Raw genomic sequence first — 65,517 nt, 5'->3', positions numbered from 1 at the left:
CCGGGCTGATGATGAAATTTAAATACTTACATGCAGTCATGCCTGGTATCATTATGGTTCCTACTTCATGGGTGAGTAACTGAGGCCAAATCCATACTCGCACAGCTAAGAAGAAGCAGAGTGGGGATTTGAACCCAGGCCGACTGGCGCCAGTGGCTGTGCCCTGAACCTCTGGACTCCACAGAGTCCTTTGGTGTAAATCCCTCCCCCTCGCCTGGAATCCTCTCACCCAGCCTGGTTTTTGAACTCAGCTATTTCTGAGCCTCCCAAGGGAGAATGTTTCCTGCCTCTGGCAGAAAAATCAGGGGAGAAATGAGAGCCCTGTGGTTTGGCCCCAAACTCAGTTTGGGCAAGCTTGAGACATGAGAATTTTTTCTTTCTTCTTTCCTTTTCTTTCTTTCTTTCTTTCTTTCTTTCTTTCTTTCTTTCTTTCTTTCTTTCTTTCTTTCTTTCTTTCTTTCTCTCTCTCTCTCTCTCTCTCTCTCTCTCTCTCTCTCTCTCTCTCTCTCTCTCTCTCTCTCCCCCCCCTCTCTCCTTCTTCTTCTCCTCTCCCTTCCTTGTTCCCTCCCTCCCTCCCTCCCTCCCTCCCTCCCTCCCTCCCTCCCTCCCTCCCTCCCTCCCTCCCTCCCTTCCTTCCTTCCTTCCTTCCTTCCTTCCTTCCTTCCTTCCTTCCTTCCTTCCTTCCTCCCCACCCCCTTCCTTGCCTGAAATAAAACATCACTTCCAGCTCACCTCACACATGGGCTGTGCCCTGGCCTCTGCCTGGATGGTCTCCATCCCAGCCCTGCTCCAGGCCTAGTTGGCTGCATTAGCCCAAGTGCAGCAACCACCAGGGACACTTATTAAAACACAGACCTCAGGGCCCTGCATGGGCATAGACAGGCTTGCACATCTGGGCGGGGCTGGTGGAGATGAGCACCCAGATGAGATTTGTATGCAGGTGGCCCATGGGACACTGTGTGAAGGTGTCCTTGTAGGGCCTTGAAGACCAAGGCTAAGTTGTGCCTTGGGAGGTGGAGGGGGCTGGGAGCTGGACCCCTCTGAGCTGGAATGGACTGAGAATGGAGCCCTGAAGGAGAGGCCCTGAAGGGGGGTGGGGGGGTGTCCTCTCAGTCTTTTGAACATTTAGATTTAAGTTCCAACTCAACTAGCTTTTCTCGCTGGACAGGTGCCATAACTTTTCTGAGACTAGGTTTACTCATTTGAGAAATGGAAATTTTAAAAAACAACAACTGTGTTGAGCTGTTAGTACATACCCAGCTCTGGGCCTAGCACTTGTCATGGAGAAATGTATTGAATCCTCACAACTCCATGAAGTGGGTACTGTTATTATTAATTTTTCAGAAGGTAAAACTGAGGCTCAGAGTGGTCAAGTTGCTTGCCTGAGGTCACACAGCTGGAGGATGGCAGAGCTGGGACTTGAACCCAGGCATCTGGCTCCAGGCTCTGCGATCTGACAAGTATAGAGTTTTAGTTTAGTTTCTTTTACTCACTGCTGTGTCCCCAGTGCCTGGTCCGGGGTAGGTCTCAATAAATATTTATTGATTGAATTAATGGATTGATTGCCCATTGAAGGGAGTTGACTCAGTTAATAGGTGCTCTATAGCTACTCGTTCTCCCTAAATGTGGGAGATAGTAAAGCAAGTGCTAGTCCTGCAGCAGAGTCTTGGTCCTCGCTCCCTGCTCTGTCTAGCAGGAATAGTAAGTCCTACCCAGATGACACGGGACAGACCCAGCACGCAGGACATGCCCCACGGGCATTAGCTGGTTTGATCAACTTTCTGGTCTCTCCTCACCTGGTTTCTGGGTGTGATCCTGTCTCCCTGGCGGGCCAGACAGAGCTATGCCTGGTGCCAAGGACACAGTAGGTGCTCAGAGGAGTATAGCTACATGAACGCTGGCTGTGTGTTGGGCTTTTTAAACACCCATGATCTGATCCACTTTTCCTCACAGCCAACACAAAGAAGGGCCCAGTGACTGGCCCTGAACAGACACTCCATAGATGTTTGCTGAATGACTGAATGAAATGCAGAGTTGGCTGCATTGGTGGGGTACGTCTGGCACAAGCCCTACCCGCCACCCACTGTCTGCCAGCTTGGAGCCAAGCCTGGGTTTCCACATCTGCTCGTGCTGCCAGGAGGTGAATGGGCCCTGGGGGAGGCAGTTCCCGGCCGCGGCGCTGGGGACGTGGGAAGGCTGCCAGGAGGAGGAATTTCCTTTATGAAGTTAAACCCAGGCTGAGTAATTCCTCGTCGGGTCCTTGTCCTGCAGCAGCTGGGAGGGTAAGCATGGGGCCATGGGATTCACCAGTTATAGCTGAGCCTGGAGCTTTGCCAGCTGCAGTTCTTGGGCCCCAAGCTCTGCCCCAGGATGAGGGCAGCGTCCAGGAGGTGCCACCATCAGCTTGGGCCTGTCACATTGCCTCTCTGAGCCTCAGTTTCCTCATTGGCATCATGGGAGGGCAGCTGTCCCGGCCTGGTGGGACTGTTCTGAGATTCAGAGGGGTCATGCATGCCAAGCTGGGGCAGGTTTTATTATCATGTGGAGGACAGAAGCTGCCTGGGGGTGCAGTCGACCGGCCTCCGAGGCAATGGGCCCAGAGGGCCTTGGGTGAGTCACTTCCTTCTGCAAGCCCTGGCGTTCCCCAATGGCCTGAGCCCGAGAGAGGGGCAAGCCCGAGACAGGGGCAAGAATGTTCTTAGAGGCAGGAACTTTTGAACCATGAGTGAGAACAATGACAACCATAATAATAATGCCTTTACAATCACTCATTCATTTGTTCCTTCAGCTAATATATTCCAGCTCCATTCATTTATTCAACGAACTTTAATGAACATTTATTTCATGCCAGGATAAGGTTGTCAGATTTAGCAAAAACACAGCCAACAATAACAAAATCCCAGGATGCCCAGTTATATTGATTTTCAGATAAACCACAAATCATTTTTTAGTGTAAGTATGTCCTGTGTAGCAGTCGTTAGTGTAAGTATATCATGTGCAACCCCATGGAGGCTTCTTTGGTCACACCGCCCGTGAGGTGAGAATTATCACCCGTGTTTACTGGGGAGGAAACGGAGACTCAGAGAAGTGCGCCCACCTGCTGGGGCCTCAAGTGCCAGGAAGGGCCAGTGGTCTGGGCACCCTCTCAGCCCCTCTCACTTCCTGGGTGGCAATTTCAGGGACACAGGGCTAGCTCGGCGGCTGCCTGGCACTTTCCCCCTCACCCAGCTCTCACCTGTTGCGGGGAAGTCTGTTTGGGTCACCCAGGGCTGGAGAGCTGGGTGGGCAAAGGGGGCATCAAGAGAGAGGGGGCAGCCTGGCCAGGCGTGGCTCAGCGGTTGAGCACCAACCTAGGATCCAGGGGATCTTGGTTCGATTCCAGGTCAGGGCACATGCCCGGGTTGCGGGCTCCATCCGAGGTCGGGGTGTGCAGGAGGCAGCCGATCAATGACGATTCTCTCATCATTGATGTTTCTATCTCTCTCTCTCTCCCCCTTCCTCTCTCTGAAATCAATAATCAAAAAAAAAAAAAAAGAGAAAGAGAGAGAGGGACAGATGGGGCTGTGGTCGCCAGAGCTCCCTTGGCCACATGGCTTCCCATCTGCCCCGCAGCCCCTCGTCAACAAGCAGGGCCTCACTGACACCGTGGGTGAGGCCTGGGCTCAGAGGGACTCCTGGAGTCACCTGTCTCCCACCTGTGTGGTCTTGGGGAAGTCTTGGCCCTTCTCTGGGCTGAGATCCCCCCTCCCCACAAAGAGACACTCATTCCTTTATTTGTGCTTTTCTTACACAGACATTTCTTGAGCACCTACTATATTCTGGGCACTGTTTGAGGCATGGAGCACAGGGGCATACACCAGAAAACAAGACAGACAAAAAGTCTTGGAGATGGTGGTCTAAGGGGAGACAGATAATAAACATAAGAAGATAATTTCAAGTAGAAAAGGTACTAGGATGTAAATAAAGTAGGGGAGGTGATGGAGAGTGACTATAGGGCCCCTGAAACAAGGCAGTCCAGGAAAGCCTCCCCGAGGAGGTGACATTTGAGAAGAGATCCAGATGGTGAGAAATGGCTCGTCTAGGACAGATATGGGGAAAGTGTTCCTGGCAAAGTGAACAGCAAGTGCAAAGGCCCTAGGGACAGAGCAGCTGGGTGACTATGAGAGAAGGTGTTGCTGGAACGCAGTGAAGGAGGGGGAGGCTGGTGGGACTGAGGTGGGAGAGGGTGGATTATGCAATGTTGTACAGATCACAGTTAGAGATTTCTTAGCTCTTCCCTCAATTCATTCAGACTCTGCTCTCTGACCCACCTCCTCTGAGGAGCCTTCCTTGATGACCCTGGTTAAATGAGTTAGTTTTATTTTCCCTCATAACACTCATTTTACATGGCATCATACTCTCTCTTTATTAGGTGTATGGGGATGTATTAGTTTTCCTTCCACACTATTATAGTGTCAGCCAGGCAGGGTTACCCAAAGTTACCTATTGACTGCCATGTGGCATGGAAAATGAGGCCACAAGGACCCAAGTGTGGGTGCTGTTGATGGATGGCAGGGAAAATAGGTCCTGTGTTTGTGGATTATAGTTTTGACTCCATCAAAGCCTCACAAGCTAACTCTGGAACCCAAGCCCTGAGTACATGGCTGACTTTCTCTGGACCCTCGCTGCACACCAGACACTGTGCCAAGCACTTTTTCTTATTGTGGTAAAATACACATAGAATTGACCATTTTAACCATTTTAAAGTGTGCAATTCAGTGGCATTTGGGACATTCACGGTGTTGCACAATCATCACCACTATCTAGTTCCAGAACATTCCATCACTCCGAAAGGAAACTGTACTCATTAAACAGTCATTCCCCATCCCCCTTCCCTCCAGCCTCTGGAAACCACTAACCTACTTTCTGTGTCTGAGTTTGCCTTCTCTGGGTATTTCATATTAATGGAATCATACAATATGCGGCCTTTCGCGTCTGGCTTCTTTCACATGTTCCTCCGTGGCTTAGCATGTGTCGGGACTTCATTGCTTTTTATTGCTGAATAATAGTCTATTGTGTGGATGTATCACATTTTGTTCATTCATTCATCAGCTGATGGACATTTGTTTCCACATTTTGTCTATTATGAATAGTGCTACTATGAACATTTGTGTACTAGTTTTTGTTCGAACATCTGTTTTTAATTCTTTTGAGTGTATACCTCAGATTGGAGTTGCCGGGTCATATGGTAATTCTGTGTTTAATTTATTGAAGAACTGCCAGCTAAGCACTTTTTAAAGTGTGCATGATCTTGGGGAATTCTCACAACAAGCTGATGAGGGAGGCTCTGCATTGCCCCCATTCTGCAGATGAGGAAATTGAGGCTCAGAAAGTGGAATTCATCAGCCAAGATCACTGGTAAGAAGTGATGAAACTGGGTCTATTGGACTTCAAACCACCTTGAACCCAAGCTGGAGTGGGAGAGAGGGGGAGAGAGAGAACTAGGCTGTCTTCAGTCCACCCTTAGCTTCTCAAGTTGCCATCTACAGAGGAAGCTGAGGAAAGAGGTAGAAGCTAGTGTTTCTCTATTAGACTTGCTTGGATTCTAATCTCCCATGCTCCTTCCTGGCTGTGTGACTTTGGGGAAGCTGGTTCACCTTTCTGGGCCTCATTACATGGTGCTAAGAGAATACCATGACATCCCATGCTCTTAGTTTGGGTGGAGCTGGGGGCAGAAGGGAGTCAAGGACTCCCAGAATCTCCTCTCCAGAGAGGCGTGGGTGGAACAGGGCCCAGGGCTGGAAGGAGTGGGCAGCCCAGGGGTGGAAGTGGCATCCACCTCGAGGTCCCAAGTCCATGCTGACACTGAATGTCTCGGATGGGAAAGCAGTGCAGTTTTCCAGAAATGCTTGGATACCACCTCATCAAAAGAGAAAGTAGCCTGGACCCATTAATTCCCCAGAACCACACCGCATTTTTTGGCCAGAAATAATAATATCGATGGCTTGTTAAGTGGGCTCCAGAGAATAAAATCTAACCTGGGTGTGTAACTCTAACAGGAGGGACAGGGTGACTGGGGAGTTTCATAGATGAGCTTGCAGTGGGGGCAGGGGTCCCCACACCTCTGCTGAACTCAGCACAGACTCAGGCTTGTGAACCCAGAGAACCACGAGAACATTTACTGAGCACTTGCTCTGTGCACTGATTCATTCAGTGTGCAAAACTACCCTGGAAGGCGGTACAACGGGGCAGCTGAGACCCAGAGAGGTGAAGACAGTTGTCCGGGGTTGAACAGCTAAGAAGTGACTGAGCTGAGGTTTGAACCCAGGCGGTCAGGATCTGGATGGAGCCCACAATTTGAACTCCCATGAGCCTTCCTCAGGGAAGGGCAGGAAAAATGTCCTTTTGTGCACTGCAAAATGAAGTGACCGTGTCCGGCTGATGGGCGGAAAGTTGCTGATGGAGGAAATGGGGAGGGGGTGAGGCACCCCAGGAAGCACCCTGTGTCCCGTTTGCTGGTTATTTCCCTTCCTGGACTCTTGGTCAAGTTGTTTCTTGGTGAGTGTGCGTGGCTTGGGGAATTAGTGAGAGAAGAGAAACCCCAGCCCCTAGTGCTGGGGGTGTTGGGATCCAAGGCCAGGGAAGCAGCCCAGGGGCCCTCCTACCTAGGGGGTGCCTGGGGAAGCCTGTGATCTGTCTACACTGGTGGAGGCTCAGCTCCACAAGCCTGCTGCCCTGGACCTGCCAATTGAGCACCGCCAGTGCCCGCACCATATCCCCAGGGTGCCAGTTCTGCTGTGTGACCTGGGCAAGTGTAACAGACTCTCTGAACCCCAGTTTCCTCCCCTGGAAAGCGGGGATAACCAGACACACTCTCGGGAAGTTTACGTGGTTGGTGCTGCTGCTTCTTGTCTTGCTGCCCATAAGAATCCACGTGGAGTGTCTGCCGTCCTGGGAGGAGGACACCCTTGGCCCGAGCCCTTGGACGTCAGGTGGGAGGGCCCTTGGTGTCGGCCAAGGCTGGCTCCTGCCTGGCCGCCCGGACGTGGGGGAGGGAGGCCCCTAGCCAGCCAGACTCCTGAGTCACAGCTTCCTGTTGCTGCCAGCACCAGGCGGGAAAGTGGGATGTGGGTGGCTGGGGGGGGGGGGGGGAGTGGGAGGGGGAGTGGGTGGAGAGCTGAGATTCCAGTTGTGGCCGCTGTTGGACAGGACAGACAGAAAACCATCTGTCACACAGATGGGAGTCCAGGGGTATCAGAGTAGGATCCTTGTACCTCCTGGGTTACAGACAGCAAACTCAACCCCCAAATTTTCTAATCCTGTGCTTCCTGCCCTGCACATTCACGCGGACTACACTCAGCTTCATGACCTTCTTTCTGTTTCTTGAGTCTGTGGATCAGGTTCCAGCCTCAGGGCCTTTGCACTTGCTATTTCTTCTGCCTCAGACATTGCAAGGGATTGGCTCTTTCTCAACCTCAGGCTTCAGCTTAAATGTCACCTTGTCAGGGACGCTCTCCCCGACCACCTGAGCTTTAAACTGTGCTCTTCCTACTCCCCTCCCAATTCCTCTAGCTCATCCATTCCTTCATTCATCTGCCCAAATATACGAAGCACCTACTATGGGCCGGGTCTTGCTCTGGGCACATGGGATAAAACAGTGAACAGAGCAGACAACCTCCCTGCCCTCGTAGAGCTGTCATTCTAGCAATGGAGACATGCAAGCACCAGTGAGTATGTAGTACAGTGTGCTGGAATAAGGGTCCGGAGGGGAGAATCGAGCACAGCTGGGGGAGTCAGGATGCCAGAGGGAGTGGCCTCCATGTTGGGTGGGTGCTGAAGGAAGGTGTGTCTCAAGAAGTAATGCCAGGCAAAAATTTGAAGGAGTTAAGGGAGGGAGCCGTGTGAGTATCTGGGAAGAGTTTCAGGCAGAGGGAACAGCAAGTGCAAAGGCACTGGGGCGGCAATACAGCTGCCTAATCAAGGAGCAGCAAGGAGGCCACTGTGGCTAGAACAGAGTAGGTGAGATGGGGTGAGTTCAGCAAGGAAATGGTGTGAGCAGATCAAGCAGGCCACTTGAAGATTCAGCTTTTGCTCTGAGTGGGGTGGGAGCTCCTGTGGAGTCCTGAGCAGGGGGTCCACAGAGGTAGTGAGATGTGGTCAGATTCCAGGTAGATTTAGGGGGAGAATTGACCTGTCTCAGGGATGGATGGGGGTGGGGCTGGGGAGAGGGAGGAGCCAGGAGAAGGATCAGATCGGAATCAGGATCGCCCAAACCTCCAGGCGGACAGGCAGGGTCCCCTTTCTTCGCCACTCCCTAGAAATGAGGCCCAAGCCTCAGATCAGGACCCCACCCCGCAAATAAATTGAGGCTTCCACGGTCAGGTCTGATCTGTGTTGGGCAGGGTCAGCCACCCCCCGGGGAGGGCTCTTTGGAGGAAGGTGCTCTAAGTCTTCGCTCCTCCGTTATGACCACCAGGCTACCGAGGGCCTTGGTCAGCTCTGGGAGGTGGCTGGTGGGGAGGGGCTGGGCCGTTTGAGAGCCATGCTAGGGGCTGGGGCTGGGGGTGAAGCAGAAACCACTAGTGAGGGGGAGAAGCAGCCTGTGGCCAGCCCAACACCCCGTGTCCCCCCATGTAGACTTAGCATCTCAGCCCTTTGGCCAAGGTCTAACCTCCCCCCCATCCCTGCCAGTATGATCAGTCTCATGGGATTCTGTCCAGAGTCATGGCCAGTGACTCAGCAGGAATCACCACAGACAGGAGCCAGTACCCTGGTGCCCAGACCAGAAACCACCCCTGACCTGTCGGCTGGGCAGGAACAGGGACTGAGTGGGCGGAAAAGCCCTCAGACCAGGAGAGCTGGGGGGAGGTGCTGTGGGAAGACCCTAGTCCAAATACAACTCTGGGCCACCTGCCTCCAATGGTGCCTGCTGGGTTCTTAATGATAGTTTCAGGAGGGGGTTCTTGGCTCTTCCATCCAATTCTGTCGAAGCCTTGAGGGTCAGTCTGCTTTGCTGGGTCGTGTTGGTTGTCATGGTATATCATATCCATTCCATTGCATTGTTTCTGCTTGATTGTATGTTCTGGTCTGTTCTAGGGCCTTCCATTCCTTTTTTGTTTCTATTGTGTTTATTTATTCATTTGACAGATATTTATTGAGCACCTACTATGTACCATGCAGGGATCTAAGTGCTGGAGTTACAACTTTGAATAAAGCAAGATTCCTGCCCCAGGAATTCAGCAGGAGACTAGCAACAAATGAAAACAATACCAGGTAGCCATGAGAGCTGTGAGAACAGCCGCAGCAAAAGGCAGATCACAGACTACAGTGGAACAGGGAGGGTATGGGCCTTTCAGCAGGGGGATGGACTGGAGTCACGAATGGCCTCCCTGGGAAGGTGACATTTGAGCTGAGAACTGAAGGAGGTAAGAGACAGAGCCACACATCTATTTGCAGATCAGGAAGAGCATTCCAGACAGAGGGAATAGCAAGTGCAAAGGTCCTGAGGCTGGAATGTGCCTGGTGTGTTCAAGGAACAGCCCAGAGGCCAGTGTGACTGCTAGCAGGAGATGGGGTGACAGACTAGTTCTCTGTGCATTTTGAGCAATTTAAGGATTTCCAGTAATATTTTTGCCTTTCCCACTGGATTAACAGCAACTAAGATGTGTCTGTGGCATCTGGTCCAAGCCTTTGCTGTTTGGGGCCTGATCTTGCCAAATGCTCTTCCCACTGCTGTCTTGCTGAGCTGGGCCAGCTGTAATGGGCCCTGGGACTGGTTCATTCATTCCTTCATTCTTTCATTCGTGCATTCATTCATTCCAACAGCATTTACTGAACTGGAACAGTGAGGAGCAAGACAGACACAGTCCTTGTCCCTGTGCACGGAGAGCGCAGAAGTCCAACAGGGGAAGCCTGGACGCAGGACCCCAGAAAGCCTGGGTGAAGGAGCTGGAAACACTTTACAGGCAAGATGACATCCACTCCAGCACAGTAGGAAGTACTGAGGGCCCTTCCCTTTTCTGAGCCCTTCTAGGAAATAGCTAATTCATCCTCAAACAACTGTTATTGTTCCCGTTTCACAGGTGGGGAAACGGAGATGCAGGGAAGTGAAGGGCAAGCCGGGCAAAGCCAGGCTTTGTTCCTGGTGCCTGGTTCTGGTCCTGCCCTCTCAACGAATCCTGCTAGGTCTGGTCATCGGGTGTAGAGAGAGAAGCTTATTGTCCAATGCATACTGTTGTTAGGTGTTAAATCTCTTTAATTGATAAATCGCCGCCCTGGGCCAAGTGCTTCACCTCTCTGTGCCTCGGAGTCCTCATTCCTGGGTGAGGACTGAAGGTGTTAGCAGATACCAAGCACTTGGCTTTACATCGAATAGTACAAGTCACTCTTCCTCCTGTCTGGTGCCAGCCAATGAGAAAACTGGGTCCAGAGAGGGTGAGGCCCTTGCCCAAGACCACACAGCCAGGAAATGACAGATCTTAGATTCGAGTCCCCAAAAGTACACTGTGCCCACGAACACAAACACTTATGCCTGCAAAATGTGTGTGCTGGGCCCACAAATCCTCCTGGGAGAAGAGCGGGGCTATGCACACACTCACGTGCAGTGCCCTGTTTGGAGAACAGCCCTGGGGTCAGCAGAGCCTGGAAAGGTCAGCTCCCAGGCAGGGGTTGCAAATCCCAGTGCCTGCAGGGGCTGCTTCCGGGGAGCCCAAATTCTTCCTCCCCTCACCCCTGCCTGAAATGCCACCATTTGTTCTTCTTTTCCTTGCTTAAGCAAATGTTAGACAACTGTAGTGCCTACAGATGCTAGGCAGGTATTTAAATGAACAAAGTGTGGGCCAATAGGGCTTCGTAGGGACTGTGGTGGGTAGGATTCATTGTCCTGCAGGAAATGGGCCCATTGCCATGAGAAAACCGGGAGTCTGGATTTTGTTGGAAATCTCTGGGAAGTTGTTAAACCCTGTGGAGGCCAAAATGACTCCTCTGTCCCTCTGTGGCTCTGGCTTGGTCCGAGGGCCTCCGGTGTGTGGTCTCTGCCTGTTGGCTGAGGTCAGAGGCTGGGAGCCTGCTGTGTGCCCTAGAGAAGTCCCAGGCCTTTCTGTGTTCAGTTTCCCCATGGCTAGGCCTGGCGGAGTACACACAGGCGGGGACAGTCCTGGGGAGGGCAGACCTGGACAGCAGGGGAGGCACCGTCCTGCCTGCAGAAGTCATTTCTCACTCCCACCTCTACCCCACCCGTCTCCTGGCGTCTGCCAGGACCTTAATGGATAAAACATCCTGCCAGTGCCTAAGCCCTTCCTTCCATCCTGAGGCGGGAGCCGGCTCCGGAGGACTGGTTCTGGGCACCCGTGGGTGGAGGGACCGGTGTCAGAGTTGGCCTATGGAGTCCCAGAGTGGGGCAGGTCTAAGCAGGCCAGGGCCATTTTGGAAGTCTTCCTGGAGGAGGGGTTGGGGCTGGAAGCAGCTCTGTGGCTGCTGGCCTGGGAGTCAGGACAATTGGGCTCAAACTACACTCCCACAAGGGCAGTGATTATGTCATGTTGGGCACTCTGTGCCCCCAGCTCCTAGATCAGACCCTGGTAGACAGCTGGCACTCAGTGCATCTCTATAAGATGGGAGTGCCTCGCACACACCAGGCGCTCTCACGCCTTGAGGCTTTGCTTTCTTGGGTCGAGCTCCCTCCAAGGCCCTTTCTCCTCTGCGCATGGCAGCTCCTTCTCCTTCAGGTCTCAGCTCAGACGTGCCCTGCTCAGAGCACCGGCAGCCTGATCTCACTCCATAGAGGCCCCTCTGTCTCACCACCCCTCTCACAGCTGAGTAATCCCTCTGGCTTCTCCCTTTGCTTGTTTATACTCTGACTTCCCACTGGAAGGTCCGCCCTCTGAGGGCCTGGAGCCTATTTCCTTCTGCTCTATCCCCAGACCCAGCTCAGTGAGTGACAGATCCCTATCTGCTGATCGAGTGTTTGAACAAATCAGGACCCAGTTAAATGCCCGATGCATAGTAGGTTTTCAGCAATGGTTACTGTGACTCTGATGGCCCAAGGAGAGACCAGTTAGAGGAATAGGGAAAACATGCAATCTGGGTTTCAGTTCTGTTACTGTGTGACCTTGGGCAAGTGCCCTGCCCTTTCTGTCTCTGGGCCTTCATGGCCTCAGCTAGAATAAGGGATGACCGCAGACTGCCTCCAGAGTTGTTGGGAAGACTAGTAAATTCTGTGAGAAATAGGAACTGGCCCGCCCCCAGCAGGTGCCCATATGCCCCCTGCCTCTGGGCCCCGAGGTTCCCCAGCAGCTGGTGCGAGTGAGTGGGGAGGCTGGCGCCAAGGGTGTCTGCGCAGAGGGGTGGAAAACTCCTGCCTGCTGCTCCCTCCCCAGGCCAGAGCTGGGTGCACCTGCTCCAGGTCACAGAGCACAGGCGGAGCTGAGGGAGTGGGGAGCAGGCGTCCTGGGGTCTCTGAGAACAAACCATCCATTGTGGCCTTGTGGGTGTTGGGGGACTCGCAGGACCTGAATGAGGGCGAGGAGGCAGGGGCAGGTGTGGGAGCAGGTGTCCACTGTCATCCCTCGGCTTTGCCCCAGGGTGGGGGCAGTGCCCCCCAACATGCTCCAGAACTGGCCTGGCTGGTCTGACACCTGTTCCCCGCTGCTTCTTGTCAGGAGCCATCATAGGCATGAGCCAGGTCTGGGGAGAAGGGGGAGAGGGGGCTGGAAGTGTGGGGAGGTGGGAGGTGGGAGGGGGCATGAGGGGTGTAGGGGGGAGGAGAGAGGCGGGGAGGGGGAGCAGAGACCATGAGGTCTGGTGCAGTGGGACCTGGAATTGAATCCCAGCTCTGCTCCTTTAAGTTGGGAACACTGAGCACGTCACATCACTTCTCTGAGCCTCAGTTTCCTTTTCCATAAAGTGGGGCTGAAACCTCCTTCTGTGTGCAGCATCTGTGCCTGTGAATTTTCCAGGCACATTCAAGGGTGGGAGATGGGGGCTCTGAGAAATGCTTTGGAGACTTAGGCTGCTACAACTTAACCCCCCCCCCAAAGATTTTATTACTCTTCCACTCAATAAACATTTATTGGGCACCTATTGTGTGCCAAAACCATGCTAGGCGCTGGGAACATAGGAGTGAGTGGGACAGATGATCCCTGTCCTGGGAAGAAGTCAGAAAATGCACAGTAGAAAGGATGAACAAGAAAATTCCAGTGATACGGGCACTGAAGAATTAAATGAAAGCTGTGCCGGAGGGTGACGGGGAGGTCAGGGGGCTTCTCTGAGGAGGTGACATGGAGGAGCAGCATGGCAGGAGCTGGGAAATGGGCTCCAGGCAGCCAGCACAGCTAGGGCAAAGGCCCTGAGGTGGACCAGCTTGCTCTGCATTTGCAAACAGCAAGGCGGCCCTTCCAGGAGGGGATGTGGCCTGAGGGGACCCTCTTACCCTGTTCCCAGGGGTGGAGGCCAAGGGGCAGGGCATGGGCCAGGCTGGAGGAAATGGGGCCAAGACCCCGGCGAGCAGACTCCCCTGGGACTGCTAATATCCCGAGTGCCAGTGACGAGACGCAGTCCCGGTAGCAGAGGTGGGGGCTGGGCCTCCATAAACAGCATGGCTCATAAAGCTGATCAAAGCAGCAGGCCTGTCCTAGCGGCGGCCACTTCCTGCAGGGCCCGGAGCCCCCCAGCTTGTGGAAAGGGGCCTCTCAGTCTCTTGACTTCGCTTTGGGGTCTCTCTGCGGCTAGGGCCAGGTAGGTGACTGAGCCTGTTCAGACCTGTTTCCCCATTTGTCTCTGAAGGGGAGGCTGACTGGAACCTCTGGACAGCCTGTTTTGTTCTGTGTCATTGACAAAAGCTCAGCCTCTGGATCCGCTGGTCTGGGGTTCGAATCCCAGTGCTGCTGCTGTGTGACCTCAGGCCGTGACCTGCCCCCACACTCTGTCCTCAGCCCTCAGCCCTCAAATGGAGCTGATGGCAGTATCTCCAACATCCTTAGACCATAGATTTTTATTTCTATGTCCTATCATTAGAGCTTATTATTTATCTAATAACAGTGACGAGCCTCAGCATCCTGGCGAGAAGCTGTGTCCCACGCGGGAGGGCTGGCAGTCTGCGGGGTGAAGGCAAGGGCTGCGGGGCCGGCCAGACCCCTCACCTGCTCCTTCAGGTTAGGTCTGGGCAAGGAGAGGCCCCACAGGCGAGGATTCCCAGGCCCAGCGGAGGCTTGTCTGGGCCACAGCCCAAGGCCCTGGCGAAGCAGCTCGGAGGCTTCGTTTCCTCAGCTGCCAAATGGGGATAAAAATCTACCTGAGGGCCCTGGCCGGTTTGGCTTAGTGGTTAGAGTGTCGGCCCGGGGACTGAAGTGCACTGGGTTCGATTCTGGCCAAGGGCACGTACCTCGGTTGCAGGCTCAATCCCTGGCCCCAGTTGGGGTGCAAGCAGGAGGCAACCATTTGGAGTTTCTCACATTGATGTTTCTCTCCCTCTCTCTCCCTTCCACTCTCTCTGAAAGAGCAATAGGAAAAATATCCTTGGGTGAGGGGGAAAAAAAGCTCTCTGAGGAAGATCTGAGGATGAAAACAGGCCCAAGAGCCTACTGTGTCTCCCCACCTCCCCTGCCACTGGCCTGGTCCAGCCTCATCCCCTCTCACCTGGACCATGGCAGCACCATTCTGCCTGCCTCCCCCCTCGCCCTACAGTCCACACTCCTGCTCCCTCACCCCTTCCCCTGCTCCCTTACCCCTTCCCCTGCTCCCTCACCCCTTCCCCTGCTCCCTCATGCCTTCCCCTGCTCCCTCACCCCTTCCCCTGCTCCCTCACCCCTTCCCCTGCTCCCTCACCCCTTCCCCTGCTCCCTTACCCCTTCCCCTGCTCCCTCACCCCTTCCCCTGCTCCCTCACCCCTTCCCCTGCTCCCTCACCCCTTCCCCTGCTCCCTCACCCCTTCCCCTGCTCCCTCACCCCTTCCCCTGCTCCCTCACCCTTTCCCCGCTCCCTCACCCCTTCCCCTGCTCCCTCACCCTTTCCCCTGCTCCCTCATGCCTTCCCCTGCTCCCTCACCCCTTCCCCTGCTCCCTCACGCCTTCTCCTGCTCCCTCACCCCTTCCCCTGCTCCCCCACGCCTTCCCCTGCTCCATCACGGTCCAGCAGAGTGTATAAAACATCCATTCATCTTGTCTCCCCCTACAGTGTCGGCTCCATGAGGGCAGGGTCGTTTGTTCTTTTCCTGTTTTGTTCCCAGCTGTACCCCCAGTTTCTAAATGGTAGGCACTTATAAGTATTTGCGGAATGCATGAATGGATTGTCACCCAGCTCCAGAGGCAGGCACTATTGTTATTTCCAGTTTATGAGGGAAGAAAGTGAAGTTGAGCACAGTGGGAAGTTGGCGAGTTGCCCAAGATCTCAGACAGCTGGGGAGTGGGAGAGTCAGGGTAATAATAATAATAATAATAATAATAATAATAATACAATAACCATGACATATTGAGCTCCTACTATGTGCCAGGCACTGTGCTGGGTGTTGGAATAGAAGTGGAAGACAAAGCAAGGCACACAGTAAGTGCTTTATGTGGGATAACTGTTAAAGTCCTCAGTGGGCTCTGTCACACCTGTTTTGCAGATGAGGAAACTGAGGCTCCGAGGGATTAAGGAACAGGCCTCTGACAATAACAGCAACAGCAAAGCCCCAGGTTACTGAGCTGTGCTCTGGGCACCGGTTGACATCCGGTATCTCTCATCCTTACCACACTTTATTTTATACTTTATAGCACAGAACCCCAGGTTCTGAGAAAGGCAGTAACTTAGTGCTTGTTATAGGGTGGAATGCAGGAGTTTGAGCCCATTTCCCAGGTTCTTCTTTCCCAGGACAGGCCTGGCACAGGGAGGTGGACAGGCCCAAATACAGAAGCTCATTGCACATTTGGTGCCTCAAAGCCAGAGGATCCTCCCTGGCACTTAGTTTCCTCAAGTCTCTTTAGGGTCTGGGGCCATGTTGTCCCCCAGCGTGGAACTGGTGGGTGGTTTCCTTCCCATTCACACTTGGGATCCCGCTGTCTCTAGAGAGCTCTTGAAGAAGAAGTGGCTACTCTGCTGTGTGACCTAGAGCAAGTTGCTGTGCCTCTCTGAGCTGCCGGGCACGAATGACTCCATGGAATCACGCTGTCTGATAGGCTTCTGGGATCTGGAGCTGGGGTCTGGGGAGGAGTGAGGACTATGCACGGAAGGCCTGGCACCTGGGAGCACCTGCTTCCTGCCTGGAACGAACAGGAGAGGGAACAGAGCCACCTTCTCCCATGCCCCAGGCCTGTTTCTGCCCCTGCCCGCCATTCTTTCTCCTGTCACTCAGTCCCTGCAATTCAGCCTGTGTCACAGCTCTGTCTCTTTTACAGACTGGGAAACTGAGGTGCCCAGAGTAGTCCTGGGCCCAAGGAACCAAGGACATCTTTCCCAGAGGACCACAGAGGTCTTTCTAAAGGCCAGCCTTCCCCATCACCCCCTTGCTTGGGGTAATACTAGCTCAGATGATGGAGTACATGCCCTGTGTACTGTCCCCATTTTACAGAAGAGAGCTGGGCTTCAGAGGGGAACACACACCTGCCTGAAGTCACACAGCCAGGAGGTGGCAGAGTTCTGTCTGACCTAGAGTCTGTGACTACAGGGGGTGCGGGGGTCTGAGGCCCCAAGAGGGGAAGGGCCTTGCCCAAGGGTCACGTAGGCCTGTTAGGGCCCAGATCACCGTGGAGGCTGGGCTATGCTGGAATCACTGGAATCCAGGGGGAGCCTTCCCACGCCCTGGGGTGGGGGTTGGGGGACTGCCTGGCATTTCCTGTTTGTTTGGGCAGGACCCAGGACATGATCTGAGCAGGGAGATTCAGGGACACTTTCCATGGCCCCTTCCCCCTCTCAGGAGATAACCTGGACCAAGGGGCCAGGCCCCCACATTTCCCAGGATGCAGCGAGTGGCAGAAGCCTGGGAGTCAGTGTCCTTATTGTCTGTGTGTCCTTGCTCCTGTCCCCCCCCCCCCCCATCCCACCCTAAAGTCTCTGCATCCTTGGGTGTCTCCATTCTTACCATGCAATGAACAAACTCAAAAAAAGTCCCAGGTCCTCAGGAGAGCCCTAGGCTGTGACCTTGAACAATCACTTCCCCCTCTGAGCCTAAGTCTCCTTCTTTGTCAATTGGAGTCACTGTGAGGGTGAAATGAGAAATGCCAGCTCAGCACTTTGGGAACTTGACTACCCCGAGGAAGGGAGTGAGTCATCAAGGTTCTGACACTGACCGGACAGGCAGTTTCCCAGATGTGGACAGAGGTCAGAACAGGGCCAGCCGAGGTCTCTCTACTGCCATTTCCTAGGAGACAGCTCCTCAGGGCCAAGAAGGCACATTACAGTGTTGGGGACCCTGACTTCATACCTCAACCTTGCCACCCACCAGCTGTTGGCCTCAGGCAGGTCATCTACCTCTCTGAGGCTCAGTTTTCTCTTCTCCAAAATGGGGAGAAAACTAACCTGATGTCAGGACTTAATGAGCTAATTAAACATGTAGACCACGGGTGGTGGAGTCTGGCACCCAGTAGACCTTCAATTCATGGTAGACCTTCTTCCCAGGGGAGGGGTTGTGGTCCCCATCCATGGAAGGTGGGGGCTGGGAGGGGTCAAGAGTCCAACTGGGCTTGCGGGGAGAGCGAGGAGCAGTCACTGACCCACAGGGCCCGGATCTTCTGCATCTTGACCCTCCTTGGGGCTGGTGTCCTGGCCTCAGCCTCTGTCCTGTGTATGCTCTTGGGTCCCTGGTATTTCCCACGTCACCCCCACCACACTCGCACACTCATGCTGTTCTCCAACCACGCCAGCCCCCTTTCTGTTTCTCCATTCCCCAAGCTCATGGCAGCTTCACAGCATTTGTACCAACAGGTCTCTCTCCCCAGACCACCTTTTCCCCATATTTTCCCTTCTTTAACAAAAATTTTATTTTTAGATTCTATCATTAGAATCTAAAACAGAACTTAGAATATTTTAGACATTTAGTATTTGTCCCATGAATTTATGAGTGAAGGTTGATCTAATATGAGTCTTTTTTTTTAATAGACCCATATAACCCATTTACATTTATTGTTTACATGGATATCTTGGGCTATATGTCACCCTGTACTCTGTTTCCTGTTGACTGATTGAATGAATGAATGAAGCAGAGTAAATTTCAGGTTACTAGGATGGGGCTTCTTTAAGCTGCCCTGGGCCTTCTAGGATAGAAAGAACATGAGACTGACCCCTGACCCCTCATTCTTGCAATTTTTATTCCACAGAACCTGGTCCCCCAGATGAGGACTTATCTCCAGTCTCTCCCAGGTGCCCTTTCTCCCTCCTCCCACCCCCAGCCCACCACAGGGAGGGCCAGATTTAAGATTCTGGTTCTGGAGCCAGACCTGTGTTCCCATCCCATTAGCTGATGGTGTGGCCTCGACTTACCTCCCCGAGTCTTCATTTCCTTACTTGTAAAGTGGCTGTCATGGTATTAGCTCCCCACAGCGATGATTGTTGAAAGGATTAAATGAAACAACTTGGGTCAAAGGACTTAGCACTGAGCACTGTGCCTGGCTTGGAGCAAGTGTTCAGTAAACATTCGATTTTTATTATTACTGTTGTTCTACCTCAGTTTCCTTCCATTGTAAATGAAGCTGCTTGTCATTTCCTTCTAGGCACCTCAGGATCACGCCTCAAAGTCTGGAGCTGGAGAACTGTTCAGCTTCATCTCCTCCCCGCCCCTCCCCGCACCCCCCCAGCCTCCAGGGAGAGTCATTTTTGAGGACTCAGGAGTCCAGAGAGGCCTGACCCGCTGCCAGGAGGCAGGGAGAGGAGACAGCACAAAAGTGGAAAGAGCGTTTCATTCCTTTTTCATGGCCACACCAGTGTTACCTCCACCGCACAGATGGGGAAACTGAGGCTCACTGGCTCATTTAATGCCTGAGCACCTGCTGTGCATAGGTGGTGCTGGGCCCTCTCCCACAGGGCTGATAGCCTGGCGGGGAAGGCTGGGGAAAAACAAGCCACTCTGCAGGACTTAAATCAAGGGCCTTCCCCAGCCCCTGAAAGGCTCCCAGGGAACCTTCCAGCATCCTTGCCTGGCAGGGGCACAGCTTCCTTTCACAAAGGAGAAACTGAGGCCAGAGATCCCACGCAGAGCCAGCAGCTTTGGAGGGATGTGGACCCCTTCCTGCCTTTGCACCGGCTGGTGCCCCTGCCCACTGGGCACTGCACGAGCGTCACTTCCTCGGGGATGCTTCCGGGCTGGAGGCGACGTCAGGCCCTGACACGTCTGCTCTTTGACCGACAGTTTCCTCTTTCCTAACATGTGTCTTCTCCCCCCGGGGGCTCTCCAAGCATCCCGGGGAGGCACAGGCTGTGCTCCTTTACCTGGCATGTGGGAGGTGCTCAGTGGATGTGTGAAGGAGCCTCTGCAGAGTCACCTCCTGGGGGAGACACCCCCACCTCCCTGGACGTCAGCATCTACCGCAGGTGCCCAAGGCCCGGCAACCGCTCTCCTCACTCTTTCTGCTGAGGCGTCGCTGCTTCTTGTTTGTGACGTGACTGCTTTGCTGACCAACATCCTCTCTGGAATGACAGTGCAGAGATCCCGTTTCATTCAACATTGTGTCCCCAGCACCTACTACGGTGCCTGGCACATAGTAGGTGCTTAACAACTACCTCTGGAAAGAAGGAAGGAAAGAACAAAGAGAGGGAGGGCTTGCAATTCATTGATCCAGTTTTTCATTTGTTCACTAGGTGAATACTTACTGAGCGCCAGCTGTACGCTAGTTCTGGGGAGAGAGTGGTAACGAACCCAGGCATGATTCTTGCCTTCAAGGCGCTGACTTTCTGGTCACTGCAAATAGTTGTGACGTCAGGTAGTGCAAAGTACTATGAGGAAAGGTATAGCTGGAGGGGCTGGAGAGAGGGCATCTGGGCACCTTGGCTGGGCTGCTGGAGGGGGGCTCAGTGGTCAGAGGCAGGGGCAGCCCCCACCCCCACCCCCCACCCCCCAGCTGGCAGATGCAGGTGCTGTTGTAACTCTGTGCAGTCGGGTTGCCAAACTCCACCACAGTTACGTCACTAAGAGCCAGGAGGCCTGGGAGGATGAGAGAAGCCTGGAGGGGCCCCAAATCAGACAGAGCTGGGTCAAAGGCCTGCCCCGTGTCTACTGTTAGTCACTCCACGCAATGTGGCTACATGGCTATGTGCTGTGATGACTATTTTTGACTTGCAAAAGGAGTTGAGAAATGATGCCTGTGTGTCCATGTTCCCACCTCCAAAAGAGAAATAAAACGTGGCAGAGATCCTTGTGCATCCCCCGCCCTCTCTCCAGAGGTGACTTCATCCTGAATTTGGCGTCCATGACCCTGTGTGTAATTTCATGTTACGTTCCAGGGTCTACCCCTGTGTGTCTCTGGGCAAGTTGTTTACCCTCTCTGGGCCTCGGTTTCCTCATCCGTAAGATAGAGATGATAAAACCCCCTACCCTCAGAGGACTGGTGGGAATTAAACGAGCTCATTTGTGTAAAGTGCTTAGATGAGGGCCTGTCGCATAGCTCGTTATTGCCACTCGACACCCAGAACAGGAGGCAGACAGACATCACTTGTGTCAAGAATACAAACTTTTAAAAAATATGTATCTTTATTGACTTCAGGGAGAGGAAGAGAGAGGGGGAGAGAGAGATAGAAGCATCAATGATGAGAGAGTCATTGATCGGCTGCCTCCTGCACTCCTCCGTCTGGGGATCGAGCCCGCAACCCGGGCATGTGCCCTGACAGGGAATCGAACCTCCATCTCCTGGATCCTAGGTCGATGCTCAACTGCTGAGCCTCGCCCGGCCAGGCAAGAATACAAACTTTTGACCGAGCTGTCATGGTGGTGCCAGGGTTCACAGCAGAGGCTGGCTGGGAGTGGTGCCATTGAGGTGCAGAGGCGCCAATTCTGGTTCATTCCATTCCACTTCCTGCTGGGTTTGCTTCCCCCATCAACTCTGAAAAACCAGGGTCCAGCTTGGTTTATTCTCTTCTGTCAGCCCAGCTCCCAGCCCAAGGCCTGGAGACGCGCGGGATGGGTGTGCAGGGTAAATGAAGGGGGCTCAGTTTTCCCACCTGTATAATGTGTCTTGCAGTCCACAGGAATGAGAAAGGCCTGATGAACACTAGGTGCTTTATAAACTCTTCTTTGTTTTCTCCTCTCTCCACTATATTCCCCCCCCCCCCCCCGGGCTAGGCCTGGACTCCACTGCCCTTATCCTGACAGATCTGGGCTCCCCACTGACTCATTCATTCATTCATTCATTCATTCATTCATTCATTCATTCCTGCATGCATTCAAGGAAGTTTCTTGAGCACCTACTGTGCTCCAGACTACTCTATGCTCTGGGGATACTGAAATTAAAAAACTAAGCAAAAATCTCTGTCTTCCTGGAGCTGACATTCTATCAAGGGGGACAGATGTCTGACAACAGTGTGATCCAAGCTAAGATTCACAGGGGCCGGGGCAGGAGGAACCAGGGAGGCACCTGCCTAGCCCAGCCTGGGGCTTTGGGGAAGGCTGTGAGCTCAGACCCGAACGATGAGAAGTTAGATGCAGGCTGGGGAGGGTGCTCTTGATGGAGGGATAGGCCTGTGATAGGCCTGGGGGTGAGAGAGGCATGGCCATTTGGGGACCTGCCTGTGGCTTGGCTTGGATAGGGAGGTAAGGCCTGGTCCTGAGGGTGATGGGGGTAAGGTGGGAGAGGCCTGACTTGATTTAGATTTTACAAGGTTTGCTCTGACTGCAATGAGACTGGTGGCCTGTCCACCCATCAGAGGAGAACGGCAGCAGGCTGTGCACAGACCGAAGAGCTAAGACATGCCGGGCGGGGCCTGGGTTTCCCTGGAAACAGGCCCAGGATGTGGCTGCTGAGGGGGCTCCCTCTCTCCTCCCAGGGGACTGGATCAGGAGTCAGCAGCATCTCTGCCACAGACGACAGTTAGGCAGTGGCCCTTGGCCCTCAGATTGCTTGCCCTATGACTGGCCAGGCCCTTCTGGGAATGGACACCCCCCTTTACCCCAATGCCATGTGGCATGAGTCCCATCATAGTGTTCACCATGGTCGGCACCAGCACAAGATGGAAACAACCCAACGATGCATCTTTAACGTCTCGTCAAATCCACCAGGATCCACCCAGACCGCAGAATATTCTGGAGCCTGGGAGAGGCAGGAGGTGCAGAGGTTCGGAGCACAGACCTGGGAGCCTGACAGCCAGACCTGAATCCCAGCTCTGCAAGTCACTGCTGGTGGCACTGGGCGGGTGCCCTGCCACTCCATGCCTCAGGTTCCCCATCTACAAAATGAGGATGACAAGAATAATAGGCCCCTAATAGGATCCCTTCACCCCAGGATTAATAAACTGACCCATGTTAAGCATTTGGAACTGTGACCAACACATAGTAAGACTTAGAGAAACCTTTGCTGCTGCCATTACTGTTATTAACATTATGATTATTAGCAGTAGTCGTGGTAGAAATATGGATTAATCCAAGGGACAAAAAAGGAAGGGGCAGGACAGAATGTGAAGTGGCCGCCACCTGTAGAAAATGGCAAGAAAAATGACTAGATGCTATGTGTGTAGACGCTCACACCAGCTCAGGGGATCTGAGACACTGGTAACATGGCATTCCTTGGTGGGGGACGTGGGGAGAGAGGGAGGGACACCGACTTTTCACTGTGTACCCTTTCCACCCTGTGCTGTCTGAGCAGTGTGTTGGGGGTGTCTCCCCTATGCACTTGTATGTATATTCAAAACCAAACCCGCCAGAAAGCAGTTCTGCAAGAGGTTTCCTTGGGAAGGCCCCAGATCTCCGCCCCACCACCCCCGCATCCTGGCCTGTGTGTGGCCCAGTCTCGCCACCACTGCTGGTTTTCAGAGCTCTAGGCCTTGGAGCAGGTCCGAGCTGGAGTGCCCTGCAAGAAAGGGGGCTCCTTGGAGACCCCCAGAGCGGCCTCGGCTCCGGGTGGCGGGGGGTGTGGGGGCTGGGGGGGACCCGACCAACTGATGAGAACTCCAAATGCTCCCCAGCCCCAGCCGCTAATCGCTTCCAGATTGGCCGGGTCAGGGCCAGGGCCGCCGCCGCCTGGCTCCATAAACAGGCCGTCGCTCCAGATGGCGGCTGGCTCCAGCCTGGCGAGCAGGTTCACGGGGGACTGGGGGGGTGGCAGCAGGTGGAGGACCCCCACCCCGCCTCCTTGGGGAAGGGAGGCCCCTGCTGCCTCTCATCCATGCTGCTCTGAGTCAGGCACACTGGACCAGAAGGGACTGTAGAGGCTGAACCCATTGCTTGGAGGAGAGAAACTGAGGCCCAGAAGGGGCAAGCGACTATTCAAGGTTAGTGACAGAGATGTGAGGAGGGGGCTCCTGGGGGCTGACACTGGGCTTGCTTCGTCTCCATGAATCCAGCACACAGTAAAGACTGAGGGAGGGAGGGAAGAGGGAGGGAGACAGCATTGCCTTCTGGGTTCAAATTCTGCCTCTGGCTTTTACTCCCTGAGGGAATAAATGACTTTCATTCCCTGGGCCTCAGTTTCTTTTTTCTTTTTTCCCCAATTTTTATTTATTGAGTTTAGAGAGAGAGAGGAATGGAGGAAGAGGGAGAGAAAGAAACACTGATTTGCTGTTCCACTTGCTTATGCATTCATCAGTTGATTCTTGTATGTGCCCTGGCTGGGAACTGAACCCGCAACCTTGGTGCATCGGGATGACGCTCCAACCAACTGAGCTACCCCGCCAGGGCTAAGGGTTGTCACCTGTGAAACAGGAAAGGCTGGAGTACAGGCCTTGTCAGCTCCCTGGACTGCTCGGGTGGCAGGCTGCGTGCGCTGCAGGGGCCCAGTTCTCTCCCTTCCTGCTGCTTCTCCCACCTTAGTGCACCACGGCCTCCTCCAGAAAGCTGCCCTCTCTCTTTGTGCCAGGCACTGCGCCCTTCCCATGGCCTCTCTCACAGAGTCTCCCCAACACTGTGGCATAACTGTTGCTCACGCTATTGCCCTTCCGGCAGAGAAGGCAATGGAAGGTCAGGAGACACCTGTGCTATTGTCCCCACCCAGTTGTTCCTGCGAATGAAGAAATGGGGGTCAGGATAAAGGCAGAGCTGGCTGTGTACTTCTGGTCACATAGCACCTGGTCTGAAAACAGGGGACCTGGCTGCTTCTCCGGCCCCCACCCACCAACCTGAGCGCCCACATCCTGGCACAGGACATGAGGACCCGGGTCTGCTGCCCCCAGTCTGGTCCTGGGCCATGACCCCCAGGGAAAGAGGATTAGAGCCTTGGCCTGACCCCCTGCTCCCATCCAGGCTGGCCCTGGATGTCCCTAGGTGGCTGGGTAGTAACCTCGTCCCAAGGGAGCAGGCTGCAGGACAAGGTGGGGACCATCTGCTCTCAGGGGGGCTCCCTGTTGATCATCTCTTTCCACCCGGCTGAAAAGGATGCAGATCCTCGATGACTGAGGCCCGTTTTTCACCATCTTAACTCCAGTGCCTGGCACAGCACCCCTCAGGACAGCTTTGTTGAATGAGTGACTGAGTAATCATAATACCGAGCATTTATGGGCCAGGGACTCTTCTGAACAACTAACTTACGGTTGCCTTCTTAATATTTACATAACCTGCTGGAAGAGGGGCTATTATAATTCCCATTTTACAGATGAGGAAACAGAGGCTCAGAAAGATTGAGTGCCTTGCTCAAGATCACACAGCTGGAGCTGGAATTTGAACCCAAGTCTTCTAGCTCCAGAGCACACACTCTTAACTACATGTAACCACTCCCAGGGCAGCAATGAGTCTGAAATGAGTTCAGGGGCTGACACATAGTAGGTGCTTTTCCATAGCCCCTTCTACATTGCTCAGTGCCTGGATTCAGATTTAGGCCCAGCCTTGAGGTCAGTACTTGTTCTGCCCTGTGCCAGGAGGAATGTTCGTGGTGGCCTCGGCTGGGGTCCGAGAAGAAAGGCAGCCTTGTGGGCGAAAGGTGAGCCGCTGGGTGGGCGCGGGCGTGTTTACCCAGGGCCGGGCGTGTGGCTCGGGGTGGCGCCGCTGTCAGCCGCGACGGCTGCCCCGGGCCTGTGCTGGCCTCCAGATGTGAGCTGGCTCCAGCCGGCCGGGCCCCCCCACCCTGTGCACAGAGGGGCTTTATCAAAAGCGGCTGTGAGGAGGCCCGGGAGGCTGCCTGGCTCCAGCTTGCTGGCTCCAAGCCCCAGGCTTGCAGAAGCCAGAGAGCTGCACTCGGGCTTTTGCGCCTAGGTCTTCATCTGCTCCACAGCCCAGCTCCTCTGTTTCCCTCGGGTCCTCTGGGGGTCCAGGCAAAGGGTACAGTCCCTTTCCCAGGAAGCCGAAGCTCCAGGAGCAATCTGGAGGGGTGACAATGCAAGAAAACTTATTTTTAATTTATTTTTTACATCCCTGCAGAGGAAAGGTAATCCACACAGGGAAAAAAGTGCAAAACTCAATAAAATTCCAGGGATGCTAAGTGAGTAGCTAAAGTGAAAACACTCGTGGGAAAGGTAAATTGCAGATTCAGAATGGCGGGGAGGAAAGTTAACTGGGAGGGTTTGCAGGGGCCCAGTTCTCTCTATATTTTCTTTCTTGGGTTGGGTAGTGGGGATGTTATTCTTTATATTTTCTTTGTTGGCCTGAACTATTTTGTATCAACAAAGAATAATAACTAGAGAAGAAAATGAGGAAAAACTAAGACTTCCTCCTGCTCCTCTCAGCCCCTGCCCTGTGTCTTCTGATATTTTCTAGGGACTGTCTGAGAAGCCACACAAAAGTCCACCTATTCTCTTTCCTGTTTTGTTCTTGTTTTACAAATAGCATCAAAGTGTAAACTGTTCAGCACCTGGCTGCTTTCACTGTACAATGCAGCCCTTCTTTTTCACGGCTGCATAGTATTCCACGGCGTGAAGCCACCTGCCTTATTCTCCAGGCCGGCTCTGGTGGGCATTTAGGTTTCTGCCCATGTTCACTGCCACAGACCACAATGAGATGAACCCCCTTTGTACATGACTTTGGGAACTCAGGCAAGTATTTTCTAGTTGATCAACTCTTGGAAGGGTAGACACGTGTACTCTTCTGAGCCATCCCTTCATGGGGTTCTCCCTGAGGCTTGTGTCCTTGTATTGTCCCATGAGCAATGCAGCCACAGACAAGGAAACAGGCACAAATAGTCAGCTGTTCTTACGGGTGAGTGGGAACAGCTTCACAAGAGTCTCTCCTAAAATACAAGCCCCCCAAACTCTTTCTTTCTGATTGCAAAAGAGAAGCATGTTCAGAAGCTTTAGAAAATACAGAAATCACAGACTTAGAGAATGAAGCCTCCCTGCTCCCCACCGCCCACCGCCAGCTTCCCTGGCTGGACTGTCATGATCCCCTCCTTACTGATGACACTGCTCCCAGACTCCTCCCTGAAAGTCTCTCCTTATTGGCTCACAGGGAGCTTTTGCCCCCCACCCCTGGGGGACATGTGGCAATGTCTGGGGACATGTTAGGTTGTCAGAGGGGTGAGCTTCTGGCATCTGGTGGGTGGGGGCCAGGGGTGCTGTGAAACACCCTACAGTGCACAGGATGGCTCCAGGACAGGGAATGATCCAGCCCCTTCATTAGTGCTGAGGCTGAGAAACTTACTTTTGACCCACGTCACGTCACAGCTGTCCTGTGCTCACACCTCCCACGGCTCTCACCTTATCCAGAGAATAGCCAAAGTCCTCCCATGACCACGACGCCCTGAGGAGGTGCTCCATGGCCTCCCCGCAGCTCCAGCCACATCAGTGCCTCTCCCTTCCTCCTGCCTCAGACCTTTCCTCTGCTTTTCCTAGACATCTGACACTCCCTCCTTCCCCTCCTGACTTTGTCAAGTGTCACCTCCTCCCAGAGGCCTCCCTGACCTCCTGATTTAATATCGGCCACTTCTTGAGCCCTTCTGCCTTCTTTCTCCCTGGCACCCGGGACCAGATGTCCTATTGATTTGTCTGTGAACGGCCCGCCCAGAACATAAGCTCCTTGAGGGAGGAACAGGCTGGTCTTATTCACGGCTGTGCAGGTTACACAGCCTCTAGTACACAGTAGGTGCTCAATAAGTGCTAATAGATTGACCAGTGGGCCCCTCACCCCTACCCCAAGATCCTGGTGTCCAGGCAGCAGGACAAAAGACCCAGTGGCCATCCTCACACAGACAACTCCCCAACCACTGCTTGCACTTATAGAGCACTGGCTGTGTGCCCCACTCTCGACTGGGACTGTACCTCAGTGAATTCCTGGGGGCCAGGGGTACTGACTCATCATCTCGCTGCCCCAGGGCCTCTCAATAGCCACCAAGTAGTCAAACATTTATGAGGCACCTACTGTGTACCAGTGGCCAGTGAGTGAACCTACCTGCCACGGCAGAGAATTCCCAGACTGGGGATTTGGGAAAAGAAAAAAGTCGGTGCACTTTTCTAGCGATGCTTTTAATTAAATTTCTTTTTCTACAGAAAGCATTCTTTGTGTAAATAAATAGACATGAAGAATTCCCAAGTATGAAAAAATACAACCCTACCACCCACCAATGCTGGGAGGAAGCTCGGGGGGCCTGGGAACCCAGAGGGGGAACCTGTGGGCCAGGGAAGGCTTCCAGAAGGAGGTGAGCCCTGAGCTGAGGCCCCAGGCCTCATGGGCCGGACTGACGGTGGGCAGGAAGAGCTCTGCGCCGGCCACCGCACAGACCTGGGGGGCAGCTGGTGGGCTGGCCCGAGCCCAGCTGAAGGCCAAGCCCCTTGCCGTATGTGTCCCCAAGTCCAATGTTTCTGGGTGGCATTTACTGCAGTGTTGCTTCTGCAGTGAGCTGTTCCTGTCTCTCCCCAGCTCACCCTGAATTCAAGCTCCATGTCTCGTTCACCACTGTGTCCCCGGAGGCCTGGAGCCACAGTAGGCGCTTGTAGTGAGTTGAACAGTGTCCCCCAAATTCATGTCTACCCGGAAGCTCAGAATGCAACCGTATTTGGAAACAGGGTCTTCGCAGATGTCTTCGGTTAAGGATCTTGAGATGAGATCATGCTGGATTGGGGTGACTGGTGTCCTTATAAGGAGAGGACACAGGGACACAGAAGAGGCCATGTGAAGACGGAGGCAGAAATTGTGATGCATCTACAAGCCAAGGGTCACTGGGAGCCAGGAGCTGGAACAGGCAGGGGTTGATTCTTACCTGGAGCCCTCAGAGGGGGCTGGCCCTGCTGACACGTTGATTTTGGAATTCTCCAGAACTGTGGGAGAATACATGTATCTTGTTTTAAGCCACCAAGTTGGTGGCAATTTCTTACAGCGGCCACAGGAAACTCATATTTCATTCATATGGATGAATGAGCGAGCGAAGGAATGAACTGGTAGCAGCTCAGCTTTGGTGGCCGACCAGGGTCAGTCATGTGTGGCCGAGACAGCCCCTCATCCCTATGACTGGGAGGTGGCCCAGCCAGGAGCAGGGTGGGTGTGAGGAGCTGTTGAGGTCATCCAGCCGAGGCGATAAGGAAATCAGGTCCTATAGACATCACCCCCGTCCCCAGAGGCCCATGTCCACACTCAGCTTGGACACCCAGGGTCAGGGTTTCGGGGGCCTGACCCCCACTGATGCTGATGCCTTTCAGATTCGCTGCAGCCAGGGCTTGTCCCCCAACCATGGAGGCTCCTCAGAACGTCCACCCAAGTGACTCTCAGCACCTTCAGTTAAGCCCACAGCCCGGGCTGTTGGGAGGGAAGTTTTCCACCTGTCCGTCCTTAGTCTCTCTCGCTGTGGCCTCTGGAGATCGGAAGGTGGCGGGATGCAAGGGAAAGAGCCTGGCTCTGTGCTGAGCAATGGGTGAGTGGCTGCTCCTCTCTGAGACTCAGTTTCTCCATCTGTAATGGGAGGACAGTCGTCTGGCTTCGAGGAAGCTGTTGTGAAGTGGATGACATGAAGCCAACCCCAGGCTGGTGGAGCCCCTAGCCCATGGGTGTTTACTAAGATGAGTGGGCCCCGGGTCCTGATCTCCTGGGACACAGCCCGGTATCCTAAAGAGGGGATTAGACTTTCCCAGCCTCAGATTCTTTCAAAGACCCGACCCCTGTCCCGTGGCCTGTCCAGTGGCCCCACAAGGCCACCCCACCCCCAAGGAGCTCAGTATCTTCAGAGGGACCGAGGCTTAGATTTCATGCCCATAAAATGCCTAAAATCAAAGCAGCGCTCGTGACACGAAGGGTTTTGAAGTTGCTCAGGGCAGGAGGGGGCGTGAAATTCCCAGCGGTCTTGGCCTCTCTTTGGGACCCATCATAAAGCAGGGTGTCTGGGGCCCGGGCAGGTACAGGAGCACCTGCCATTTTAGCAATGATCTGAATCCCACCAAAGATTTAGTCATCTCAAGTGTTAGAGAAGACAACTGGGAAAACTACTGAAAACCCCTTTACTTGATTTTAGAGGAAGTGAGAGCAAAGATGAAGGGACCCAGTTGTTGGACAATGGGCCGTGGGCAGTGCATCGAGGGTTCTACTCCCTGCTCTGCCACTTACTCACTGTGTGACTTTGAGTAAGTTGCCTAACCTCTCTGTGTCTCAATTTCCTCCTCTGCCAAAGAGGGATAATTACAGTTTCTCCCTCAAAGGATTGTGGAGAAGGTGACCAGAGTGCCTTTATGTGACGTGGTGGCCCAGCCCCTGGGCAAGGCTGGTGCTCAGCTACTGACACTGTCACTATTATTTTTCCTAAGGACACTCATTAAATACTTGTTGAATGAATGAATCTGGAATGTGGGTGTTGCTGTGTCCCTGGGTTGACTGGGTAGCCTAGGGAGCCCTGGGAGCCCTCTGATTTGGAATAGCCCTGTAAACTGTAGAGTGCTGTACTCACTGGATGCCATGGCTGAGTCAGCATGTTCTCAGTTGGAGTTTGTGGGAAACGGGCAGCTGAGGGTCCTGGGTATTTACAGTCAGATTCCAGAGCTGGGAGCTGATCAGGGGCCAGGGCAGGGGGGCTTATGGGTCTGGTGTTAAGCCTCTGACCACAGTGTCAAGTTTGTGGAGCAAAGGGTCAGGAAGGCAGTGAGGACAGCGAGGCCGGAAGTGGCTGGCCCAGTCTTCTAGCCTGAATTATCTGGGAAGAAAAATAATCACATTCCATGTCTTGGGTGCTGGAGCCACTGCAGGAGGAGGGAGGTGGGGGAGGGGCAGGGCTGGCTTGGACAGGTGGTGGCCCCACCTGAGGTTCAGTGCCCACCAGGTGCTCCCAAATGGTTGGGGCATGGCAGCCAGTGCACATCTGGGGGGGAGGGAAGACCACTGCTCTAGGCTGGGGTCCCTGGACCCTCAGGGACCCTGGAGCTAGCTAAGCTGACACTTCATGCCAGGCAGTGTCCACTCCCATCCCCCAGACCCTGTTGGGGACAATGGGGTCAACAGAGGGGGCTGCCGGTGTTACAAGCCATAGGTAGAACCTAAAAGAACCGATGGCGCTTCCTAGGATGGTCCTGAGGCGTGTCCTCTCTCTGTGCCTCTTATGACTGGATGTGCCAACTAGGCACCTCTCAGGAAAGACCTCATTTCCTCCAGACTAGACTCCAGCCCAGGACAAGGGTGGGGCAGGGGCTCTGTGGCCCCAGATCACTGCCTTCCTCTGAGGAAAAGCCCCATGTTCCTGAGACCTGCCCAGCCTGGCCCAGGGAAATTAGCTGTCAGCTCAGCTCCCCCCCACCCCGTACCCCTGCACGAGCCACGTGGACTCTGACCCAGTTTCTAGGCCATAGACAAGGGGGCTCAGGCCAGATTGGAGGGGATGTCTTTGGCTGTGCAGGGGCACTTCCAGCCAGAGGTGGGACTGGAAAGTCATTCCTAGCTGGCTGTGGATGAGGCCAGAACATGTTTGGAAAAGGCCTGGGATCAAGTTGATGAAACCAGGGCAGGGGCAGCTGGACTCTGGTAGATCCTGGATTCATGCACTCATTCATTTATCAGGTATTGCCCTCCCCACCCTGGCCTGGCCTGGCACATCCATGTTCATTGATCCACCTGTTCACAGAGTGTCTACTGTGCTTTAGGCGCTGTGGGCTTTTAATGTGACAATGTGACAGTGCGACATACCCCAGAGCCTTTGCTCTTGCTGTTCTCTTCACCTGGAACTATCTACTGTGTCAGATTCTGGGCACGGCAGGTCCTCCACACACTTTAGGTCGCCTTCCTGCCCAGAGCCGCCCTCCCATTCCATTCCTTTGGGTATGTGCTTAATGCTTCAAAAATCACTTTATTTATTGTCCGTCTTCTCCAATCAAAGATCAGCTCCGCAGCCCTGGCAGGTGTTGCTCAGTTGGTCGGGCCTCGTCCCGTGCACTGAAAGGGTTGCCAGTTCAATTCCCGGTCAGGGCGTATGCCCGGGTTGCAGGCTGGATCCTAGGTGGGGGCCTGCAGGAGGTGGCCGATCGCTATTTTGCTCTCACATCAATGTTTCTCTCTCCCTCTCCCTTCCTCTCTCTAAAAATCAATTAAAAAAATCTTTAAAAAAAGAAAAAAATCAGTTCCACAAAGGTAGGGTTTTTTGGTTTTGGTTTGTTCCTGGTACAGGGGTCAGCACACAATGCTCCATAAATGCTTGTTGAATGAATGAATGAATGAATGAATGAATGACGAACCAGTGGTGTAAACTCCACTGGGGAAAGCTCAGGGATGGGGTGTGGCTCCTAACCCAGCTGGAGAAGATGACCTGTAAACAGGCCTGAAGGAGGGCGACTGGTTGGGCAAGTGAAGAAATGGGGGAGATGGTTTTGTGTCAAAATGCCTTCCTCCAAGGGAATATTAAAGGTAGCTCAGGGTGGCAACTGGTCCCACTGTAAAAATTGAGATTTTTACTAAATTCTGGTGTCTGGCTTTTCTTGAAAAATCGAAACACTTGGGCATCCCAAGCTGGCATTCCAGAGGCAAATACGGTCAGTCCGACAGTTCACAGCAGCCCTTATCAGGCCCTTAAGGCTTTGAGTTTTCCATCCTTCAGCCAGGGCAGCGAAGCAGTTCCAGCAAGATGCCCTCCCGCAGGCACACCTGGGCTGGGTGACCTTAGCCACGCCCTTTCTGGGCCTCAGCCTGACCTTGCGGGGTAGGGGGGGCACAGGGGACTGGGCTGGCAGCGCGGGTGTATTAGGCAGGGTAAAGCTCCTCCAGGTCTGGGAGTGGGGTTGCACCGCCCCCCCTCGGGTCTTCTGCAGGGTTCCTCCGCGCCGAACGCACACAGCAAGATGCGGGAGAGCCCAGCTCAGAGATAGTGTTTCCCAGGGTGGAGGCCACATCTGTCGCATCCTCCACGCCCAGCCCCGGGGGCCTGGCTCGGAGCCGACTAGGGCGGGGGCGGAGAGCGGCGGGTGGGCAGCGCACGGGCGCCCCCTGCTGGCTCACAGAGGGCGGGCCCAACGCCGGAGGCCTGGAGTCTCCCTCCTCCTGGAGTAGGGTCCTAACAGTGGCTAACCAACGTTCCCTGGTGGGCTTTTTGTACCGAGGACTGTGAGAATCCCACCACGCCTAAAAACCCACGTTACCCTCACAACAACCCTGTGGACACCAAAAGGCACAGAGAGTTAGTTTAAGGACCTGCCCAACCAGCTGGGGTTGGCCTACCCGGCTCCGGGTCCTGCGCTGGGACCAGTGCTGCAGATCGCGGAAGATCTACTCACTCACCCACTTGTGTCTGTCCTTCCACCCACTCATTCATTCACGTGCTCACCTGGAACTGCCAAACTTCATAACCAGCCCACCTATTAGTCCTGCACCCACTCCCCGCCCCAGGCCTTCACCACACTATTGTCTGTGTCCATGGGTTATGCATATATTCATGCAAATTCTTTGGTTAATCTCTCCCCACCCACCCCTCCACCTTCCTTCTGAGATCCCTCAGTCTGTTCCATGCACCTATGTCTCTGGATCTATTTTCTTCATCAGTTTATTATGTTCCTTAGATTCCACATATGAGTGAGATCATGTGGTATTTGTGTTTCTCTGCCTGGCTTATTTCACTTAGCATAATACTCTCCAGGTCCCTCCAGGCTGTCCCAAAGGGAAGAGCTCCTTATTTCTTACGGCTGCGTAGTATTCCATGGTGTGAATGTCCCACAGCTTTCTCTCCATCATCTACTGACGGGCACTTGGGCTGTTTCCAGATCTTAGCTGTTGTAAATTGTGCTATGAACATAGGGGTGCATATATTCTGATTAGTGTTTCAGGATTCTCAGGATATATTCCTAGAAGTGGGATCACTGGGTCAAATTTGTAGGCAACTTGAAAGCGACAAAATTAAAAATGCCCCATCCCTGGATAGAGAAGTTCACTTCTAGGACTTCATTCCATGGATGTGAGTACGCATGCGTGCATACACACCCATGCCCTGAGGCTGGTGAGCAAAACCACCTCAGGGTCCATCAGTCAGGGCCTGGTCACCCGAGTAATGGCACTCCCAGCTACTGGGTGCTGTGCAGCGACCCCGAGAGGTCCTGTGAGGGAGAAAAGCATCCAGGGAAGAGCAAAGTGGAGACCACATTCCCAACTGGTTTAAAAAAAAAAGTGGGTGGGAAAGTGGGGGAGAGCCCCCCACCCACAGGTACCTGGAAAGGATGGGGTCAGAAGCAGGAGGGAACTTTCATTTAGTATTTCATTCCTTTCTACTGATTGAAGAACCTTCTAGGTTCACGGATTCTCTATTTAGTGAAAATAGAAATGGGCTCTGCAGCTCAGATTTGCCCATTTGCATGTAAGGGCGGATTCACTGGAACAGGGGCTGTGACATGGTCTCTGTCCTTCGCCACCAGTGTGGCCGCCACCTCCATCATCACCCCTTGCAAATACACCCACTTCTCGCCAGTTCTAAAACAAACGCATCTTAATCCAGAATTGGGACGCTAGCTTAAAATCACCTGTCTTACACTTATAACCAGCAGCACTTTTTCTTGGTGGTATATTAAGGTGCATCTCACAGTGGACAGCACGGGGGCTCAGGGAAATGTGGGTGTGTCCCGCGGCACCTTCCACCTGTGCCACAGGCGGTGCTGCTGTGCTCCGAGGACCCACTGCATGTCTGTGGGCAGCTTCCACGATCACAGGCCTCCCGGAGGTCAAAGGCCACCGTGATGTTCTCAACGGTGTCCTGTGAGCAGTGACAGTACTTTGTTCTGCACAAGGGAATGAAGAGTTTGTGTCCCTCAGTTGTGTGACTTGCTCTTTATTATTGACACAAAGTTGGGAGATTTCACATAAAAATCTACATTCACAGCTTCTCTTGGAAAGATCTAGCCCATGTCCCTGGCACTGAGCAGCACCTTCACACTCAACCGTCACCAGTCAGTCACATGCCAGAACCCCAAAGATGTGGCCCGTGCCGTCTTACTCCCGGTGACAGGAGCAGCAGCAGCAATGAGGTTGGCTCTAGCATTAAGATCTTCCTTCCAAGGTCACCACGGTCAATGTGCAGCAGCTCTGACTAAAAACAGCAGCAGGTGGCTCCTACAATGCTCACAGCCTCTGAGGTATGACCCGTCACCCCCACAGCTCAGAACTACGCAAGCTGCCCTTCCTCAGAAGGCCTCCTCTGTGGAGTAAGAGGAGACCCTAGCGCCACATCCTGAGTCCTTCCACGGAGTTCTGTGCTGAGGGAATAGAGTGGAGCGGGCACACCAAGCAAGGGAACATGACCAAATGCCCACTCACTCCCCAGGGGGAGGGCAAAAGGGCAAGGGGCCAAGCAGAGACCCGCCGGCAGCTGGAGGACCCGACACTCGGCAGGGTCTACTTCATCCATGTTGCCACATCACAATTAGGAAAGCTGTGTATCAGCGGTGCCCCGCCCCACCCAAAGGGCCCAGCTTTCTCAGCAGACACACAGCTCAAGGAACCCACCCTCACCCTAAGATTATGATCAGAGGTCATAGGGAAGCGGAAACCCATCACTGGTTTGCTGTTGGGTCAGAGGGGGAGCTTTACCCCCAACCGTCAGGTCACTATGGCGTCCTCCCTGCACCCTCAAACCCCCAAGTTCTACAGTGAATCGTGGAAATACTTTCTCTCAGAAGCAGAAGACCTGGAAGGAGCTGGAGACTGGAGTGTGATCCAGGCTACCTGCTTCTCTGCCCTAAGTTTAGGCCTAAACTCCAGCCATAAACTTGACCTGTGAACCCACCAGCAACAATAAAGAGCAAGTCACACGACCATGGGACACAATAACCACAGCTCGCAGACTCAAACAGTTGTCACAACAAAGTCCTAGTTGTGTTTGAGGCTCAAAGCCCAGTACCCTGAAGCCCACTAAGGAGGTAAAAGGGGCATAGTAGGATTTCAGACAGGACTCATCTCCTTGCTGGAGGTCACTCAGCACAGAAGAGCTGCCATCTTTAGATTTAGCCCTGAACTTGCCTTGGGGTTTTCCAGTAGCATTTTGAAATAATTTCAGAACCTGTCCTTTTTCCCTTTGGGAAGTTGACTGAGGGCAAAGAACCCACAAAATGTCCCTGGCCCAGTCCCCTTTCAGGAGAGCTGAAAGGCAGCAATTCACTCCAGAGAGCTCAGATAGAGGACCGATGGGCAGAAATTTGGGCAGTGCTTTCTGGAGGGTGGCCTATTAGGAACCTGGCTCTTTCCAAACAGCCAGGTTCTGACATCTGAGCTGGCCCCAACAGCCCCAAGGGAATGGCCTGGCTCCCACCACAGGACACCAAGGGTGTGCCTGTTGGCGGTTGGGACCACAGCAGGAAGTTCAAATCCTGGGTAAAAACAGCCACAGATGTTTCCACCCCTCACACAGTGAATGGTTGACAAACTGTCAATCATCAGATCAAAAGTCTCTTTTCACAGACCAGAAATATCTGCGACCACCACCCCCTTCCAATAGACTAAATCCAGCCAACAGCTTCTAATGGAGACTTAATAGCTAGAGTCCCACAAAGCTCCTTAATTCAAAGGATGCCACCCCTTTGCTTATTATAATCTTTCAGGACAGGGGTTGGCAAACTATGGTACACAGGACAAACCCGGCCACTGACTGGTTTTGTATGGCCCCTTGAATGAAGAAAGAGTTTACAGATGAACACTTGCAATTGATCTGATAACAGGGACACTAACTTTGTACTCCAACTACGCAAAATGTCTTCCCCTAAGGAAAGAATTCCCATTTTCTCATGAGCAGGCCTGTAATATTTCAAAAAAGTTGTACTCAATTATATTCTGAATTTCACAAATGAAAAAATTTGTGGAAATTTGTTTTCTCTCATTATATAAATACTTACATAGTATCTTCGATCTTATCTCTTGGCCCACAAAGCCTATTTACTAACTTAGGCCCTTTGTAGAAAAAGTTTGCCAACCCCAGCATTAGGACGTCAACTGGAATCCCAAAGGATCTAAAACATTAAATGCTGTTCCTAAGTTATATGCCAAGAGGAAGAAGAGCAGAGTTTCTTAAATATTAACGCACACTTTTTTTATTATATTAAAATCAGGCAATGGTCTGACAATAAAAAGGCTGCTTATGGAATACTGTTGTTAATTTACTTACAGGAAGTTAAATCCTTACAACTAAGGTTTTCTCCAGAAAAAGATTAATGGAAACATCAATTGCTTTTCAGACTTGATAGTTGCTGCTTCAAAAGGTGGTTTTACACAAATACTAAATTACCAAAAAAAAAAAAAATTCCTTTAGAACACAATGAATTGCTTTTATTTCGGTTTGCATTCACATCTCAGCAATTAGTGGTCCTGAACAGAAAAGTGGAAAAACGCAGCAATTTGCCAGGAAGTCAAGCCCGCCAACTTCGGGGTTCTGCCGTGCACACCGAGTTCTTTCTTAATCCCTGCTGAGGACCGTGAGAAGCTGCAGCACCAAAACCAAAGTATGCACCGAATTCAAGGTTCTTTTTGTTCCAGTTGTCAGATTCCAAACTAGACCCAAATGGATTGCAAAGATGACCAAATGAGAGCCCTGTTTAAAACTTCAATTTGTAAAAGCAAAAGCAATGATACGAACAAAAAAAAAAATTCATTCAGAGGGATCATGTGTGCTTACAAGTGTCTTCTGTGGCCTTCCTGAGCTAAAAAAAACAACATATCAGCTGATGGTGACAGCAGAGGGTGGCAGGGCTGAGGACCCAATATTCATTTCCTGGGCTGGTACAGAGTAAATGAATATAGTTCGAGAACTAAATGAGGGAGGTCAGAGACTCTTTCCAACCTTACCTGATGGCTTCTGGCCAAAGCAAGGGAGTGTCATGGAAAGTGTTGGGTGGTGATGGTGCAAGAAAGGGACTTGAGGAGGAAGGAGAAAGCAGCACCCCTCGATATAAAGGTAAGGGAGGGAGAAGATAGGGGGAAAGCCCTGAATTCCTCACCAAAGGCCAATTTCAGAGGGGAGCAGAGGGGGTTACAATCTATGTATGCTTCGGCCAAGGGTGGTAGTTGAGAGTGGGGAAAGGATGACGGCTTGGAAGGGGGGCATCATTTAAGACTTAAAAAAAGAAACCAGGGGTGCAAGCGAAGCACCCACACACACCCAGCAGTTGTCCCACAGGCTGTGACCTGAAACCTTCACATCTACTCTAACAAGCCACCCCAAGCTGGAGGGCTGTTGCAGGGAGGAAGGGGGAAAGGGGAGGGAGAAGGCAGAGCCCCCAGGCCATGTAATCAGCAGCAAGGTGATTGTGTGATGTGTCTTTTCACAGTTGAGTTAGATGTGCCCCACCAGTTATGATGGGAATCAATTTAAATATACTTTCTTGATCCCAGAAGTTCAACTATGTGGACAGTGGTTACACTTGACAGGATGATTTGTTATAGCACAACTTATATATTTCAAATGGACAAAAAATTAGTATCATTTACAGTATCTTAAGATAAACTGACTTTGAATGGGAGCTTCCTTTCCAGTACTTTGAGGTCTACAAGACGTATCTAGAAAATTTACTACTGTGGAAAATGAAGACTGCTTAAATCGAATGGGGGAGGGGTGGGCTTGTGGTTTTTCTTTTTGATTAATTGCTGTAACACTGTCCTTCAGGTGGCTGAGGGAGTTTCATATTTTCTTTAGACATCATTAGGCGCCGAAGCTCCTGCAGGACAACTTTGATACTATATGAATTCTGCCATTTTGCTAGCACTGATATGGCTCTTGGGTCCACCTACAAAAAGGCAAACAAAAACAAATTACTGTTGGGCTCTCAAACAAAAGAACAGCTTAACACTGAAGTTAAGCTACAGTATAAACTTGAGTAAAATGCATTTTTCAAGTTGAACACGCTGATCACACAATATCTGACATGCAGAATATCTGCAAGATCCCTCCCACCAGTCTGTTTTTCCCTTTTTATGTCCCAAACCCTCACTGTTTGGGAGAAGGAAATTATGGATAAGGAGAGCCACCTTTAGAGAAATGGCCCGATACTTGGTCAGACTCAACCCAACCAGCTCTAAAACAATGACCTGCTTCTGGGCGGGTTGCTGCCGCTGCTCAGGGCTTGTCCTTTCTCGACTCTACACCCAGGTGGTGGATGACAAAGATGTGCAGGGTGGCCTGGACCCAAGCTCTAGTGACAAGGGCCTGCCTCAGAGTCATAATCTCTCAAGTTAACGCAGCATTCCCTAAAAGAAATTTCCCAAAGAGTGGGTCAAGTTCTGGGTTCTGGACTTCAGGTGGAAGTTGGATACAACATTAAACACTGAACACACAGTAACAAGGCTCGTCTCTTTTCAATTCCCCCCCCAAATCTTCGGGATACCTCAAAATAAAGGCTAAGCTCACCTGATGCTAACGTGCAACACCCTCAAACACCTGTTGGTCTGCCCTTTGAACAGGAGAGCAGGCCTCAAAGGTTCCAAGCCCTTGGCAAGCAACATAAGGAGGAATAATTTATTAATTTTGCTTTATTTTTGTAGTATTTCTTGTTGCCATTACTGCCTTATGAAAAGTGAGACTAGTTTCCATTTATGGTAGTAAAAGTAAAAAAAAAAAAAAGCAAGGACATTAAAAAAAAAAATTATATACCACTGGTCCACAAATCAGGCCCACGAGGTAAAAGTGTGACCCCGGGCAAGATCTTTCACCTCTGTGCCTCAGTGTCCTCATTTCTACCTCATGGGGGTATTATCATGAGGATTGAGTGAGTTTATATCTCAAAGCGATGAGCACAGCGCTGGCCCAGATTAAGTGATGGGTGACGGTCAAATACAATTGGAAACAGACCCCTACCCCAAATCTGCCATGTTCGTACTGCAATATATTTTATCATCAATAACCAAGGAACACATAGGATCAGGCCCAAAAGTACAAGGCATTTCTTAACCCCGAGGAACAAGTAGGGGCAGAAAACACAACTTACCACTCCATTAGAACTATTAACTCCATTCATATTAATTTTTGTTACAAATCTTACAAAGGGGGGTGCTTCTGGGTATTTAGGTCCACATTCTATTTTAAGGCTGTATATTCGGTTTTCATAAATTGTCTGGAAAAGAAGGGTACAGAGATGTCAGGCAATTACAGAGACTTCAAAAAGGCAGACCTTCTGAAAGCCTATTACCCCTGGCTACAGAACAGGTGCACCTGCTTCCATTACACAAAGTCTACCTGTTATTTGATAAGTCAGTGGTAACTAGTCCCTACACTAGTGTCTGTGTATTCTGGTCTTGGAGGAATAAAAAAGACCACAGAAAACTGTAGCATCACTAAAGTTTTTTTGTTCTTTTTTTTTTTTTTTAAAATCCTCACCCAAAGACAAGGTTAGAGAGATGGAGGGAGGGAGGGAGAGGCTTTGATCGGTTGCCTTCTGTGCGTTCTCTGACTGGGGATAGAACCCACAACCATGGTATATGCCCTGACCAGGAATCGAACAGGCAATCTTTCAATGCACAGTAAAACGCTCAATCAACTGAGCAACTCCAGCCAGGCACTAAAGTTTTAAGTTAGTTTTATAAACTCCAATCAGATGGACTTGTTTTTATGTTAATTTCTCTACGTTGCAGAACTGTCCTACCCTATGGGAATGGTGTGTAAGAGGCATTCGCTATTCTAGGAAGCCACACTAAATGTCTACCCACTCCAGCATAGCCAATGCATTAAATGCCACTATGTCTAAAGCACAGAACAAGCATCTCTTTATAGAACTTCAAAATTAAGCAGAAGATAGGGGTGGGGGTACAGATGGGTGTAGATATGAAAGCTGCTTTCCCACTTTGTCCTTACTCTGGGGCTGTGCGCTGCACAAGGGATCTCAACAGGAAGGTACCAACCCTCCCCTGCTGTCTTTACAATGGCCCGAGAGATTACTGGTATTTGGTGTGGGGGGGAACGTGAAGGACACTAGGCCTACATAAAAAATATTCCTTCTTCAAATACCAGCCATGCCTTTGTTGGGAAACACTGGAAAAGTCCAATCCCCCACACGTCAATGAACTTTTCAATGAAGTGTCTTCCCAATGAGCAATAAATGTATTGCCATTGTCAGGCTGTTCCTTCTGCCCACAGTACCCTGGCCCCACGTGAACTACCACACAGCCTTTAAGACCCCATTCAATCACCTAGTCAAATACCTCCCAGTTGAAATATCATACAGGACAACAGACTAATCCACAGCTTTCTGTCCTATATGAAATCGCATTGTTATCACTTATGTCTGAAGACCACACTGTGGTGACATCTCCCCATCAGATGGCATCCTCAAAGGCAGGGGCCACCCTCCTATCATTCCCCTCTTAGGCACCTGTGCTCCTTCCTCATTGCTTGCTGCACAAATAACTGCTCCTGTATAAACAGTGACATCTAGCGGTCCTTGGGGAAATAAATTACAGAGGATGTGATTTAAACCTCTTGAAAACATTGTGTCTAAATAGTGGCTGTCCCTAATAAATTGGAACATATTTTAAGATTCAGAAGGCACTCATAATATACACATAGAAACCTTTCACAGCCACTTAACAGAGACTACATACTATAACAAAACCAAAACTCAAATCTGGATTTCTACCCACCCTCAACCTGCTCTACCATCTGGCAGTTAAAGCAAAACCCTAGCAGTCATCCACGATTCCCTTTTCCTGTGCCCTCTACCTTCCAATCATCAAAAAGTCTCATACCCATCCACTTTCCTCCACCACTGTACCTCATCTGAATCTCCCAAGTCTGCTTTCTCTCTAGTTCTCTACAATCTATTCTTCACACAGCAACCTGACTGACCTTTTAAATCCGGAAACTGTCCCTGCAGGCTTAGCCCTTCCAATGGCTTCCTAGTTACCTGAGAAGGAAGCCCAAGTTCCTGGATCGAACCCTATGCAACCTTGCCTTCCTTCTCCTTTTATTCTTCTGCCCCTCTCCCCCATGGCCCTCTGGCCTCCTGACTCATCCAACATGCCAAGTTCTATCTTGGGGCCCCTATATGAGTCCCTCCGCTGCATCTTGCAGCTCTCGGGCTCAAGTGAACTTTCTTCTCACAAGTCTCCCCGATCCCCCACCTGAAGACTCATACCCAGTGTAGTGTCAGACCTCCCTGAACAGAGGATAAGAAGGGCAGAGGCCTCAACAGAATTGGTACTCCAATGTCTGTTGAATGAATGAATGTTGCCCTTCATGTTAATGTAAAATGAACAGCTTGTTGCCATTAAGGGGTTTCCTCAGAGGGGGGAAAAAATCACTCAGTAAACAACAAGTAGGAAGCAAACAGGGATATGATTTCCATACAGATTTATGGAAAATATAAAAGGTCTATCCTCAGAACTTAGCACAGTCTCCACTAGCAACTATACACAAAGTATCTGTTGACTGCATGGATCCCAAATACATCCCTTTGTGTGTCCTGCATTCATGCTCAGTGGTTTTGTCTGTCACACAATTCAAAGACAGACTTTCTTACATAAAAAAGTCCTTAGGGGCATGGGCGCAAGGTAATTGCCAAAATCACAGTCTTTTAAAATATCTGATACCACATTTTGGAGGCTCTGATGCACCAATATATTTATCTGTTGGTATGGCTTGTGGCTTATCAGTATTGATAAAATTTCACTGATATTAACAATAACAAAAATGGTTAAGGTGGGCAGCTTATTAATTAATATGATTCTGATTATTACACAGATTATATCTTAACATTACTCTTGACACTATGAAGTTTAATTTTTAAAAAAATCTATGCTATGACTAACTTCTTAGAAAGGAAAAAAAAGAAACATTGAATTCTGAACACCTATGTTCAACTGGAAATGTCACTGGAAGACAGTAAAAAATGGCTCAAGTCAAGTGAACATAGAGACCCCTGAAGGGTCATTAAAAAGCTCAAAGTACGATTTTTTTACAAAATACAGGGTTATAGTTTTCTTTTGTTTGCAAGTGCTCTGGGGCCTCCTAAAAAGGTTTCATGGCAGAAAGGAAATGTGCCTGACGGAGAACTGCTGGGACATTCTGTCTCTATAAGGAACACAGACTCATTACTTGATCATGAAACAAACACTTTCCACATTGTTGATGTGGCTTAAGCTTCATGGGACAATTTGGCAGTGCCTACCAAAATGTGAAACAGGCATGCTCAGACTGGCAAGACCATTTCTAGGAATCTCCTACAGGCAGACTTACTTGTCCACAAAAAATGTGAAGCACTGTCTGCAATAGCAAAAATAACTAAATCTAAATGTCTACATGCAAGGGAGTAACTAAATATGGCATATTTATATAATTGGATACTTTGTAGCCTCTTCAAAGGCTGAGGTGCACATCCACAGAGCCAAGGCAGAGCTGGTAGGTATAGCCAGCAAGTTGCAGAATATGTACAATCTATAAAAACAAACCAATGCCTCTTTGCAGTTCTGGGTATATTTATGTGCACACAGGATATTTCTCCATTAGGCATAACGGGTCCAGAGCCTAGAGACCACACGTTTTTCCTGGGCCTAAATATATATATGTATATATATGAGATAATCCCAGCCTAATCATGAGGAAAAACATCAGGCAAATTCTAACAGAGAGACATTCTACAAAACACCTGACCAGTACTCCTCAAAACTGACAAGAGTAAGGAAAACCTGAAATTGACACAGGCATAGGATATGATGACAAGATATACTGTAATATCTTGGGTAGAAGTCTGGAAAGGAAAATACACATAAAGTAAAAACTGAGACTACCTGAATAAATTATGGACTTTAGTTAATAATAATGTATCAATATTTGTTCACTGGTTTTTATGAATGTACTACACTAATACACAATATTAACAATTAGGGAAATGGGGGGGAGGTGTATGGGAACTTTCTATACTACCCTTGCAACTTTTCTGTAAAACTATTATAAATTAAAATTTATTTTTAAAATGTGTATGAGTAAAGGAAAAAGGTACTGACTTAAAAATGTGCAAAGAAAATTACAAAATCTAAATTAATATATAATAAAATGGTGACATTAGGTCAACTAAACATCACCTCCTACTCATTTCAAATCTTATGTAGTTATATAAAAATTATGTTTACTGTGGGAACATGCTATGTTAGAATGAAGGTACCCTAGCAGGTTTGGCTAAGTGGTTAGAGCATCAGCCTACGAACTGTAGGGTCCCGGGTTTGATTCTGGCCAAAGGCACATACCTTGATTACAGACCCAATTCCTGGCCCCGGTCAGAGCGTGTGCAGGAGGCAACCAACTGATGTATCTCTCTCTCACATTGATGCACCCCCCAAAAGCAATGGAAAAAATATCCTCGGGTGAGGATAAAAAAAAGGAATGAAGGGTAGTCCCTCTAAAAAGTGAAACTGTGTAGAGTCTAAGATCATCTTAATGACTCAGGATGTAGACAGGTAGGTAAATGCAGAGAAAGGTGCAGAAGGAGATGCACCAAACTGCTGCTCGTAGTGAATCTGAGGAGAAAAAGCGGATACGGCAGTGAGGGATAAACCAGGAAAAAAGACACCACACTAGGTATTTTAACAGAGAATTCAATATAGGGAATCAGTTACATCAGTGCCACTGGACTGAAAAAAGCTTTAAAAAGGGAACCTGAGCTAACACAGGGGTAATAACTGCGTGCAGCAGGTGGTAACCCTTAAGGTTGGGGGAACAAAGGGTACAGGCTGCAATTGATCAAACCAAGAGGCTTAAAGGAGAGGTCCCTGTGAGGCCAGTGCTGGGAATGTCTCCAAAAGCTGGAGGCTGGAACCCACAGGTGATGCCAGAACGAAGGGCTGTTACCAGAGTGGCATAAACAGAACAGTCCCTTCTCCTTGCCTTTCAGGTCCTCTCCTGTGTCCTGAACAGAGAAACATAACAGGAAACCAGCTGACAAAGGAAAAACGTAGTTTGCAGTATCCAAAGCAGAGCAGAGAAAGGTGGACTTGGAGCTTACTAACCAGCACCCTCTAGACAGTGACAACATACCATTTTCCTTTGTACAGAAACTCTCCCTCTCTCCACCAGAGTATCCTTCTGAGTGAGCCACAGGGCCAATCTAGAGGCCATAGTAATTATTCATTTCTCTAATTCAATCCCAGTGCCACAGAAATATTCTACAACCTAAAGACTAAACTGTCAAATTAACCACACTCGCCCAGCCAGGCATGGCTCAGCGGTTGAGCATCGACTTAGGATCCAGGTGATCGGGGTTCAATTCCCAGTCAGGGCACATGCCCGGGTTGCGGGCTCAATCCCCAGTCAGGGGCGTGCAGGAGGCAGCCGATCAAGGACTTATCATTGATGTTTCTCTCTCTCTCTCCCTCTCCTTTCCTCTCTCTGAAATCAATAAAGATATATTTAAAAACAAAACCAACAAAAAAACAAATTAACCACACAATACTAATAAAGTACAAAGAAGAAGAGAAGCACTGGCTCCTTCCCATTTGCTTTCTGTTTCTGTCAGTGTCACCCCAGCACCAGCCCCTCATCTTGGCAGCAAGAGCTGCTTCTGGCCTCCAGCACTCCCCTAACCAGTCCCTCTGGCCTCTGCAGGCACCAGCAGCAGAGGGTACCTCTCCTCCAGTGCTAGGTTCTGATGGCCCTAGCTTCCTACCTGTCCTCCCAGACCCAGGGAGTGGCTACTGTTTTCTGTAGTGTTACCTTTGTGCTCCCACAGTGTCCTTTTTTTGCCCTTTTCAGTCCAACACCTATTTGATCAACTTCCTAAATGAAATTATTTTTGTTGAAATATCTAGCATGGTTTCTCTTTTCCTGACTGATGCAGAGTTCAGGGGAACAAAGTGAACTTCTTACTCCATACTCTGTATTGTTTAAAAATTTTTTGAGAATATATTCATACATCAGATACGTAACTTGAAGCTATTAAAAAAGAGACAGGTCAATATGCACTGATGTGGAAAGAGGTCCATCATCTGTTAAGTGAAAAAAAGTTGCAAAACGTTATGCATAGCAAGGTCTCATTTGTATTAAAAAGGATATGTATTTGTTTGTGTACCCACAGCAACACCCAGAAGAAACACCACACACCAACCAGTTTTCATTCTGTGGGACATACACGGAAATGGGGAAAGGATCCTTTTCCTTCAGAAACTCCTAAAATTATTTTTTGTTCTTAAGCATGCACATAGTACTTTTAGGTAAGTGTGTGTATAAACACACACCCGGGCTCTAACCCACACATAAAAACACTATCTGGAGAACCCTAGAGGCATAACAGCGCTTCTCAACTAAGACAATTTCTGCCACCACCCCCCCTCCGTGAACATTTATTGTTGTCACAACTGAGGTGCTACTGGCATATAGGGAGTAGAGACCACCGATGCTTCTGAACATCCCACAAGGTACAGGACAGCTTCACGACAAAGAATGATCCATTCTAGTATATCAGTGCTGAAGGTGAGAAACCCTGCTCTATAACCTGGCTACTGTTAGCACCTTTGTGATCAGAACAGAAATACTCCACTTCTAATGCTGTGAACAGTTGGACATTTGCCTGAATTTTACAAGGGGCATGTGGATGAGCTTTGGTTTGGAGAACTTGCTTTCCTTTATTTAAAAAAAAAAAAAAAAAAAAAAAAAGGCATTCAAATAGATAACACACACATATAATTAAAGCATATTCAAAGAGTACAAAAAGATATATGGTAAAAAGTAAGTCTCCTTTCCACTCTGGCTCCAGCCACCCAGACATATCCCTTTTGAAGGCAACTATTGTCACCAATTTCTTTTAAGCTCTTCCAAAAGTATTCAAAGTACACAAGGGCACAAGTATTACCTGTGACCTTTTCCTCTCCCCTCATGGCCCCCTATCCCATGTGGCAGCATATTCTGTATACTGCTTTGCACCTCACTTGCTTTGTTCACTTAAATATCATAGAGATCATCCCATTTTCAGCTATACATAAAATTTGTTTCATTCATTTGAACAGCTAAACAGTATGTAATATGGTCAATTGAAAGACCCTGAGGCAGTTTCCAGTATTTTGCTACTACTGAAAACGCTGCATGAAATAATTTTGCATACCTAGACTTTGGGCAATACATTCAAGATAAGCTGAGTAAATTACTAGCGGAATTGCTGGATCATATGGTATACATCTTTTAAATTTTGATGGATTTTCTTTTGAATAATACAGTAACAAAAATGTAATAGAGAAATGAGTTACTCAAGTGCTCTATTTAATAATGGCATACACCTTCTATTCTAATATTCAAACAGATTGGTCACAGAAAGCACCTAGAGGCAGACAGTTCCTTTTAGCCTTGGGGAGCCAGGGAAATCAAAACTATAGGGGTAAAAAGACAGATAACAAGTATTGGTGAGGATGCAGAGAAATGGAAACTGCTGCATTGCTGGTGGGAATGTAAAACGGTGCAGACACTTTGGAAAACAGTTTGGGCAGTTCTTTAACATGTTAAACACTGAGTTACCATATGATCCAACAATTCCATCCTAGGTATATACACCCAAGAGAACTGAAAACATCTGTCCACACAAAAACCTGTACACAAATGTTCATAGCAGCATTTTTCATAATAGGCAAAAAGTGGAAAAAATCCAAATGTCCACCAACTAATCAATGGATAAACAAATATGGAATATCCATATAATAGAATATTATGCAGTCATAAACATTACACTAAGTAAAAGCCAGTCACAAAAGACTACATATTATATCATTCCATTTATATGAAATGTCCAGAACAGGCAAATTCACAGAAAGTAAATTAGTGAGTCAAGGGTGAGGAGTGGGGACAGAATGGGAGTGACTGCCAACAGGAATGGGGTTTCTTTCTGGGGTAATGAAAATGTTTTGAAATTAGTGATAGTTGCACAATTCTGAGTATAATAAAAACCACTGAACTGTATGTTTTAAAAGTGTATCCTACGGTAAGTGAATTCTATGGTATGTGAATTATATCTCAATAAAGCTGTTATTTTTAAAACAGGGTGTATGGATAATACTTTCAACAATAAAGATAAATTAAGAAGAAAAACTTGGAAGGGAGAGGGTAAAAAAACAACAACAGGAAGTATGAAAAGCATCTTGCATACTGAAGTTATTCATGAAAGTTAGCCCCTGCTGAAAGAGAGAAACTGAAACTCAAGGTGATCTAAAGTGTTTTAGGTAGAACAGAATATTTTCAACAGAACTTAGTGGTTCATTTTATTTCATTTCTTTAAGTGTATAATTCAGTGGTGTTTAGTGTACTCACAAAGTTGTGTACTGGTTCACTATGAAGTGGCTAGAACCTGAAAACCGTTCTGTTGATTAGCAAATCTACTGAACAATCTAGTCTGTTCTCAGTCATTTTCAGGCGCCCTGGAGTAAGGAGTAGGGAACAATAGTTCTCATCCTCAAACCTAAACCACTCTGAGGAGATGAAATGCCACGAAGGAAGCCATCATCACACACTGGACTTCCAGAAGCAGCAAGAAAAATGATCTCCAGAAGAAACGAGCTTTCTAGATTAGGTTTTCCCAGTATTTAACAGATCCAGGAAATCCTGGTTTTCACAGATTTAAAAAAAGGATCAAGAAGTGAGTAAAGACAGATTGATTTTTTTTTTTAAAAAAACCCCAAAACAAAACTATACTGTTACAAAAATGACTCAAGAAGTAACATTAGTCCGGCTTTGTCCCACGCACCAAGAGGTCACCAGTTCCGGTTCCATTCCCGGTTGGGGCACATGCCTGAGTTGTGGGCTCGATCCCTGGTAGGGGAAGTGCAGGAAGCCACCAAGCGATGTTTCTCATCTATGTTTCTATCTCTTTCTCCCTCTCCCTTCCTCTCTCTCTAAAATCAATAAAAACATATTAAAAAAATAAAAAAGTAACATTAAATGGCAAAGCCAGTCATTTGCCATGAGTGTTTGACTGTCTAAAATCAACATTAAATTGTCGTAACACTTTATGAGCATGACACTTCCTCGTTTCAGCTGAGGCCACATCCCATGTGACTTTCTATCTCCTACAGAGGTGGTGCAGAGCTTACATGCAGAGAAGAGAATGAAAGCATCATCCTTAATTAAGCACAAGCACACAGGCAAGGCCCAGCAGAATCTCCTACTGCTTGTCTGAAAAATGTATCACATTCTGGGAATTTATTTCTTCACTCCCACATCACACTACTACTTAACACTGGATAATTCTATAATGGGAACAGAGGAAAACTCAAACTATAAACAGGAGGGAGACAATGTAGCATAGTGATTAAGAGCATAGGCTCTGGAGTCAGACCTGGTCTGGGAATTATCAACCACGTGACTTTGGGCAAGTAACTTTACTTTTCTGAGTCTGTTTCTTCGTCTGTAAAAAGGAATGCAACTACACGATAGTAGCACCTAACAACAGGTTCTTGTGAGAATTAAATGACATTTCTGGAGGGTTTACTATGTGTCATAAAAAAAGGTTAGCTGACATTATGAAGACTAGGAACTCTCACAAATCACAAAGCTCTAAAAGAAGGGTCACTTTTCACTGTCTTCTTTGCAAAAGCCTCTGGGCCTAACAGTGCCTGGAAGAGACCAGGCAGGCAATAACCCTTTGTTGAATGGCCCCCCAAAATTAGGATATAGATGCATATTAGAACTGGGAAACAATGAATAAAAACCACAACTGTGAAGGTTTTCCAAGGTTCATTTGGACACTGTCTTCAGGAACGTTGGCTACATCTGGAGCCTTGTTATTTGATAAGCCCAAGAGTTTGTTCTAAACTACATCTGAGGGTACAATTACCTCACACCTCACTGTCTACATTGTCATGTAAATTCACACTATGAGTCTAAACAGGTTTTTGCTTACCATTTAGAGGGATTAAACAGCATCAGAGGAGGTTCAAATATATAAACTGAAACTGGTCAAAAAAGAATAGCCACATTTCAGAAAATATACCATTGGTGAGCTTTTTCCGTGATAAGGCTAATATTTTTTAAAAGGAGGCACAGTGAATTTAAGACATTGACATTTATAGCCGTAGCTCGACGCTTACTCTTGGAGGCCCAATTATCATCCCTGTCCATCTTGTAAGTGTCATGTCTTCGTCATCTTCTAGACCCCAGCTAACTGTGCCATCTCCTACTCCTTTCTGGCCTTCTTCGAGTTCTTCCAACAGTCGAAAATTGCGAGGGACTTTAACTCCTAAAATAAATGGAAAAAAATTCAAGATACTAGCAACTCCAGGGGAACTTGTAAACCTAGAGTTAGTTGCTCATTATCACTACCGGGGAATGAAGATGCTAACATGCAAATAATGCTGAAAAGTTGTTGCACCTCAAATTTGCTGCTTTCCAAGATATTTATAATTGACCAGCACAACCAAGGGGCTTATGGTTTTGTTACAGGTGAAGTGATGATAGAACCAAGACAGACATGCTCAAACCTGGAAAGACACCCCACTCCATCGCCATGGCTTTAACAAACTTCATAAAGGGCTAAAATGTGGAAATGTTGATTGATTTGGATCCACTAGTTTGAGATGAAACCATCAATATCAAGTGCTAACAAAAGTGCCTTCGAAGAAAAAAAGAGATTTGTTTTGTTCTTATTACACATCTCTGTGCTCATTTGTTGGAATAACTCTCAAACTACCTTAGGAGAAAGAGTCGTCCTGGCTGTATCAAATAACAATGTCCTCTTGATCAACTAAAAGTCAATCAAAGGCACCTAGGATAACATTTTTCAATTATTTAAGCCATAGTTTCTCTCATAAAAAGAGGGTAGCCAGTTCTCTGATTTGCTTGTTTCCAAATGTCTCAAAGCTTGACAAGTAGCTGATGAAAGCAAGTACACAAACACATCTCACAGGTTCCAGCCACTACTCCCGAGTTCAGGCTGAGGCTTAAGCCGTTCCTGGGTGTCTTCCAGAACAGAGCCTAGGTACTGGGGCCAGAGAGAGGATGAGGCTGTGGGAAGGCACAGAGCAACTCTCCTAGGGTTGCTCTCCCAACCAGTCCTGCCTACCTCTCCTTCCTCCCACCTCTTTCCCTGGAATTTGGACTATTTCCTCTGGATAAAACTCAGGATCCAGGAAAGTTACGAGCTTTCTTTGCCTTAAATGCTGAGCCCCCAACTGGCTGGACTCTCAGAGGCAAGTAGCTCAATCTATGACTGTGAACAAAGACCCACTGGAGGGACTCAAGACTGTGGAAGGTGTTCCCAGTATATCTCAGTATTTCCCAAAGTGTGGGATGCATGCTACTATTAATTCAATTTGAATAAATACCTGAGCATCTACTATATATTAGATACTTTTCTAGGCACCAGGGAATAAGCAGTAAACAAAACAAAAATGCCCGCCTTCACGGAGCTTACATGAAGGCACATATAATTGACAAAATAAATATGTAAATTATATAGTATGATAGATGGTGGTGTTCTGGAGCAGAAAGTAATGAGAGGAGGAGTTACAATTTTAAATAGGGTGATCAAGGAAAGTCTTATTGCAATCAGGAGTCATGACTAAATACCTGAAGACAGGGGAGCCTGACTTATGGATGGCGGGGAGGGGTCCAGGCAGAGGAAACATGCAAGTGCAAAAGCCCCTTAGAGAACCTTGAGCATGGTGTCAAAGAGTAAAGATGCCAATTTAGCTGTAGTAGAAAATTAGGGACTCCAACTGTTAGTGAGTAACATTAAAAAGCCACTGCAGTTCTAAACAGAGGAGTAACAGGATCTGACTTGTTTTTAACAGGATCCCTCTGAATACTGTGTGAAGAATACAGTGAAGGGAGCTAGAGCAGGTACAGTTAGGAGGCTATTCTAAGAATCCTGCAAAAGATAATACTGACTTGGACCAGGTTGATGGCAATAAAGGTGGTGAGAAGTAGCACAACTCTAGATATTTAGATGTCTGAGCTGATAAGATTTGCTGTCAGGTTGCCTATGACGCATGAGAGAAAGAGGAGTCAACTATGGCTCCCAGGCTTTTGGTTTCAGCAACACATTAGATGATTTTAGGTGCACATGAGTGAACATTTGTTTTTACAGTCATGTATTTATTTTTAAGAATAAATTATTTAGGTTAAGTAATATTATACTAACTTCCTATTTATGCTGATGGTAAATTTTTCCTTTTAAAATAAATGTAAGCAAGAGAGTCAGTTGAATGAAGAAAAATATCAAATAGCACAACAAAACCCTGTGCTATATGCACAGCATTCTTGAATGGCTTGTCTGGGAAACACTGCCATTTTTTATCCATAGAACAGCCAACTGGATTATTTAACTCTTCTGGATTAAGTCTCCTCCAGCAAACACAAAACTGAAGGATGTCTGTGACATTATAAGCAAAAAGCCAGAGGATACATCTTTTGTTCAGAAAGAGTTAAATTTAAATCTTTAATAATCCTAACTAATTTGGCTTAGGGGGAAAAAAATCACTGTACATTACTATTGGTTAATTTATAAACCTAAACTAATACAAACAGTCAAAGAAGAACACAGAATCATACTGATAGGAAGACGGATAAATATCTGAGGTACCTGTTCATAGATGGTGTAATGGGCTGAATTGTATCCTCTCAAATTCATGCTGAAGCCCTAACTCTCAGCACCTCATAATGTGACTGTATTCGGAAACAGTGCTTTTAATTAATTAATTTATTTATTTATAGTCTTCGCCCCAGGATTTTTTTCCATTGCTTTTTCAGAGAGAGTGGGAGAGACGGAGAGAGAGAGAGGGAGGGAAAGGAGGGAGGGAAGGGGAGAGAGAAACATTGATGTGACAGACACATGGATTGGTTGCCTCCCGCATGTGCCCCTACCTAGAATGGGGACTGAGCCTGCAGCCAGGGTACATGCCCTTGGCCAGAACTAAACCCGGGATCCTTCAGTCTGATGCTCTAACCAATGAGCCAAACAGACTAGGGAGGAAACAGTGCTTTTACAGAACTGATTGAGAGCATTAGGGCGGGCCCTAATCCAATTTGACTGATGTCTTATAAGAAGAAATTTAGACACACAAAGAGACAACAAGGGCACATTTTTGTATGGCGTAAAGACCATGTGATGAGGGCACAGTAAGAAGGCAACCATCTGCAAGCAACAACCCAGTCTGGTATTTTGTTAGGCAGCTCTAGTAAACTAATACAGATACTAAGTGAGATCTTAAGCTTAAACTGGAAAGGATAGAGACCAAGATGATAGTGGTTATCTCTGGGTACAAAGATTATGGATGATTTTTTCTGTATTTCCTAACTTCTTTTACCTCTCGTTATATGCCTAGCAAAACAAAACAATAAAAATACAATTAGGAACCATGTCAACCACACTGTAGGTAAGGTCCTTCAGGGCCTTTGCACTTGCTATTCCTGCTGCCTGGAACACTCTTCCCCCAGAAATCTAACAGTCATGCTCCCTCACCTTCTTCAGGGCTTCAGCTGTATGACACCTGATTGCAATAAGGATCACAGATTCTCTGAGAGTGGGACTCTCACTTAATGGTATTCCCTAAGAGACTAATTGTAAGTGTCTGGGGATTTTTAATATTACCAAACTTGTTCAAATCAAATGGAAATGGCAAAGTACAGCAGCTTCCAGGGCTAAGTCCCTCATTATTGAATGGAAGTTGCTCTTTTTGGCAAGATAAATGTGCTACTTTCTTGTGTCAGATAAAACTTAAGTCAGGCTGGATTAACTACTTCTGCTATGACTATTCCTCTTGTAAACTTTGGTAAAGAACATCCTTATAGCTAGAAATGTTACCTCTTCATCTAACAACCAGATATCACAAGCTCACTGCTGTTAGTTTCAAAACAGGTGATGAATTCAAGTTATATTTTTCTGATGTTTGATTCCTACTTGTGAAGTAGGAGAAAATATATTAGTAATGAATCCTATACTTCCAACAAACATTTCCATGGGGTTAGGCATTCAAATACTTAAAGTGTGCAAGGCCCACATACACAATTGAACAACACAACAAAAAGAGTCAAACTTATTTTAGATTAGTATTTGGAACAGCAGAGAGAGTAAAGTCAGCTTTCTGTTATTAATTCATTTGTTTTTACATTTGTTATTACATAATATTCATATCATGACACTATAGGATAATTTGATTTAATTATAAAGCAGACATCAGAAACAGTTTAATAAATGAAAAACTTTGGATTGGCCAATATCTATTAGGCAGTCTTAAATATTCCAAGCAGGAGCTGGAATATTCATATAAATATCAGAGTAATTGTACTACATGCTAATTAATTACAATAAGCATTTATTCCATTTGAATAGCAATTCTCAAACTTCTTTGGTCTCAAGACCCCTCTTAAAAATTACTGAGGACTTCAAAGAGCATTTGTTTCTGTGGGTTCTAGCTATTGATATATACTAAATTAGAAATTAAGAGATTTTTAAAATACTTAATTCATTTAAAACTAACCACAACAAACCATTGCATGTTAATATAAGTAACATATCTTATGAGATAACTGTATTTTCCAAAGAACAAAATAAAATTAGTGAGAGTAGTATGACTTTGCAAATTTCTTTCATGTCTAGCTTAAAACAGGTTTAAGAACTGAGATGAGCTGGCAAATACATATCCTGTCCAAAGGGGACAGTCACTCCTTTGCTCTGGCCAAATATCTGTGGGTCAGATTCTGCTAATGGTCCAACACTCTGCAACATCTGGGGTCACCTAACTGTCCTCAAAAATCCCTTTGAACCCCAACATCCTAGGTTTAGTTCAGCAGATATTTTAAATCCTTTCTTTTGTCAGAAGGATAAGAAAAAAAAATTGATAAACATTGTGCTGGTTAGGCATCAGGCAGTTAAGTACTCTGTTAACCTTTATATAGCTAAATCTTGAATTTAAGTCCACAAACTGGATAGCATTTAAAGAGACTTAGTTTCTAATTCATTTTTTCTAAGCCATAAACTTTTATTTTCATCCAAAAATTCATAAGAAGCAAAGTTGGGGAATAAAACAGGAATTACAAAAAAAATTTACAAATTATGAAGTGATTCATTTATTTTTTTCTGATATTTAAACAGAAGTGGTTAATTAGCATCAGGTTTGCTAGTATACTGAACTCTCTACTTGGTAAGGGACCCCTTGGGGACTCACCATGTTTAATGTGCACAAGTCTGAGCTCGCATCACACTTATAGGCAAAAAATCCACAAATTTCAGGACTTCAATTAAAAAAAAAGTTTGCTAGGTTTTTTAACCTGTTTGTCAAAACCTCCCTTTACATAAATTTACCAGTAACATATGCATACATACACACACCTCCTTTCAGTGCAATAATTATCCAACACCATGACAGACCTTATAGGGGCTCTTAAACAAAGAAAAACAGGCCTCCCAATCAGAGTATAAAGACTCACTATGGAAGCAAGATATACACACACCAAGTTCAAAAAAACAGAACAGTATTAAAATATATGAGAAATATAATCTATCACAGGGCAATGTTTCTCAACCTTCGTGGGGGGGGGGGTGTCACTGGCCCCTTTGAATTTGATGAAAGCTAAAGAGGTGAGGCCATGCTACTAGGAAGGACTGGACTTTATCCAGAGGGTAATTACTGGGGAGCTGCAAATGGCTCTGAGTAGGACAAGAGATAAGGCAAATCTCCTGGGTAATGTTCAGGATGGGCTGGAAGGCTTAGAGGCCAGGTTAGGGAAGTGTTACTAACAGTCTCCAAAGCCAGAGGCATTTGCTTAGAGCAAATATGTGACAGGACATGTTATCAAACTTCTTACAGGCATAGATAGGTAGAAAACAGAAGGAATATTAAGAGATTTAGGGCAGGGCATAACAATTTGCATGACTGGTAGCTGCCATTTTTACAATGTGACATAAAAACAACTGGCCTCCACACCATAGGCTTCAGATAAATATTTGTTGAAAAAAAACCTGAGCAAAGGATAAAAAGGTATGTACACTCCATTTTATAAAAGATGGAGTCTTTTATACAAAGACTACGCAAAGTCAACCTAGGCTTCTTTGTATGTGTATACTCACTCATATAAATGGTTTTCTTTCCTCCCTCCCTCCCTCCCTCCCTCCCTCCCTCCCCCCCTCCCTCCCTCCCTCCCTCCCTCCCTCCCTCCCTCCCTCTTTTTAAAAAATTTATCTTTATTGTTGAAAGAATTACAGATGTCCCCCTTTCCCCCCCATTGACCCCTTCTACCCCACACCCACCCTAAATGATCTTTTGATAGTTTTTATGATCACGAACAAGGTATGTGGCCTACCATTCCATTTTAAAAAGGCTGGTCAGGGTAATGGCTAAGTTATCTTCCACAAATAGGAATCAGAGTAGAGTATACTTTCGAGAAAAATCTTTAATCTCTCAGCAGAGGATTAAGAGCACAGGCTTAGAATCAAGTTCTCATTCCCGAATTTTCTAGCCATCTAGCTGTGTGACTGCAAGTTACCTTGAGCCTCAGCAAAACAGGGATCTCAAAATACTCCCTGCCTCTATAGGTGGCAGGATGAATAAATGAATGAAGTAAAACCTGTAAAACACCTTCTGTAATACCTGAATTGCCTTTATCAGCACTGTATTATTTATCATAAGATTAAAAAAAAAACACGCAATGACCCCACATCCCCTTTTAGCTACTATCTCATATCTTTGTTCTTTCTTAGCAAAAAACCTCAAAAGGGCTGCCTAGACTCCTTGTCTGCAAACTTTCTTGCACCTACTCCAATCAAGCTTTTCTATCTAGTCACTAAAGCTGCTCTTGTCAGGGGCACCAAGCAGCACCCTCTAGCCAAATTCTGAGGTCAATTCTCAGTCCCCACCCCAAGTTCCTGGAGCTCTCAGCAGCAACCAATTATCCCCTCCTTTAACTCTTTTTTCCCTTAGCCTCGGGTGCTCTTCTTACCTCACAAAGAGCTTGGCTTCACCTCCCTGTCCTCCAAACACTGGCTGCTGGGCTTCAGGGCACAGCCCACCAACCTCTGCTCCTCTGTCTACTCTTACTACCCAAGTGATTTCACCTAGACCAAGGAAACTAATGACTCTTCAGTTTATATTTTCAACTAACTGCCAGCTAGACATCTCCATTTAGATGCTTAATAGGCCTCTCCAGCTTAAAACATTTCCAAACAGAAGTCCCTTACAACACTCCTCAATCTACGCCAAAAACTACCCACTCCTCAATCTCAGTATATGGCACATTAACTAGTTTGCTCTTGCCAAACATCTTGGAGTCATAATAAGAAATCTTTCCTTTACATCCCATACCTAACCTATTTCCAAATATATCCCAACTATCATCATTTTCACCATCTCCCCAGTGATCACTGTAATCCATGCCACCTCAGCTTCTTACCTGGTTTCTTAGTCTACTGGGTCTCTACCTATTGTCCACAGTGACCTTTTAAAGGTAAGTTAGATCCATCATTCCCCTACTCAAAGCACCCTCCCCACCTACCCTTGCAACCAGCATACGTCCAAACTCCTTACCTCGACCACAGAGATGCACCTGCTTCTCTCACATCATTTCCTGCCACCCTTTCCCTCGCTCCTCACCATCCTTCAGCCATACCACTCAACTTTTATGAATGAGCAAATTGACTTTCTTCCTTTGCATTTGCTGTTCTCTTACCCTAGAATTCTGTCCCAGAGCAGTAAATAGGTTGCTGGCTCCCTTAATCCTCATTAAGATCTAACTTCCCATTCCCTTATCTTGCTTTATTTTTATTCACAGCATTCATAACCACTTGACATTAGTTTATTGTCTCTCTGTCTTTCCCATCTGAACATAAACTCTTTGAGGGTAAAACTTCATCTGTTTTGTTTACTGCTGATTTTCCAATACCTTGAAGAGTGTTTTGCTCAGAGTATGCACTCAGATGCTGAGTGTTAGCTAGCGATATTATTTCAGAATGAATGATGCTCAATGTCACAAAATTCTAACTCTGGCTTATTTCTGGAAAAAACAACAGGGAAACAATCATAGTACTATTAAAAGGAAGTCTAACATTATAAAGATTATCAGAGGGGCTTAGTATGGATTTTAAATAGCCCAAGAAAAGTTACCCATTAAATTGTGAATATAGAGATCTCAAGAAGAAACAAATCTTAAGTTAGAAGCCAGGCATTCTGCAGAGGTTCCCCTCCCCCATATACCTTTACCCTCACACAATGTGCTGTACTCTTTTCTTTAAATTTTCTTTTCTTCCTTTTTTATTGTCTGATACTGTTTTCTATTTTGAGATTAACTATTACTTGACAACTAGCTTTAACATTTTTAGTTTTCGGCTTTATTTTTTAATGAAGTGTGAGCGAGACTTTTAGGGAAACAAATCATAAAACAAAGGATTCTTCACTATAAAATAAAATACATATGCTAGTATGCTACTGATATTTCAAACCATTTAGAAACTGCATATAAAGGTAACACATCAATTATTTCTACAAAGCAAGAGCATTTTACTCCAAATGGCCGATCACATCCTAGTTCTAGAACTTCAGGGGTACTCCAGAGACATAAATCCAAATATTGGTGTTCAGAGATCCTGAAGACCTTGTGAGTGTATCAGTCACAAGTGAAGACTTCATCCCATCCTAAATGGAGAGTAGAAGCTCAAAACTATAATAATTAATTTTAACAAAAGATTTCAGTCACTATATTAAAAAATTAAATCCACATATGCAAAAAAAACCCTAGAAGCATATAAGATCAAAAACCTCAAGAATACTGTAACCTATTTTTCTTCCTACTGCACTTTAACCCATTGAATCAACCTAAACTTTAAGATTTCTAACATTAATGTGTGAACCTGACTCCTAACAGGCAGCTGGAGAAACAGCTTCAAGTGACAATACAGAGGATGTAAAAATGGATTGTCGTCAATCTTAATAGACTATAACTATTAAAAAGTTAACCATGAAAATGTTAAGATAACTTCACCAAGGTGCTAAAATATCACAGCAATCCAAAGATTAAAAAAAAAAAAAGAAAACATTTGTTCCTGTTACTTCAGAATTCTTTCCAGAAGAATTTTTCCTGGATCTTTGTCAGTATCAAAAGTCATCCAATTATTCTCTTGGCTAAATATAAACTGAAAAGTCAGCAGCTGCAGGATATTACAAAGAAAATATGACAACTAAGTTGAAAAAGCATGAATATTTGATAGGGTTTTACACCATGTCATAGTAAAACATTTAATGCAGTAATTTCAAACACAGCAATATAACAAAATATTTCTGGTACAAAAAGGATTCTGAAACATCTTTTGGGAAAATCATGACCACAAAACAGCAGCTATAACAGCATGCCAATCAGGAAAACCCTGGCCTGGCCTGGGTCTTGATTAAAAATGGCAGAGCCTCACATGTTTCTCTTGAAAAGAAAGCTAATTAAAACTGGGTTGTTTGCCTATTCAGGGAAAACAGTGCATAGAGCTAGGAGTCTGGTTGGAAAATAAGGAGGCCTGGAAGGTGATGTACCTGGATTCGATGTTCCTGAAAACTAGACAACTTAGGGAAGTTAACCTTTATTTCTGAGCAACTGTCAAGTGCAGTCTGCCTAGTTAGTGCTTGCCCAGGAGCATATTTTTTCTCTCTTTCTCTACAGTATCACCTGGGAACTTGCTAGAAATGAACATTTCCAGGCTGAGCATCAGAGGACTTATTCTACACCACAGAACTGTTGAATCTGAAACTTGGAGGGTGGGGCTCAGCAATCTGATAAACTCTCCAGGTGATTCTGATGCACACTAGTTTGAGAACCACTAATCTAAGGGGAAGAAACAGTGGCAATCATTCTTTACAGTCCAGACAATGTGACAACAAACAGCTGGTGGCAAAAGGCAAAACTCTGTTTTTTTGCTGCTAGGGAGACCAAGGCCAAAGATTAGATTTTCTCTGACAGGGTGGAGACAAAGAATAAGATGTGGGCAGTGTGTCAGGACAGAAAGGGAAGGAGAGGACAGAATTAATTCTATGCTCAAGTACCTTTATAAACACCAACTAACCAGGACAAGAGCTTTCCTTTTTGAAATGCTGAACTGCCACTTTTGCTTCTGCCCTATCAGACGCGTTGTTTCTTCAAGTGTCAAGTTTATACATTTGGCTGTATCAAGGTAAGGCCTGGATTAATTCACTGTAACCTCAACATTTATGAAGCACTTACTCTACGTCAGGGACTATGCTGAGTGCCAGGGACATAGCGGAGAACAAGGCAAAATCTTGCCCTAGTGGAAAGGCACAGAAAATATTCAAGAAAAAAAAAGAAACTTCAGATGAAGTTAAGCACTTTGGAAGAAAACAGAACAGAGGTGTGACAGTAACTGAGAAGACTACTGAATGGAGTGGTCAGAGACGGCCTTTCTGGAGAGCTGAGACCTGAAGAACAAGGAGGAGTCCGTCATGTGAAGGTCTGGAGCAGAGCATTAATTCCCAAAAGGAGAAGAACAAACCAGAGGTGTATGTACTATCATGTGAGGTCAGGGAGCAGGCAAGGGCAAGGCCAAGAAGGCCTTGTGGGCCATGGAGAAAAGACTGATTTTATTCTAAGTGCGGTGGGAAGAGCTTTCTGCAGGGGAGTGGCAGTTTCTGTTTCATGTCTCCTCTATGGATAACTCTGCCTTTTCTAAGAATGTACTGGAAAAGGGCAAGACTGGAAGCAGGAAGCTTTTGCAGTCTTCTAGGCAAGAGAAAGATGGTTCTGGTTGGACAAGAATGACAATAATGGAGATGGAGAAGAGGAGAATTTGGCACCTGTAGTGTGGTTACACCTACTGGACTTGTGATGGGGAGAATGTGAGGATGAGTAAAGAATCCTCCTTGACAGTCACTACTACCTATCCATGAAAGAACTAATCAGCCAAGGCAGAAATGTCAATAGGCCTGCCAATAGCTGAAGGAACTTGAGATGATTAGCTGAAGAACAGGCAGAGGGGGCTGGAAGAATAATATAGCCAAGAGCGTGTGTCCTAGAACAGAAATGTCCTGGTTCTGTACCCTGGCTCTGCAAGTCAGTGGTTCTGAGCCTCAGTTTCCTCACTTTCACAATAGTTACCTACTTCAAAGAGTTTCTCTGAGAAACGAGATTATGTATTTAATACAGTATTTAGCACACAGTAAGCCTTAGAAATGCAGTTTAAAGTCTGAAGGGCTTGCATGTAAATGAAGACGAGGACCTACTTTGTACACGATATGAGGGGAGTCCCAAGCCCAACGAGTGAATGTAAGTTATTGAGTATAATGTATAAGCAAGAGCTTCCTTAGAAATGGACTAGCCCTGGCTGGTGTGGGTTAGTGGTTAGAGTGTTGGCCCGCGCACGGAAGGGTCATGGGTTCAATTCCCAGTCAAGGGCACGTACCTGGGTACCTGGGTTGCAGGTTTGTTCCCCGGCCCGTCAGGGAGAATGCAGGAGGCAACCAATCGATGTTTCTTTCTCTTTCTCTCCCCCCAACCCTTCCACTCTATCTAAAAGCAACGAAAAAATATTCTTGGGTGAGGATTAAAAAAAGAAAAAAAGAAATGGACTTCACATTACTCAGAATGGAATAAAAAGGGGCCAGGGATGGTATAAAAAGGGTTCCTGCTACAGGTGGCAGATGCTTCTCATTAAAACTGTTTCTTTCACCAAGCCTGACCACCCCAAGACCTAGGAAGAGCATAGGCCCAAACCCATGCCTTTCCATCTCCTTCCTAAGGTACTAGAGCAGGCTGGGGAGGGAAATAAAGTCAAAACTCCTGGGCTCTAGTTCGAGTGTAATCACTCCTCAGCCAGCTACCAATCTCCCTCAGTAATACTGTGGGGCGAATACTTCTCTTGGTTAGCTCACTGGGTTGTGGAGAGTTGGATGAGATGACACAGCAGGTAAATCAAAGTGCCTGGTAAACTCTAAAGTACTATACACAATATAAAAGTAATAGTGTTAAAATAGTTACTTCACCAATGTGCTGCTGCTCTGTACTTCACTGGGGCTTTTCAGAAGTAAACAGAGGATTCCTCACCTTACATTTTTGTATTCCACTTTTATCAAATTACTGTAGAGCAACATTCAGGTGAAAGAGAGAGGAAGTGAGAAAGAGAATGTGGTGTGTGTGGGGGGAGGGAAAGGTGGTTTTAAAGTTACTGTGAAGGGGAAAATCACGATCATTAAAATTAACCTTGACAATCCCTACGGAGAGCAATAGGTTGTACTGGCTCAGCAAAGCGTTTCCCCCTCCACCACCAGAGCAGATTGCTGTTTCTTTGGCTGAGCACTATATGAAGCAGTTCTCTTGAATGCAAGGCTCACGCTGTACAAAAGGCACTTAGCTACAACAGGCACAACAAGATGCTCACACAGTGAGACACTTGGGAATGAGACCAACTAAGGAGCCTACAGGTTCTCATCTCCCATCTCCACCTCTCTCTGGGGAACACCCTTGAATGGAATGGAAGATTACTTAACCTACATTGCCCATATGATTAAATTTTCATAAGCTGTGTGTGTATGAGGCCATGCCAATGTATGCAAATTTAAAATCATGCCCAGCCAGGGCTTACCCTCTGGCACCCAGTTTCTGGTTATCTGTCATGGAAGCCTGTGGGATGCTGGGTGAGAAGTTCCTGGCAGCCAAGAGCCACTGTATATAAGGTCCTGCAATCCTGGACAAGGCACCAGTCACAGTGCAGGCATCTGGAGGGATTCTTGTAAGCTATCCACAATTCCACCCTCTAGGATCTACGCAGAAATAACACCCTGCAGAGCCAAGGGAGGTGGGAAGGTGCTGTAGCCAAGTGTGAAAGCAGTGACCATAAAAAACTAAGTTCATCCCTTACAGGAACTCAAAGGCTTCACAGCTGTTTCCTGGCAACCAGCAGCAGATTAATCAAGGGGCCTGTTCTAAACCTGACTAAGGAAGGCCTCAGGGCCCCTGACCACACCTCAAAGAGACTTCTCAGGATCAGAAAGCAAAGAGGCTAGTACATTCATTTTAGTTTGACCCAATTAAGATCTTTCTGCTTCCACTCTTAGCACTCTGCACTCCTTTCACTGCCTAGGGGCACAGGCCAGATCTTGTCATTCCCGTTTTTCAGACTCTTGACTCATTCATTCATTCACTCAACAAATATTTACTGAATGCCTGCTTCATACCAGGCACTTGTTCAGTGGTTTCCCTTTACAATGAATAAAATCCCAAAGCCACATCTCTACAACTCACCATCCTTAGTAAGGCCCTTGCACGGTGAGGCCTTTATTTTCTTCTTTCAACATGCCAAGCTTGGTCCTGTCACAGTGCCTTTGCACTCACTGTCTCCTCCCTGTCCTGCTTGTGACACATGAAGTAGGACTGGCTCCTCCCATCATTTGTCTCAGTTTGAGTGCCCTCTCCCAGAGAAGTCTTCCCTGACCACCACTCCAGACACCCTTTATCACATCGTAAATCTCCTTCCTGGTACTAACTGCTGTCTGAAATGGTCTTTATTATTTGCTCCTTATGGCCTCCTCCCTGACTAGAACAGAAGCTCCTCAAGGACAGGGGCTATGCCCATCTTGTTCGCTATTCACAACGGGACACAGCAGGCTTGTTGAATAAACAGATAAAGGAGTTTTGGGAAACCCACTGTAAGGCACCTCGAAGCCCGTTCATGTTATCTAAATCATGCCAAGTGCTCCTGTATTCCACTAGACAGCAGCTGACAGTGCTTTATCTGACCAGCATTGCATTTACGAAACACTCTTCAATTGGCAGGGCCTCAAGAAGTTAGAATTAAGTAGCTGTTAAACCAAACTGTGGGTAGCCAATCTCAAGTGGCTGACAACAGGGCCGAGATGCAATACCACTACAACGCTGACTGCTAGAGGTACCCCTTTTCCCCCCAGTTCATAGCAACCTGGCAGGGGTGTTATTCTGGTGAAAAGTTTACCACAGGAGTCTAGCTGGACTCAGCCTCTCTCTTTCGACAGTGTCTATGACAGAATTGAATCAGCACTGTTCCAACTGAAACCAAAATCTACAAAGATTGTATGGTCTCCTCTATCCTCCAGGAAGACCCCGCTGCTTTAAGTGTAAGTGGCAACTTTTGGTGGGACACTTTAGTCAGATCCCCTACATCCATTTCCTTCTACTCCCACCCAACAATCAGACAAGGATGACTCCTTGGGTTACTAAAGGGACATCACCCTGGAAAGATGGATTCCCCTCATCCTGTTCATTTTAGGTCATCGACCTTCTCCTGACAGTACTGCTGCTGTGTGGCCTGAAAGAGCCAAAGGCTTTCAGTACCCAGGCTAGTGGCCCTGTTATTTCCTCCATCAGAGCTCACCCATCATCTGGGAGGATCTCCTTGGCCAACTTCACTGGCAGGCACTTCAGGTACAGCCTTCTCCACAAAAAGGGGACACTGTCACCCCCAAATCCTGCACTTCCAGAATCTGACTCTTGTCCCATCGGCCTCTCTGGGACCTCTGCCAGCCAATCCTCACCCCTCGTCCTCAGGAAGGCCAGTCTGAGTCCATCCCCTGACGTCCAACTGTGGGACGGTAAGTCTGAAACAGGCCTTTCAGGATTTCTCCTTCCTTGGGCCCACCTTCGGCGTCTAGAGAAGGGAATCCAGTCTCAAAACATATGCTGCTTCTCTTAACATACCAGGGAATGGAAGAACTCCGCTTCCCCAAAGTGGAGGTTTACTCGGCCTTCGTTCCCCAGGCGGCCACCCAGAAATTCCCATCTCATTTGTTCCTCTCCCCATGCCCATTCTGTCTACCAGAAATTTCTGACCTGAACCCATACATCTGTCCCCAATGTGGAAAGAAGTGCCAGTCTCCATAAAACAGACATTTCTAGGGGATGCTTCCCTCACCCAATTAAAGAAGATTCTTTTTCTCTAAAAGATACATCTCTGAAACCTGGCAGTGGGTACACACTGCATGGGGCTTCCCTCAGTTGACCCCCCCCCCCCCCCACCGCAACCCAGCCAGACATCTCCGGGGCTCCCGATTCACCTATTTTTCACCCAATATCACAAGTGCCCAGCTAGTGCCCCATTGGAGCCTGCCTCCTACAAGCTAACATCTGTGTCCTCAAACGGGCTGGCAATGACGGAGTCATTTCACTATCGGCCGCACCAACAAGCACCCTCGGCTGAGAGATCCTTTTCCCTCCTCTCGCTTATCGTGTGGAGACGCCCTTAATCCTCCCAGGAGCAGCCAGCCCAAGGCTCCCCTTCTCTATTTAAAACAGACATTTCCTCAGCTAACCCCATCCCCAAACTAACGCCGGAGCCGTCCCCATAGCCAATGGGGGCTCCTTTCAGTCATCCCTCAGGATCCCGTTTCCTCCGCCCATCCATCCTGACCGGCTTCTTTGAAGTCCCAGCCAAACGGACATCCCAAGGCTCCCCCCTCACCCGGACCCACGGCACCCAGTGAAGGACTTCCATCCGCTTTGGGGAGCCGCCTCCTCCTCCTCTAGAGAACCCCTCGATCGCCCCCAAAGAGCACCAGCCTCAAGCTCCTTAGAAGTGCCTCTGGGCTCGTCATTCGCCCGCTCCGGCCGCTCAGCAGCCCCGCGGGGCCCGGTCCTTCCTCTCAGTGGGGGCTGCACACCGCCCGGGGGAGCTTCAGGGCCTCGCCGCGCCGCCCACAGGCCCCTCAGGCCCCCGCCCGTGCTTCCGGCCGCCGCCTGCTCCTCCTCCCCACTCAGGCCGGCCGGGTCGCCGCCGCAAAGCCCGGCGGGTAGATTCAGTGCAGAGGCCCTGGTCACGCTGCAATGGCCTTTGAGAGCCCCCGACCCCCGGCTCGAGCCCGCGCTCCCTCAGCCGGTCGGGCCCGGCGCCCCCGCTCACCCGAGCCCGTGGTGGCTGCCATCTTGCGTCGCTGTCGCTCGAAGGCCGGCCCCTTCTTCACCCCCCACCCGTTCCCGGGCCCTTCTGCGCAGGCGTGCGCGAACGCGCAGACGCCGCCGCTGACGCCCGCTCTGCGGACCACGCGACCCGACGCGGGGAAGGTTCCCCCCCCGCCGCTGTTTTAGAGAGAGGAAATGCGTGCGCGAGGGCCCAGCAACCTGAAAGTGCCTCCGGGCTCGGGTGCGAGGGAGGTACTGAGGTGCTTGGCGAGAAGGGCAGGGATGATCAGTCTTGGGAGGGCGCGATTGTAAAAGAAAAAGTAGAGAAGGAAAGCTG

At 48.4% G+C, this 65,517-nt stretch overlaps 1 protein-coding gene across 2 annotated transcripts; it reads right to left on the bottom strand.

Moving 5' to 3' along the window:
- Positions 1-36,453: 36,453 nt before the first annotated feature.
- UBE2V1 (ubiquitin conjugating enzyme E2 V1) lies at positions 36,454-65,273 on the bottom strand. 2 transcript variants are annotated; one of them, XM_081148216.1, is made up of 4 exons: positions 65,182-65,273; positions 49,421-49,569; positions 39,358-39,483; positions 36,454-38,160 (listed from the first exon to the last, which is right to left on the bottom strand). In XM_081148216.1, the coding sequence occupies exons 1-4, from the start codon at positions 65,201-65,203 to the stop codon at positions 38,014-38,016; spliced, it is 444 nt and encodes a 147-aa protein (XP_081004342.1). In that variant the 5' UTR covers positions 65,204-65,273; the 3' UTR covers positions 36,454-38,013. The 2 variants fall into 2 exon arrangements, with proteins under 2 accessions (XP_081004342.1, XP_081004343.1); XM_081148217.1 differs by lacking the exon at positions 39,358-39,483 and having other exon boundaries at positions 65,182-65,257.
- Between the last annotated feature and the right edge of the window lie 244 nt (positions 65,274-65,517).

The sequence above is a fragment of the Miniopterus schreibersii genome (assembly GCF_964146895.1).
Source record: "Miniopterus schreibersii genome assembly, chromosome: 10".
Classification (NCBI taxonomy): domain Eukaryota; kingdom Metazoa; phylum Chordata; class Mammalia; order Chiroptera; family Miniopteridae; genus Miniopterus; species Miniopterus schreibersii.
The sequence above is the reverse complement of the archived record's forward strand: the minus strand, read 5'-3'. Positions and strand labels throughout refer to the sequence as shown.

What these genes read in the sequence shown, in the direction of transcription:
- UBE2V1 (XM_081148216.1), bottom strand. Translation starts at nt 65,203, where the DNA reads ATGGCAGCCACCACGGGCTCGG. An exon ending in GGCAGCCACCACGGGCTCGG is followed by an intron (nt 49,570 to 65,181) that starts GTGAGCGGGGGC and finishes CATTTATTTTAG; the next exon opens with GAGTTAAAGTCCCTCGCAAT. An exon ending in TGATAATTGGGCCTCCAAGA is followed by an intron (nt 39,484 to 49,420) that starts GTAAGCGTCGAG and finishes CTTCTTTTCCAG; the next exon opens with ACAATTTATGAAAACCGAAT.